Source organism: Primulina eburnea, chromosome 6, assembly GCF_022965805.1.
Source record: "Primulina eburnea isolate SZY01 chromosome 6, ASM2296580v1, whole genome shotgun sequence".
Taxonomy (NCBI): Eukaryota; Viridiplantae; Streptophyta; class Magnoliopsida; order Lamiales; family Gesneriaceae; genus Primulina; species Primulina eburnea.
The window spans coordinates 30,674,758-30,744,538 of record NC_133106.1 but is presented as its reverse complement, the minus strand read 5'-3'; the positions used below and the strand labels follow the sequence as shown (position 1 = coordinate 30,744,538).

The following is a 69,781-nucleotide window of genomic DNA, read 5'->3' as shown; positions in this document are numbered from 1 at the left end:
TTATTAGCCACTCACAATTGTTCGCGCACATACTTTGAGAAGGGGATGGCAATGATGACCCATTTTTGGACGATCTTGATTAACATATCAGTATTCCTTGCATGCATTCTAAACAACCTCTAACGTGAACACACGACCACAATACTGACCTTGTAGCAACACTCTACCAGGTTAGAGTGAGGTCATATATTCAAGCCTCCCCCAAAGCAATTTCTTGGGGGAGGGAGGGATGTTGGGGTGTTACCCATCAATTCTTCTGTGTTCTTGTTGGTAGTTTGGTCTACACTCCCTAAGGCTTAAAAAGCCGTCCCAGTGGTACACATATATGCAGGCCCTTCTGTGTCCACCCATAGTTTATTATATGACTCCATTTTCATCGTATAATAAACCAAAGTTACGTTTTTTCTATTAACTATAGCTTTTGAAATGATGGTAAACATTTGATCGTAACATTACTTATTGTAGAATCAACATGGGATCATATGATATTTCTTTAATAGCGGCTGCAAATATCTCTCTCCTGTGATGATTGCAGAACATTACCGCAGAATCAATATGGGATTACATGATAATCTTTCTTTCTTAGCGTCTGCGATTATCTCTCTCGTGTGATTGCATTGACCTGCTATCTGTACTCCCAACTAAATGTTACTTTGTACAGGTAAAGCAGAAAGCACTTGTTATATGGGGTGAAAATGATCAAATTATTGACAGTAAGCTCTCTGTGGTAGGTCTTCTTCAGTTATTTATTTATTATTATATCTAAGACACAGGATGACATACATGACTTGATTCCTCTATCCACAGAGGCTACAGTGTGAATTACCAAATGCAATTATACGGCAAGTACCAGATTGTGGTCATATCCCACATGTAGAGAAGCCTGCTGCTGTCTCCAAGTTAATTACAGATTTTGTTCAAGTTGATGGACAAGTAGACATACCAGCCGGTTTAACCTGTCTCAAAAAAGTCTAAGCTTTTATTCAAGACCCCCTTCCTAAAAAAAAAGTTTTATTCATTGTAGATTTATGTTGTTGGCTGCATTGATTTGCACTAATATTTTAACTGATTTTTGGACCCGATTTTTTGCTTATGAAGAACGTTCAGCGCATTCTTTCAGTGCTTTTGAATCTTCTTATCATATAAATTCAAATTGGTTATGGGATTTGCCTACGAATATCTTCGTCGGTCCCTTCTGAATCCAACTTACTAACAGAAGGAATAAAATGTTCAAGGGTTTTCTCAGTATCAGATTCAAGATCAAACAGAGAATGAAAGAAGATTTCACGTTTAGGGGCATATTTGATTCTCAAGAATCCAGGTATCGAAACAATTGACTTTTTTAAAAAAAATGATTATTATCGTATTTATGAAAAACTCAGTCCAAAATGCATTCTTTGTACCATTTCTATCGACAAATAATTTCAACGACTACAAGAAAACTTTGTTACAGTGTGTGTTGCGGAAAGGATGAACTTGAAAAAAAAACCCTCGCATAATTAGAATTTGAAAATTTATTAGAGAACAGTCGCACATTCATCAAGACACTATTAAATTATCAATTCGAGTATTTCTTCACGTGCAACGAAATATCATGTTTGAATTTTTTTTTTAATGTATTTTGTTTTCATAAATTGAGGATATTGTGGAGACCAATGTTTACTAATTAGCCTAACAATATCACACCAATTATAATAATATTTTACAAAATGTCATCAAGGAGTATCTAAGTTGACGAAAGTGGACATTTGCAAATAATCATGTGTTCGATTTCTCCTACCAACAACTTCTCTCGATTTTGTCGCATACATGAATAGTGTGGCTTGCGGCCTAGGCCGTGATTTAATCAGCACGCATCGAGTAATAGCGACTGCTGGTTTGGCATAGCTATGAAACACAAGGGTCTCAAGATCTCATTCATAAAAACAAAAAATAAACAAATAACAAAGACTTGATGCTTTCCTGTCTAGATATGCGTTGGAAAAATCTATACAGGAGAGCAAGATACGACACACCCCCAACTCAAAAGGGGAAAATATAATCTCCCCCGAGTCTTTTTTCCCCATTCCTCACTTGATGAGGAATACAAAAAGAAAGCTCCAAGTGCACACCTGACCCTCATGTCAATTATATCTTCTTGCACTCACATTTGTCTTTCCTTAACATTCTTAATCACATCAAGCCATAAAGGAAGAAGGTTGAAAAGAAGAATGGTAATAGCATAGCGACCATTGTGCTTTGAGACAGTTGTGTAGCACTGCTGTCGAATCCGGATCCACCTGGAGGCAATGTTGATCCTGTAAACGTACCTGGGTTGGTGCCGCTGCTGTTTGTAGGTGTTCCTCCGACGCTGCTGCCACCGTTGCTGCATAGGAGTTGAATAGAATCAAGATACACTGAATATCCAATATGTCTAATTTAGCAAGCCTACTTTGTAAAAGAATAATATAACCTCATTTGCAAACGAATAATATAACTAATTCAGTATTAAAATATGGCAAGTCATAAACAAAGCCTAATCTGAGATGCAGAACATGCAATGGTGACAAAGAAAAGGACAAATTGATCAATAAAGCTCACATTATTGTATCGATGTATTAAATTTATGTGTAGCCAGTTGCATTAAAAACTCTCTTAAAAAATTGCAATTAGATCTGCTGTAATTCTTTGTTCCAAAATCTTTGAAACTTTTTGGTAGAAGTTGGCATTTTAGCTGAAGCCATTGCCCATAGGAATCAGTTCATACCTACAATCTCTTGATACCATGGGACCAGCAACTTATTATATCAGAACTAAACCTCAGAACCAGTGAAAAGTTTTCACAATATTGGTACACAAGATTTTAACTTTCTTCATTTCACTAGTAGGGAACTTCAAAGAACTCAGAAGCCACTCTTCTTTTTTATCTATACTACTCGGCGGTTAAATATCTGTAGAGACGAGGACTCTGATGGGACCAACAGTCTTGGACCAGCGTTCATTCCAATGGTTTGCTCAGATCTTTACATTGGAATGCGGGATGATTTGTCCCAGTTCACTGCATACTTTTTATTCTCATTCAACTACATTTCCTGTTAATAAAAATAATATAATGACATCCAAGACAGCTAACAAAAAAAAAAAAAAAGAACACCAAACCTTGAACTAGATGGATACACGCATCCACTAACAGCATCTGCGAATTTTCAACAAAGCACAACAATAGGACAAAAGATGAGTTTTTTTTTTAATGGATTAAAAAGAAGACTCTTTTGTGAATGTATTGAGGGCTTACTAGGGGCATTTGCAGTAACAGTGGCCGTGCCTTCAAAAACACAGCTCCCAGAAGTTTGGGCCTTCCTCTGGTAATAACTGTTAACAGCATAATTACAGTGGTCCTTGACAGTGTTTGGGTTAAAACAAGCCCCATTTTGAAGTATTGCTGAACAATCAGCTCCATTTCCACAAGCATAATCTATGTTTTTCTGGAGAACTGAATCACTCTGCCCACTATTGCAAACGCAATAAGTTGCATCTGTGAATCAATAATCCACAAAATTATCGCAAAAATAGCAAGAGACTGTAGTAAAATATCAAGAAAATGGATAAAGTTCACATCTTTGCAAGCCCTTTACTGCCCTTCTAAAGTGACAAATGTATACGTACGGATGACTATACACGCTAACAAAAGCCAAGAATAATACCTGAATGAATAGCCATGGCAAACAGAATCACCAAATACACTACAAAAACAGCCATGATGTTCACGATCTTCAAGACTTCTAGAGAAAATCCGGTGAAGAGAACTGTGTAGGAAAAAGGTGAGAGGATTTTTTGACAGTGAAAGGATTTATTGGTGTCAATATAAGTTACTTTTCATGCATATATCATATATGAGCTAATATTAGCCAAAAATATATTCTAATAAAAATCCAAAAAACTTTACGATGTACCCTCGACTTCATTGTTGATTGTACTATGTGCGTGTTTTTGTGTTTCTGGGCTTATTTTTTATTCCCAACGGTCATAAACTTGTCAACTTGATAAAATTCCTACCCGGCTTGGTCAAAATGGAGGGTTAACTCGTCACTTGTTCAATTTTGTTGTCTTAAAAATGTTTTTTTTTTTTTTTTTTGTTACGAGGCATTGATAATGATGCTAGAAATTTTATATATATTTTCCTAATTATTTTTTTATTGCTCTCATTTTCGTCGTACATTAAAAGTTGGGATGTTATTTTAGTATTTCAAGACATTGTACACCAAAAACATAACTAAAATACTCTTTCATTACAAATAATGAATAAACAGATAGATACACGCAGATATATGAACATCTGTTGTGTTTACTGAAGATCGGGTTTTCATTTAACTAGACGAAGATTTAAAATTCGAGAGAGCGATAGTCGTCTATGCTGGTCACTTTGCTGAACTCTACACATATATTGTTTATTTACATACGCACTCCGACAAGAGACTTGATGCGAATGCATGCTTGATCTTCTTGTTATGAACTTACAAGCTGTGTATTTGTGTATAAACTTATAATGGTTGTATTTGTGTTTAATGGTTGTATTTGTGTTTAGTTCTTGTCGGATAAAAAAAACATTGTAGTCGTGATTCACAAAAAAAAAATGTTTGTGTACTTCTTGGTTCTCCAATTGTTTTCTCGGATGAAATTCGATACAAAACATTGAAAATTTGGTACTACTGTATGATAATTGGGTATAAAATATTTCATATTTGATGCTGATATCATGTATCATTAGTATTTGTATCAATGATAGTCTTTTCTAGTATGAAAATCGCTACAAAACATTGAAAATATGATATTAATATATATTTATCCGAAAAATAAACATGGGACCAGTGAGTGTATTAACATTTATATAAACAAGAGACTGAAGAAATTTTTTTGATATATTAAAGATCGAAAATAAATACAACTATGCATATGGAAATTTAAAAACAAACCTCCCAAAAATCAAACGTCGAACGGTCACTGACATAATAATTTTTTGAAGATTTTTGCGAGTGAAAGTGCCCCCACTAAATTATTATATCGAAGGACAAGGGGGCCCCTTGCACGGTTTGCTCTCTGCAAAAATAATATTGAGTTGTGGTTCACTCACCACTGTATACTCAAGAACCCACCTAACTCTGTCCTGGATATTAATTTGGTCCTGAAGTTTACATTTGGACTCAGCATTGTACAAAATATCGGTGTTCTAACAAGCAAGAAAAATTGGGTATTAAGCGTGAAATATGAGGAAAAAGATCCGTTTTGGACAACAATGTGAAAAAAATCATCCACCCTTTGTGATGAGTTATGATCCAATTATGATTTAGCTCATTAGATTGCTCATTATTCATCACATTAAATCGAGCTCAATCTCTTTTTAATTGTTTATCGATGTTCTTTATCAAGGCTTTATAAATTCAACTGGACCAAAACCCGTGAAACTCTCCGAAAATATATAAATAGTTCAAATTATCTCATTTTTAAGATACAATCTCTTTTAGTCCAATGTTGTAGTTCTTTGGAACTTTTACTGCACAACTACATACTTGAGTGTCATAATGTTTTCATCAGGCAACTCCCGACGCCAATCACTTTGTTTTGTGGCTCAAGTTACATCACTTTGGTTGACCATATTAAGCATGTAAAGAGAGCGAAAAGAGTGAAAAGAGACAAAAAAAAAATAGTTTTTTTATATAGTATTTTAAGTTAATTAGTTATTTTTTATCAATTTTATTTTAAATAACAATATTTGATAATATAAATTTTTTAAACGAAAAAAAATTGTAAATGCATCAAAATAGAAAATTCACAAAAATTCTTATGATAGAGAAGTACATATCAAATTTATGAGATATATTTCCAATTCGGCCTGACATATGAAAAAATATTACATTTAGGGTGTGTTTGGTTGAGTGTATTAAATAAAGATAGATTAATAGTCAAATATATATCGTTAAAATTTTAAGATGTTTGAATAATCATTTTGACTCGGTTTAAGATCCAATTTTATTAATCAAATAGTTATCCATAAAATTAGATCTTAAACCGGATCAAAATGATTATTAAAACAACTTAAAATTTTAACGATAAATATTGGACTATTAATCTATCCTTATTTAATCCACTCAACCAAACACACCCTTAATGTTAAAATATTATTTTTTCATTACATATATGGATCAACTTAACATATCTTGAGGATATAAATTCGTAAAACAATATCACAATAAACTTACCCTAAAAAATTTCTTATACCCTTCATTTATTTGCTAATAAGAGACGACACTTTACCCAACAATTGTCAGCAAAAGTTTTTATCTACATAATTTGTGATTTTGAGACTTATATTTTTGGTAACTTGAAAATTTATGTAATTATTCTTAATTTTTTTTGTTTATGTGTTATCTAATCTATTAATCGACTTAATATAATTAAAATATTTAAAAAAAAAAAACTAAAAAAACGTCACGCTTAATCTCGTTCTAAATTTTTTTAAGCTTGAAGTTCGATGTGACGCTTGCCTCACATTTTTTAAATCTTTGCAAAATATTACTATTTAAATTTTTTTCCTTTACTTGGTAATTGTATTGTATATTATCAATAAAGTATTTCAGTATTTTAGGGACTATTATTGTGCGATTTTGCAATTTTTTTTTAAAAAAATAAAACTGAATTGTCATATGTGGTCGCTTAGTCTTTAAAAAAAATCATGATTTTATATATAAAATCATATTTACGGGTCAAGCAGTTTGCCATTTTATATATTCCGTTCCTGGTATTTTTCAAGCTTGTAGGTTTGGCCAAAAAGCTTACTTTACATTACGAAGCATCGGGAAAAATTCTTGAATCTATGTGTAGACCTTTATTCCTCTGCATTTCCTTTATTGCAAGTGAATTTTGAAAGGAAAATTACATGTGAATTCTTGTATGGCTGCATTAGGAAGCCGGAATCTTAGCAGCTTTCTGCAAGAAATGTAACGATTCATAAGTGGCTCGAATCGTGAGTTTTTTCAAAGCAATAAAAATATTTCGTGACATGTGTTACCCTTTTTTTCTCCTCCATGTTGGCCTTGATCAGTGAATAGAGAGCAACTCCAGCAATGGCTATTCCAGTACCAATCCCAGTTTGTGTGGAGATCTTATTGCCTGCCCAATTTTTTTTGGCCAAAGCATCGAATGAAATTGGGAACAAAATAAAAGCAGGATCTCTCAGCAGTTTGTCAGACAAGTTTTAAATTGCTCATAAAGTCATATAATAGAATATTCTGAGTTGGCTAGAAATTTTTTTAGGTGTTTACAAAGTTTTATGATTTGACTTTTCTTACAAAATAGACTGAGACTACTGTGTTAAGCTTAAGCTAAATTTTGACATTGGAAATCAAAATGCAAGAAGAGCAGGTGTACTTACCAAATACAACAATGGAGAATCCAATCACAAAGACTCGCTTCAACACATTTCCAACGGCATGCGTAAGCGGTGCAACCCTTTCCAATGTGTTTGTTGCTACCTGCAATTTTCAAATGAAACAGATACCAGTTATTTCTGTATTTGTGAAACACTGATTTGGGATTTTGAAAATACCTGGTTGGGAACTTTTCACTAGTGATTTTGAGTTTTCCTCCGATCAAAATACACTAAGATGCCCCAGTTATCAAAATTTCCAAATCTGTCTTTGGCATCAATGAGATCATATACTGTTGGATCACATCCTTATAATTCAGAGATCAAATAATAGTAGCTCTTGATAACCTGATTGTACAAATGGTAGAACATTCCAATCCAGAAGAGATCAGACAAGAATTTATACAGTCCAACTTTAGCAATCGCTTCCTTGAATCCATACTGCATCAGATGTGGACCCTCGATCTGGAAAGAGTAGCGAAAGAAGGCATCAATTAACTGTTTTTCAAAGAATTTCCTATAGAAAGTTTGAAGAAAACTTACAAATATTGCTGGTGGAAGGCAGAAAAGGAGGGCTATTATTGATGTGTAAGCATAGACATTTGTACTGTCCATTCCTGTCTGTAAAAATGAACATGCATGAATTTCCAATAAAAAGGTTTCGTAATGACACAAACGATGAAATTTCTTGCCAATGTCTGTAATAATAGAATGTACCATTGCTTTCTTCGAATAAATACTTCTGTAGGTAAATGCAATATTTGAAATCATCGCACTAATGAAACCAGTCCAGTTAAATGAAAGTTCTGTCAATGATGCCATTGACACACCTACAGAGAGAGTTTCTGATATCAAAATAATATTTACTAAAAAGACTCATGATTTCTTGTAAGATTCTGTCAAAATAATTGAATAACTGAATGGATTCAGTTCTTGAAAATCGTTGTGACTGTTTGCTTACCAATGACAACAGGGGCTAGCGAGAGCCACAGGGGTAACGGAATCTGGTGACCTAATACAAACTGTGATGCACCAGCATTGAAAAATGGCTCCAATGCTGTTGAAAACAGTATAAGAAAGCGGTTAGTTTGATGAGCGTTTTCTCATCTGTGTTTCGTTTAGGTGTTATTATACATTTCCTTTCCTTCTTTTTGGGAAACTTGTCATTGATATTTTCAGTACAGATCATTGGAGACCACAATCAGCGGAAGAAATCAAGAATTTAAAGGAAGAAGACACACCAATTCTGTCCAGTTGATCCGGACACTAGATCCTTAAAAATACTTGTACTATCATATTCTTACCTTTAATGGTATGTGTGAAAGACACAGCGACAGCTGCAAACGAGACATTCGACATTACATGTCCAAGAGCGTGGCAGAATGCTACCGGAGTAAGGATCCTCAATGTTTCCTTGTCAACTGGCTGCTCTTGTGACAGTCATAAACTTGAATTGAACAAAGAAATCTTATTCATGAAATGTTAAAATTTGTTGGCCTAGGTTATAGGATGAAACTTACTGCACGTTTTGGTAGGCCAACGGCCCAGCTAACTAGACAGTATGACACTCCGACTAGAAGATGAACAGCGGAAACAAAACTGCAGAAGAGGAAGAATTTTTTAACCAACACAGTTAGGAAAGCAGAACTTGGAAAAATAATATAGTAAGTGAGAAAAATCTCTCAATTTTAAGTATAATTTCTATATATAGTTCATTGTGAAGTTGATCTGAGACTCGTAACATTGCCCAACTGCATCCTACTTACGATGACTTTCAATCACCATTCAATAGTTTAAGCCCCAGTTTTTCCCATGCTGTCATTTGGAGCTTAAGTCCAATAAGAGAGTTGGATTCATGGTCTCGGAGGCTGAAAGAGAAATTCCTCGCCGGATATTGGTTTTCCTAGCAGTCCAATCCTGATTATAATTTAAAAACTTCTATAGAAAGTAAATAAAAGCTGACAACTTACTATGGATATGGGAAGTAATTATAGACCTTCTTGTTCAATATATTGAATATGACATTCAGGAAATACCTGCATCATTAGAAGTGAACAGTTTAATCTTCTTGTTCAACCATAGTAAGAAATTGATTATAAATGATTCTGATTTTATTTTCTGATCTAAAATCATCAAAAGTTATTTTCTTACCTAAGAAACAACAAGTGGCTACTCAACCAGGTGTGGTTGAAGCTACATTTAGGTTCTGTTCTTTGGTTAAAAGAAAAAAATAATACTAAGAGACAACAAATGCTCACCATGTAAAGAAAAAGAACCCTGTAACCAATGCCGGAAATCTCTCTGCAAAACTCTTACCAGGCTTAGCGGACCTGAAATACAAAGAAACATGACACTGAGCTCAAAATGCATTACATGGCCTGAAAATTGTCTTAAACAGCACGAACCCATTCGCAATTTCGATCTCATGACCCTCTGCATCAGCAGCTGCGGCTTTTGTGATCCAAGATTTATGAGAATCACGGTGCTTCAATATTTCATTGAATCCAACAAACTTTAAAGGTGTGCTCGAAAAAATCACTGGTTTGGGGGACTGTATCTTTTTTGATAGTGTTGAAAATTCTACATGGGTTCTTCTTCTGTTTGCTATTGATGTGATTGAATTTGTGGCATGTTGTTTGTAGAAAGATGAGGATTTTGATTGTTGGAGGAGATGGATATTAGACATCGAAGCCATTCTTGAAAGAAAAACGAAAAATACTATTGCATAGTGTCAAGATTTTGATGCTGAACAACACTTTTATGCTTGTTTCCGAAAATAATATGGGAAAACAAAAAAGATTCAACATATGCAGAAACAAAATGTACGTTAACACCAAGGTTCAAGTGCGGAAAGACCAAGAGATAAGGAATTGTTAATGGGCAATGCGCAAAGGGATCAACTTCTGAAATTATAAAGGCAAAATCTAACCATTTGATATATTACTTGTTCAAAATAGTCCTAAAAGTAGGGGAAAAAACTAAAAAAGTGTATTTAAAGGATTAAAATAAGTTATTTAACACAATATATGTTTTTGACAAGTTTATTTCAAATTTAAGACATTGATATTAGATGGAGACATATGATATGTGTATATTATTTATTTATTTTGATAAAACAATATATCAATTGAGAGGGTTGAATTGGTAAAACCCAAAAAGCATTTCAAATTATAAAGAGATATATTGTGAGACGGTCTCACGAATCTTTATTTGTGAGACGTGTCAATCCTATCGATATTCACAATAAAAAGTAATATTTTTAGCATAAAAAGTAATATTTTTTCATGGGTGACCCAAATAAGTTTCCGTCTCACCGTCTCACACGAGTTTTTGTCAACTATAAAACTCGTGATTTGATATTTTTAAATGTATAAACTCAATTTTTTTTTTTTTGAAATAGTATAAACTCAATTATTCAATGTAATATTGAGTTCTTAAAATAATCAAATAATTACCAAGGTGATAAAAAGAAATAAAGTGGTAGTTCATTCAAGATTCATCTATCTATTTCGAAAATTAAAATAAAAAATTCATCTATCCATGTCTAATGTGACAATCCATTTTGGATTCGATTTTTTTTATATATAAATTGTTGATAAATGATACAAATATTAAAATAGAAGTTCAAAAGTCACAAATTAAATAATATTTATGCTCTATTTTTTATTTTTAATTTTTTTTTTCCTTGAAAAAAAAGAGGAGTTGAACCCAGTTGGGAATTTAATTATAACATATATTACGACAAAATAAAACTGAAGCGATTCACACAGTTTGCTACTATAACTTCGAAATCACTCAAACCCAATTCCTAAAAGTCGGAATAAGGTAATATTTCCCGATAACAGTTGGATATCACCGAAATTTCATTCCGAGGCCTTCCACAGGTCCTCTGTTCATATAAAAATAAATTAGCTATTTCTCCCTCAGCTTAGCTCTAATTATATTATCACGCCTTGGATTATAATCATCAGAGCTGTCGAACGGAACGGGCCGCAATCTCTCAACTTTGCTCTAATTATATAATAACTCCCCAACAAACTGACCTCCAATAGCACATGGAATCGTTAAACAGACTAGATCCTCGAGTTTTTGTGGAAGCTTTCTCTGAATAATAGCACTACATTCCTTAGTTAATGTCACATCCTCAAATTCATCCAGTTTCTTCTAATTATACAGAATGTTGATAGGATTTTTTTTGAAATTTTAGCATATAATCCTTTTTTGTGGAAGCGATCGATGTGAAAACGTCATATGGGTCTTAGAATCTTTGGTGTTCCACTCAACGTAGATGATTTCATCGTGTGCCTTTCTTCTGATTGATCATCAGGTATCCCACCTTTCTTTTCATCACTCGATTCTTCGGTGGCTTGATCAACTTCTTTGACATCTCTTATCACTATAGAATTACAGTGCTCCTTAGTATTTATCTCAGTGTTGCTGGGAAACGTTCCTCGTTGCAAAAGGGTTATGGCACTTGCATGTTGATAAATTTGCAACTCAAGGGATTTCATAGTGGCACCCATATTGGTCACATGCATCTCGCGATTCTCCAGCTTATTCTCACTCTTCTTTTCATCCTTTTGAAGATTCAAAAACCAAAGTGTTGACCAAGGCTTTCAAAGATGGCCTCCTTACACCCTTTTTGATTGTTGAACCCGGATGAAGTTTCAACACATTCTTATTGTTGGTTCTCATGATTATGAAGGCTTGGGTGATATTGATTAGGTACTGTCACACCCTGAGCCCGGTCCCTGCGGCTGCGTGACTGCTATAGCAACTATTTCGTATTCGTCATCACTTTACGAAAATGATTAACCCAAGTTGCTATAGAAGTCCATTGTAAACCAATATAAACTCATTTTGCATATTTCATTTTTAAGATGTAGGACAAGAATATCACATGTACAGCCATTAAAATTTCAGTTGTTCACAATCTGAGCTTGCTCCACGGTTGCTCCCATATCGACAAAGTAATTCTGGTTGCCACTGTTACTGATTCCGTCATTGGCCTCCTTTTCCCATTGTTGCCAACTTTGTAGCCAGAGATGACACTTGTGCAGAAAGTACAGTGATAGAATCTACTTCAAATACTCCAGCAAGTTTTCTTAGCATAGATATTCTATTCGGTCACTGGTAACTATTAATAGAAATTTGCTCAAGCATTTCCTAAGCTTGATCTGGTGATTTAGCATAGATAGTCTCATCCGCAGCTGCATCTACCTTTGTCCTTGTTTGCCCTTTCAGCCCATTATAAAACAATTCAGATACTTGATCTGGTGATTTAGCAAAGATAGTCCAACCAGCAGTTGCATCTATTGTTGTCCTTGTTTGCCTATTCATCCTTTAACGCCTGAAAATTTTTAAGGATCATCTAGACTGCATGATAATTATTTTTGTTATTTACAAAAAAAAAAAACAAAGTATCTAAAGTAAGGATTTAAGTTTTGATGGATCCTCTGTGAATTTATGTGAAGCTTTTAGGTATTTGGTTTTGGAATGAAGATTTCGGAGGTAGACACTTGGACACAGTAAACGCTTTACTTTTATTCATCGAGGAGAGTTTTTACAAAGAGTCGGTACTTTGGATGGAGGAATAATATTTAAATGCTTCAGTTTTAGATTGAGGGATCAAAGTCCACATTTTTACAGGTACTTTTTATTCATATTTATTAAAAAAATTATTAATATTATTTAAATTCACAATTAAGTTTAAGTTTATAAAATATTATATTTATTCATGCATTTAGAAATTATTAGTTTGACAAAATAAATTTAAAATTTTGATTATATATGTGAGACCTCGAGACTAAAATAGCTTTGACGGTATTTTGGTAAATAAATTGAAAAATATTCAATTTATTTTGATAACATTTCGTAGCTAAGTTGAAAAATAATTAATTAATTTTAAGGGCAAAGTAAATAGTGACATATCTTTTTCATATGAAGCCCAAATGATTTGATATTTGGATATGACGTAGAAAACTCAAAGATATAAAAGTTTCATGTTTTGAGTTTTGGAAAATTTGATCGTTTGACTTGTCCGAAGAGATATATCGAAGTTAAAATGTTAAATAATATATATTATATTATATTATTATATTATATTATAATATAATAATATAATATAATATTAAAAAAATTAATTGAAAAAAAAAAAGATAAACATGATCGAATGAATCAAGAATTCATTCGAATGTTTTTAATAGAGGAGAGAGAAATGATATAAGGTTTTTGAATTTTTTTTTGATCGTACGACTTATCGGTTTATCCAATCGACGAACCGACTTCAGATCTGGGATCGTTGACACGAGGTCTTCGATTTGAGGTATAAATTTTATATTTTTGGTGATATTTGAAATTCGTCGATTTTTGGAATAAATCCGATAAATTGTTAAATCATACTGGAATTGAAGATTGTTGAATAATGTATGATTTTAACGATGAAGAGATGATTATAGTGATATTATTTTGAATTATTCCTAATTTATTATAATTATGGAATTTTAATTGTTGGATTGAGATTGAAGAATTATGTGCTGGTTATATATGCGGTAGAATAACTGACAAGAAACTAAGTTTTGAAGTCGGAATTGAATTATGATATGATTTTGATTTGATATGAATTTTTGAAGTTTCAAATGATATTTGAAACTCATATTAATGATTTTGGAGTATGTTATTGATTGGAATGAGTATGTTATTGATGTAGATAAAGTATTATACTGATATCTTCAAGCTACATCGATTGGAACGAAGAATTGAGGTATGTTGCGATCGGGTAACATACGACAGGTATCTGTATTTATGATATATGTCGGATTGATTGGATTGAGAATATGTGTCTATATGCCTTATTTGTTGATTGATGTGGCATACATGACATTGAGATTGAAATTTCGATGTATAAAATAAATGTTTCGTTAACACACATCGTTTGATGCATACATCGATACATGACATGCACGTTGAGCTATGATTCTTGGATACCCTGATATGATTTGATGGATTCTGGGGTTTGTGAACACAATTGCTATGCTGGTATTATATGACCCGTAAAGCATAGACATTTGTGGCCCCGATGATTGGATATGAGATTTGGGATTTGATGGCGCTTTGTCGACGCTATCATACGAGTATCCCTTATTGAGGCCGGTGTGCCAGCTCGAGCATTGATTTGATAGCGATTCACTTGATTCTGACATGTGCTCAGTGGATGGGCATTTGACCTGATACCTCCACGACATACATGCATTGCATACCATATATCATTGTTTAGATATCTGTGGTATATATGATTGGTTGTTCCATACGGAGCTTTGCTCACCCCCAAGGGGGGCTGTTGTTGTCTTTGTGTGTGGACAATGGCAGGTACGCCAGGATATCAGGAGACCGGAGAGGGTACTTCTGGATGGATCCACAGCTTGAGCTGAGGTTTTATGTTTATGTCTTGTTCCCAGTATATGTATATGTATTTATATACCGGGGCATGTCCCGAAGATATGGGTTGTGTGTATATGATTGGTTTTGATTATGTGTGGGCGTGTTTATGACGTAATATTAAATACTATTTTTAGTATTTAAATTATAGAAGAGATATTTTGGGCTCGTCGTAAATAAATTTTTAAACTCGTTTTCCGCTGTGATTAATTAATCCTAATCAGATTGCATTGTAATAACGGTTAGGAGCTAAGGGCCCCACACTAGATGGTATCAGAGCATAGCTGGGAATGCTCTATTGAGTCTTGTGTACACGTAATAGGCACAAATGAATTGTGCGTTTGTGTTTGATTTATTTGTATTACTTGCTCCTACTTGATTTGATTTGAGTAAGTATTTGATGAGACTGATGTTATGAGATGATGAGATTATGAAATTGTGATATTCATCTTTTGATTTGTAGATGGATCCCACAAATGAGACTGCGAGTAGCTGTACTGAGAGGATTGTTGGACAATTTGAAGGATTGTCCATGGATGTGGTGATGGCTCGATTCCAGGATTTGAAACCACCGAGGTTCTTTGACACTGAGAGTGCAGAAAGAACTGAAGCTTGGTTAAAGGATGTCGAGCATCTGTTTAATATTGTTGAATATTCCAAGGCTCGGAGACTGAAACTTGCTTTGTATCAGCTGAAAGACCGAGCTAAATCTTGGTGGGAAGCCGCTGAGATTGGACTGAAAGAAGCTGGGATTGAAGTCACATGGGATGTCTTCAAGGCTCAGTTTTTGGAGCAGTATTCCCCTCCATCTTATTATACTGCTCAGGAGAATGAATTTAATAATCTGCAGCAGGGAACGATGACTGTTGCAGAGTATGCTTCACAATTTTCTACTTTGTTGAAGTATGCACCTCACGTAGCTGGGAATGCGAAGGCAAAATATAACAAGTTTGTGAATGGATTGCATCCTGCTATATCTACTTTTGTTGTTTCTGGATTGCATACCAGCTACGCAGAGGCAGTTGAGCGAGCTGAGGCCGCCGAAGCTGGACTAAGGCGAGGAGGTCCTCAGTACGTTCCTCCACCTTAAGTGTCAGCTCAGCAGCCTGCCATGCGTATCAGAAGCAAGAAAGATTATTTTGTTTGAGCAAGTTGTGCATAATTGTGTATTGATATATGAGGACAATGTGGTATTTCTGAATTTGATTGTCCTCCCAATGCACGACTTTGATTGTATTGTTGGCATGGATATCTTGATGACGAATCGAGCTACTGTTGATTGTTGTCATGGAGTAGTTCGATTTAGACCGATTGATGGACCCAAGTGGAATTTCTATGGCAAGGGTTCCCAAGCCAAAATTCCATTGGTATCTTCCTTGGAGATTTCTCGATTGTTGACTGGCGGAGATGAGGGTTATCTGATCTACGCTATTGATATTTCGAAGAAGGAGTCTTCTTTATTTGAGATTCCTGTTGCGAAAGAGTTTCCGGATGTATTTCCCGATGAGATTCCTGATTTTCCTCCTCATCGAGAAGTTGAGTTTGGTACTGATCTTGTGCCGGGGACTGCGCTTATTTCGAAAGCTCCCTATCGCATGGCACCATTGGAATTGAAAGAACTGAAAGAACAATTACAGGATCTTCTCGATAAGGGATATATTCGACCGAGTGTATCACCTTGGGGAGCTCCAGTTTTATTTGTTCGAAAGAAAGATGGTACGATGCGAATATGTATCGACTATAGGCAACTAAATCGGGCTACTGTGAAAAACAAGTACCCACTTCCTCGTATTGATGATTTATTTGATCAGCTTCAAGGCACTTCTGTATACTCGAAAATTGATCTTCGATCTGGGTATCATCAAGTACGAGTTCGAGACGAAAATGTGCCTAAGACTGCTTTTCGTACGAGGTATGGCCACTATGAATTCTTGGTTATGTCTTTTGGTCTTACGAATGCTCCTGCTATCTTTATGGACTTAATGAATCGTGTCTTCCGAGATTATCTTGACCGATTCGTTATTGTTTTTATCGATGATATTCTTGTCTATTCGAAATCAAAAAAGGAGCATGCTGAACATCTGAGACTGGTACTTCAAACTCTTCGTACTAGTCTTTGTATGCGAAATTGTCCAAATGTGAATTCTGGATGGACAAGGTTGTATTTTTGGGCCACGTCATTTCGAGACATGGCATATATGTTGATCCTGCTAAGGTCGAAGCTGTATTGAATTGGCCGAGACCTACGAATGTTCCTGAGATCCGTAGCTTCATGGGTTTAACTGGATATTATCGTCGTTTTATTGAAGGATTTTCGAAGATAGCTAAACCTATTGCTCAACTGACACAGAAGAATCAGCGATTCATTTGGTCAGATGAATGTGAAGCTAGTTTTCTTGAATTGAAGACGAGATTGACCACAGCACCTGTGCTTACTATTCCCTCAGGTACCGGAGGATTTGTGGTTTGTATAGATGCGTCTGGTAAAGGTTTGGGTTGTGTTCTGATGCAACATGAAAAAGTGGTTGCTTATGCGTCTCGTCAATTGAAATCTCATGAAACACGTTATCCTGTTCATGATCTCGAATTGGCTGCCATTGTGTTTGCTTTGAAGATTTGGCGTCATTACTTGTACGGAGAAAAGTTTGTTATTTATTCGGACCATAAGAGTTTGAAATATCTCTTTTCTCAATCTGATTTGAATATGAGGCAACGCATGTGGATGGATCTCCTGAAAGATTTTGATTGTGAGATTCAATATCACCCTGGATCGGTGAATGTTACTGCGGATGCCCTGAGCCGGAAAGTTTATGATTCTGTTTTAGCTTCTGTTTGTGTCGCCAAGGTACATGAAGATATATATACTTCTGGTTGGACTTTTCACTCGAATTGGAATTCTGTCATTGTCTCAGCATTGCAAATTGAGCCGAATTTGATATCGAAAATACGAAATGCCCAACGAAGCGATGCTTAGATCCAAAAGTCGAAAGAACTTGTATCTGCAGGACATCAGTCGGGATTTCAGATTTCTTCTGATGGTTCTTTACGACTTAATGGACGGCTGGTAGTTCCTGATGATTCTGATTTGAAATCTGCCCTTCTTCGAGAAGCACATTGTAGCAAATACATTATTCACCCTGGAGGTCGAAAGATGTATTTGACATTGAGACCTCAATTCTGGTGGAAACGTATGAAGAAGGACATTGCTGAGTTTATTTGGAAATGTCTTGTCTGCCAGCAAGTGAAAGCCGAGAGAATGAAACCGGGAGGATTACTCCATAGTCTCGAAATCCCGAAAAGGAATTGGGAACATATTTCTATGGATTTTGTGACTCATTTACCTCGTTCCCCCAAGGGCTGTGATGCTATTTGGGTTATTATTGATCGGCTTTCGAATCTGCGCATTTTATTCCGTAAACGGACTTATCCTTATAAGAGAATGACCCGTTTATACATTGAGAATGTTGTGAGACTGCATGGTGTGCCAGTCTCGATTGTATCTGATCGTGATTCTAGGGTTGCTTCTAAATTCTGGGGTAGCTTTTAAGAAGCGATGGGTACGCGTTTGGCTATGAGTACTGCTTATAACCTTCAAACTGATGGCCAAACTGAGCGTACGAATCAGACTTTAGAGGATATGTTGCATGCGATTGTGATGGATTTCAGGATGGGATGGCAAGATGCATTACCATTGGTTGAATTTTCTTATAATAATAACTTTCAGACGAGTATCGGTATGGCACCGTTTGAAGCTCTATATGGGAGACGATGTAGATCACCGTTATTATGCAAACAAACGAAGACGACCCTTGGAATTCCAGAAAGGTGACAGAGTGTTCTTGAAAATATCTCCCTTTAGAGGCACTGTTCGATTTGGCATGCGAGAAAAATTATCTCCTCGTTATGTTGGTCCATACGAGATTCTCGATCGAGTTGGTGATCTTGCGTATCGATTGGCAGTGCCACCAGCTCTATCCGCTATTCACGATATGTTTCATGTTTCCATGCTGAGGAAATATGAACCAAATCCATCACATGTGCTTGCACCTGATGAGGTTGAATTGGATCCTTCTCTTTCCTATGTTGAACAACCTGTTCGCATTATGGATCGAAAGGAAAAGATATTAAGAAACAAATCGATTCCTCTAGTTCGAGTGCAATGGACACGACATGGTGTTGAAGAATCGACGTGGGAGTTGGAAAGAAAAATGCGAGATTCGTATCCGCATTTATTTGATGCTAGTCCATCAGTTCCATTGTATTCGATGTATTCTGATCCTTTTACTGATTTTAGTTTTGATATGTACTATAACTGGTGACATATTATATGTTTGCCAATGTTATGTTTATAGAGATGTTTGAGATTTCGAGGACGAAATCTTTTAAGAGGGGGAGAAATGTGAGACCCCGAGACTAAAATAGCTTTGATGGCATTTTGGTAAATAAGTTGAAAATATTCAATTTATTTTGATGGCATTTTCGTAGATAAGTTGAAAAATAATAAATTAATTTTAAGGGCAAAATGGTAAATAGTGACATATCTTTTTCATATGAAGCCCAAATGATTTGAGATTTGGATATGACGTAGAAAACTCAAAGATATAGAAGTTTCATGTTTTGAGTTTTGGAAAATTTGATCGTTTGACTGGTCTGAAGAGATATACCGAAGTTAAAATATTAAATAATATATATTATATTATATTATATTAATATAATATAATAATATAATAATATAATATAATATTAAAAAATTTAATTAAAAAAAAAGATAAACATGATCGAATGAATCAAGAATTCATTCGAATGTTTTTAACCGAGGAGAGAGAGAAATGATATAAGGTTTTTGATTTTTTTTTTTTTATCGCGCGACTTATCGGTTTATCCAATCGACAAACTGACTTTAGATATGGGATCGTTGACACGAGGTCTTCGATTTGAGGTATAAATTTTATATTTTTTGTGATATTTGAAATTCGTCGATTTTTGGAATAAATCCGATAAATTGTTAAATCATACTGGAATTGAAGATTGTTGAATAATGTATGATTTTAACGAAGAAGAGATGATTATAGTGATGTTATTTTGAATTATTCCTAATTTATTATAATTATGGAATTTTAATTGTTGGATTGAGATTGAAGAATTATGTGCTGGTTATATATGCGGTAGAATAACTGACAAGAAACTAAGTTTTGAAGTCGGAATTGAATTATGATATGATTGTGTTTTGATATGAATTTTTGAAGTTTCAAATATCGAATTATTCCTAATTTATTATAATTATGAAATTTTAATTGTTGGATTGAGATTGAAGAATTATGTGTCGGTTATATATGCGATAGAATAACTGACAAGAAACTAAGTTTTGAAGTCGGAATTGAATTATGATATGATTTTGATTTGTTATGAATTTTTGAAGTTTCAAATGATATTTGAAACTCATATTAATGATTTTGGAGTATGCTATTGATTGGAATGAGTATGTTATTGATGTAGATAAAGTATTATACTGATATCTTCAAGCTACATCGACTGGAACGAAGAATTGAGGTATGTTGCGATCCGATAACATACGACATGTATTTGTATTTATGATATATGTCGGATTGATTGTATTGAGAATATGTGTCTATATGCCTTATTTGTTGATTGATGTGGCATACATGACATTGAGATTGAAATTTCGATGTATAAAATAAATGTTTTGTTCACACACATCGTTTGATGCATACATCGATACATGACATGCACGTTGAGCTATGATCCTTGGATACCCTGATATGATTTGATTGGATTCTGGGGTTTGTGAACACAATTGCTATGCTGGTATTATATGACCCGTAAAGTATAGACATTTGTGGCCCCGATGATTGGATATGAGATTTGGGATTTGATGGCGCTTTGTCGACGCTATCATACGAGTATCCCTTATTGAGGCCGGTGTGCCAGCTCGAGCATTGATTTGATAGCGATTCACTTGATTCTGACATGTGCTCAGTGGATGGGCATTTGACCTGATACCTCCACGACATACATGCATTGCATACCATATATCATTGTTTAGATATCTGTGGTATATATGATTGGTTGTTCCATACGGAGCTTTGCTCACCCCCAAGAGGGGACTGTTGTTGTCTTTGTGTGTGGACAATGGCAGGTACGCCAGGATATCAGGAGACCGGAGAGGGTACTTCTGGAGGGAGCCACAGCTTGAGCTGAGGTTTTATGTTTATGTCTTGTTCCCAGTATATGTATATGTATTTATATACCGGGGCATGTACCGAGGATATGGGTTGTGTGTATATGATTGGTTTTGATTATGTGTGGGCGTGTTTATGACGTAATATTAAATACTATTTTTAGTATTTAAATTATAGAAGAGATATTTTGGGCTCATCGTAAAGAAATTTTTAAACTCGTTTTCCGCTGTGATTAATTAATCTTAATCAGATTGCATTATAATAACGGTTAGGAGCTAAGAGTCCCACAAAATATAATTTTATTTTCAATTCAATTCGTTTTATTTAGTTTAAAAATAATAATGATTATTTTAATTTTTTCTGTTTTTTGATTTTTCAATATTAAATTTAGAATTATTTGAATGATTCTTTATTCAATGACTCATGTACTTTAAATCTTTCATAATATATATATATATATATATATATATATATATATATATATTATATTCATATTAAGTAAATTTAATAGTTTGTTTTTTTAAAAAAAATTAACTCAAATATTTGAGAATACGGAGAAGTAAGTCAAAAGCACAAAGTTATGTGATTAATTAGTATTATTTATGAATTAATAGACTAAATGTGAAATTACCACATATTTTACCTAATAATAAAAATAAGTAAACATGTGAAAGGTAATAATATATGTTTATAATGAGAAATTTTTTCTAACACTTTTATTGGTGAATTAGCACTTTTTAAACATCATTTTTAAAATCCGATTAATAAAGGATTAAACCTTTCCCCAACCCGACAGATAGCGTAAAATTTCAGAAAAATATAGGAGAAAGGGGGCGGCTATTAGGGTTCTTGAGGGGCTGGGATTTTGAGCAAAATTTCTAAAGATCCTATTTTCTCCTTGTCTGAATCATCTCCGAATCATCTACACTAAACATTCAAGGTAAGTAAAATTTCGATTCTTGACATATTCGATGGATCGAATATAAACAACATTATGCACTTTGATTCGGAACTTAACTCTCGTCGCTCCTCAAATAGGTAAACTTGCGGGACTTACTTTCATGTCAAGTCAATTCTGATAATACATATTTTCTTTGGATTTAGATCCTCTGCGTTGAAAATACAGCATCAAGTGTTGTGTAATTTTTTACACGATACAATTTTTTAAATTTATATCATATGGTGTGATGTCCACGAGATCATCTCGTGTAAAAAAGACACAATTTCAAGTACTGTATTTTTAATACAGCAGAAGATTTAAATCATATTTTTTTAGGCAGAAGGTATGACAACAAATGAATGGCAATTCAAGAATCTATATCTTTGAATTATGATCTTCATATATATCTCATTTTTCTGTGACTTTGCAGCCACCAATCAGTCCAAGAACAGCGGGGGATTTGGCAGAAATCGAATTCAATTACAAAAATCAATCAAATGATTATGAAATTTTTTTAAAAAAAATAATCAATGCAAGTGGTTCGAAGAATCGATACTGTCACTTTCGAAAGTGGAAAATAATATCTTCTTTTCCTCAAACAGAGTACCTTTCATCGGACGTTCCTCTAATCTACGATGTCCAAAATTTCTGAAGCCATCTTCGTAAAGACAATTCGTACGAGAAATCATGAGCTTGAATTTGTTTCGAAAACTCGTGAGATTGAAAACCGGATAATGAGAACTTTTGAAACCGGATTGCAATATTGCCAGCATTTTCATGAAAAATATGTCAATTTGAATCTTCCAACGACAACAAAAATTAAATTTACCCAAATAAACATGGGTCTTAAGAACTAGTTCGATACATGCAGATTATCAAAATAGATATTTCACACTTTTTTACTTATGAAAGCTGATAAAGAAAAACCAACTCGTTTATATTTTTTAGATAATAGAACAAAAGTTTATTTGTATAATATTTAATTTCCTCGATGTTTTGGGTGAAGCAAGAAAAAAAACAATTTTTTGAAGAAAAAAAAAAAAGAAAGATTATTGGCCGGTGATAATATCACAAATCCGATGGAAGGTAAAATATATGACAAAAACTTGTGTGAGACGGTCTCACGGGTCATATTTTGTGAGACAAATCTCTTATTTGGGTCATTCATGAAAAAGTATTACTTTTTATGTAAAGGGTATTATTTTTTATTATGAATATGAGTAGAATTAACCCGTCTCACAAGAGATCTACTCAAAATATATATTTAATGTTAGATGATTTACTTCATTTGATTATTTGTTGTATTTCTTCAACTTTGAAAGATTATATACATATAAGAAGTCTATTAGAATCAAATCACAATACTTTCAGATATTTAAATAAAATTATATATTTCACATGTCACGTGCTGTACTTTGATACTATCAAAGTTACACAAATTATTATTATTATCAAGATAAATATATAATTTGATTTTACTATCTTGATAATTTAGTAATAATCATCAATCAATAAAAGCGAATCCTTGGGAATAAGGAAAGAGGTAGGTGCAATTTACAGAATCATGCGTTATTTGATTTGCATTCATTAATATTTATCTCATTTTCCTTTCATAATAACAAGTACTGCCCTCTATAAGCCAATCAAATCTCCAACACAAAACGAAAGGACTCCGAATACGTTGGATAGTTCTAGTTCTATTATAACTCAAACAAATTTCCTATAAATATGCTAAATATAACCCAAAAAAAACAAAAAAAAAACAAAAAACAAAATCAGCCATGGGGGAGACTCAAGAGCTGGATTTGCCTTTGGGGTTTCGATTTCATCCGACGGAGTTTGAGTTATACGATTACTATTTGATTCCCAAGTTTAAGGGTGAACCTTTGCATACGTATCTAATTATTAGTCTTGATGTCTACAAATATGATCCATGGCAACTTCCATTCGGTGAGTTTGCTTGTGTTTATTTAAATCTTGTGTTTGGTTTTCACTGTTAGCTTTATTTGTTTGGTGCTTTGTTTTGCTTATTTTTTGGAATATCGATAACCCCTCTCTTAATATTTACATACTTATGAAAATTGAATATTTGATTTTGAGTATGATATCAATTATATGATTGAATGTTTGCCGTTTTTTGAAAATCGTAGTTATGGTATCTCAAATTTTGACATGCACATTATTAAAAAAACATGTTTGTCTTATTTCGATAAGGCTTGAGTCTCGCCGTGCGACCTAAAGCTAGTGCGTCTTGGGTCGTAAATAACTATATAACTATTATACAATTTTTTTTGGACATTTTCGTTGATGAATTTACCTCCATTTACTTTGCAGATCAACTGAAGTATGCAAGAGAGAAAGAAGGGCACTTTTTCACACAAAGCATAGAGGGAGGTACTTCGGCAAGAGCAACACCAAGTGGATATTGGATAATTTCCAAAGAGAACATCCCCATTTGTAGAGAGACTGAAGTCATTGGATTCAAGAACAAGTTCTTGTTCTCCAATGGAAAGGATCCCATTGATGGAGATCAAATAGCCTACTGGAAGATGGTTGAGTATCGATGCAACCCTGCTGTGATTTTAACTTCCAACAAAGAAGTAAGTACTTGTATGAATAGTCTTCGGAAAATCGAGTTTTGAGCATTTGCAGTTGACTAGTTGAGCATCCACGATTCTAATGTGCAGTTAATAAAAAAAATTAAATTACCTCAGGGTCTTGGGCTTACCCACTATTTGGTGACTTCCCTTCTTTCTTTTTTTCTTTTTCTTCAGATGGAAAATTTGGTAATTTGCAAAGTTCGTCACAAGACAAGGGTTGAGAAGGATCCAGAGGAGGAGGAGGATGATGATTTTGAATATTAGTTCAGTGTGGTCTTTTCTTTCTTTTTTTCTTTTGAACTACATTTTAAGTTAAGCATGCTGTGATATAGATTCTTTTTTAATTTATTCCAAATAAAATTTATGTGTCGCATTTCTCATTGCCCGAAAGTCACAATCAAAAAGGTTGTATAATCGTTTATTTTATTCTCACCAAGAAGAAATGGAATTAAAATTCGATAAAATAATTTCTTAAAAACATTACCGTATGGAACTGAAATCACTTTCTTGATCATCATTATCATTTTTCTTCATAAGAGACCTTAAATCACCCTACTCAAGAAAGGGAAAAGAAAAAGAAATCAGAGAGAAGAATTAACAGGGTAAATAACTAGAATCGAAACAGAGGAGATACCAATCAATACATTCAAGATTCAAACACGGGCCTTTGCCAAGAACGTTTGGGCACATATTTATTTGCACCAGCCTCAAATGTTATCTTGCTAAAAACGTGCCAGAAATTGCACGAGTCTATTGAAACAGCACATCGATGATGAACAACCCCGTCGTATCAAATGCAGTTTATTCGTGTTATTTACAAGTACCTCAGGTTGAGAAGGGAGGCATAGACTATACAGCACCATACACAACTCTGCATCTAGGCAGAGAGCAGTATGAAATTTGAATGATACAGCGCAGACACCTCGAAGACCAACTTACATCCCGCTACAAACAGCAAATCCTCAATATTTTACGTCTCTTCGTTCTTTACTGGAGTCCATGTATCATTCTTTCTGAAGCGTGACACGAATCCTAAGACATACCCAATGAAAGCTCCAAGAACAAGTAGACTGCCAATTTTAACATACAGTGAAAATGTTGATTGCAACCCGCCCCTCGATGCAACAGCATCAGCATTCACAAAACCATTAAAGACTTGGCCAGAGGCCATGATCTCGACTGTGTCATGCACTTCCCCATCATGGTTTCCCACGTAAGATAGCGTGAGTTTCTTCATATTGGCAACAAGTCTGATGTACCCAAATTCACCTCCACGATACAAGGACCGCACGGGTTGTGGGAAGATGGGATCAGTGAGGTGGGTTGGCCTTGGTTGCCAGATTGGTTGCCAATCCTGTCCAGCCATCCCGATCACCAAATGCACAGGGAAAGCCTTCCACTCTTCCTCGTTCTTGCCCAAACTTCCGCAAGTGAAGTTATTCAGAGGACAAAAACGTTCATATCTATGTACATGTCCCCATAATGCAAGTGTCACCTTGTTCTTGACAAGAAGTGGTTCTAGGTGATCGAGCAATCGCTCCCTCAAAGGGGTATCTCTTGATTCGTAGCTTGTTGTGTACATTGGCCGGTGTCCTTGAACGACAACAAAAGGGGTCTTTTTTCTATCTACCAACTCCAAGTCGTTTTTCAGAAAATCATATTGCTTGCTACCAGGAAGGAAATCAGTCTCTGTAGAAAAGTAAACAAAATGGACGACTCCCATATCGAAAGAGTAGTAAAGATTTCTTGTAGCAGGGGCTCTAGTTCCCGTAGGCTCGGAGGAATTCCCAGGCATGTGGAACCTAAGACTATATGGCACCCCACACTCTCCACCCCCATCTGTCCCATAAACTGCATAAGACCAATCAGGTTTCCAAGGCTGTGAAGGCCAATCGTATTCGTGATTGCCGATGCAAACATGGTAAGGAACCTTGGATGCAACTGGTTCTATCTGGTTAAAAAAGTTGTCCCACAACCAAGAATATCCTCTGGCATAACTGATATCTCCAATATGTGAGATCAAGGCTGGTTTGTCACCAATAGCTTCGATATCACGGCTTATCCAATTAATAGTGGCCACGCTTTCTTCTTGGATACGCACAAAAGTTGAGTACGGTGTTGCAGTCCCCATGTCTCCAAATAAGAAAGCTATCGTTTGACTCGAGTCCCCAGTTTGTGACACGAAGCTGTGAGTTGCGCTCCAACCCCCAGAATCACTACCAACCTTTCATGGTGATTTACAGAAACGAAATTAGATTCTTGCTTTGAAAGGAAAAATAAATAGTATATGTTCTATAATTTGTTCAAATTAAACGGAAAAATGATATAGCTACCACTTGATTACAAGTTCAAAATCGTCACAAATAACTTAAACGGCTAAACACCAGTAAATATCATTTAAATAAGCAATTGTGAGCAAGACTGAGAATCTTAACCAAAAAGCACAAGGACAAATTAAAATATACCTGATAATAGTATCTCTTCCCTTCATCCAAGCCAATCATCACTCCATCGTGTATAAACCCAGGATCTCTCCACCCAATGCTCTCATTCGCTGGAGCATCACACATGTCCTCCCTCTCATATCTTGATATCTGGGTGGCTGCAACCTTAAGCAATTTGTTCCGGGTCAACCCGTATTTCACGGAACTCTCTTTCCCATCATGTGTCACGAAGAGTACACGCATCTCCCCAACCCGACCGGTCAACGCCAGATGCACTTGCTCCGGTCCCCGGCCATGTTCAAAACTAACCAGCTCCGACTGGGCCAACAAGTGGCGGGTACTGGGTATGGGATTGTGGTCGTGGTCGTGCTTTTTCGGGTTGATTTCGGACGTGTCCCAGTGGAAGATCCGAAACTGGTAATCGGATCGCAAGTTGACTAGAGGTATCGTGATGGAACCCGACCCCGATTCCCATCCGGGCGACGAGGAAAGGAAAACATAGCCGATGAAATTATCGTTGGACGAATTCGCCGGCGAATAAATACCGACCCAGTCGAGCTGTACCGGTGAATCAATTCCTGACCATGTAATCGTGATCGGGTCGCCTGATTTGGGGATGACTTTCGGAGTGATCGAAATCGACGGTTGGGTTGATGAAGAAGAGAAAGGTGGAACAAGATAGAGAACGGACAGAACTAACATCAGCTTCCATCGGATCATAACTTCGATCAAAATACCAGATACTGTCTCGAATCTCTGCAATAAAAGGGTAAAAATCTAATCTAATCTTGAAAATATCAAAGAATCGCTGCGTTTTCAGGTGAAAATGGATGGAGGATACGTAGAGTAAAAGGCAAGAATTCTTTCAACATCGCCGGCCCACCTCGTCTGTGATCCAATGGTTGCTGTTATTGTAAAATGAATCAATGAAGCAGATTTTGCAAGCAACATTACAGGATATTCCAAATTCAAATTGAGATATTCCAAATTCCAACTGAAAGTTGCGAAAAGATTTTTATTTTTATTTTTACAACAAAGTCAAATGAATTAAGGTTGTATTAATTGAAATATCTCAAAAGAATTTTTGTTCTTTATATAATCAAAATCTTAAATTTAATTCTATCTGTTTTATATTTGTATCATATTTTATGTTAATTAAAATAAATTTTTAATTTTATCTGATAATAATGTTATTTGAAATTTATTCTATTTTTTAATTAGAAATCTATCCGACTTTTTGGTTAAATTAAGATTAATACTCCTAAAAGGACAAGGTTTGTATTTGAAAAACTAAAATTAAAATACAAACAAGGTTTCTTTTGACAAAATTGGTAGTTTTATGGATAAAATTATGTGTCTCTCACCTGGATATTTATTAAATATTATATGAATTATAAAAATAATTATATATTTAGATTGAAAGTTGAAATCGTTATTTCCTTTATTGTTGCTTTTTAAAAATTCTTTTGATATTTATTATGTACTTATTGATAGAAAAATAAACATAGCATAGATGTCATACCAAAACAAAAGGAAAAGTCATTGTTCTGATTTTTTAGGACCGGTTTAAAAATTCAGAGGGATGAATAAACTCTTATAATTATTTTCGAAATATTTAAGTTTGATATCCTTATCAAATCGGACTCACACGTTATTAACTGTAAAACTCAATTTCTCGATATGACAGATGTGATTGGATCACTTTAAAAATAATTTAAAGTGAGGAACGCTCGGGGCTGAATTTGGACAATGATATAATCAAGAGACTAAGCTTTTAACAAGATAAACCAGATAAAGATAAGTGTGGTTACGAAAGCAAAGCTGGATATTTTATAGAAGTTCGAAAATTAAATCTTTCTACGTATCTTATTATTCTACATAGAAAGTAATACGCTAGAAGACTTTGGTTTACAACGGTTTGTACAACCCACTTAAATTAAATCTTATCATTTAACTAAATTGAAATATCCAGTGTCACTTAAACAACAATACAACAACTTTAAGTAATTGAATCTTTAGATTCAAACAACTCTCAGCAAGGATTAAACAACAGATTAAGAAGTTGCGAGTAGCTCCAGTTTGATCCTTCATTATCTGTAATAACTTGAACGAGTGGACTTCTGAGCGGTTGAAGAATAATTATAATAAGTTTGCTGAAAAATCTTCAGAAAATGGAGAGATTGTAATTTGTTCGAAAGCCTCAAATGAATGAATAAAATCTTAATTTATAAATGCTCTTAATTCTGATGTTCAAAACTTTGCAACGTTCTTCTTTTGATTTTTCTGCTGGAAAACAACTTTATCTTCGTCTCAAGAGACACTTTTACAGGATTCTTCTCCGGCTGGTCTCCAATAACTTCTTGTAGGTAGGAAACCGCTTTCTCAATAGCTTCTTCGGTCTGGACTGCAACATGGATTTCTAGCAATTGCAATTCCTGCTGTCTGAGCTTTACGTTCAGGGAGATGGCTAAAGCATTCATCTCCAGTTGTTGGATGATGACAGAGTCATCAGGGGCACTCTCAGTTTCGACATAGTGCAGAATATTTTCTTCAAGCTCGACCACTGACTTGATACTTATCTCTTCAAGGACTGTCTCTCTATCCTCATCTGAATCAGTCTCAACCAGTTGCAATTTCCTCTTAATTGGTCCCTTGGCAGGGGCCCTGCCAGATCTTCTTCTAGGCTATCTTGTTCAACCCCTTGTTTTTCTCAATATTCACTGCCAACAACTCTTCTCCAGTTGGAGAGTTCTTTTTATTGCATGCTTCCATAGAAAAAACATCGATTACCTTGAGTGCTCGAGCAGGAGGAGCTTCCAAAGCATAGAAAGCATGAGTTGAAAGTGGGAAAAGAGATTGTAAATCTGGACAATATATCCTTGAGACTAGATGGTTAAAAATCTGAAATTTTGATGAAGTGATCAAACAAACATAGCATAACACGAATGCGTAATTTGTAAGTTCCTCGTTATTTTTCATCTCTTAACTTTATTAATTTTATTTAGTTCTATTTTGAGAATGATTTGTTCAATTGTAAATCTACGTCTTTTTTTATGATGATGATTTCATATTTTTTATCTGCAAACATTATTTTAGTTTGATTAAATAAGGCATATTTTTTTTATAAAAATAAACATATTTTTTTTTATAAAATAGACATAATTTACCTATCTTAAAAAAGTGACAATTTCATATTTTTTTATCTACAAACATTATTTGAAATTTAATTACTTCATTTATATTATTCAAAATTTTAAAAAAAATATATCCATTATTGATCAATATAAATATTTTCTATAAATAATTTAAATAAATAGTTTTGTTAATAATTTATTTTATTGATCAATATAATATATACCTTCATATTTTTAGTTTGATTAAAAAAGACTAATTATTCCTTATAAAATATTACACATCGCCTAAATCATGTACAACATATTTTTACTCCTAATTAGAATATAAAATAAAACAATGAATATAACTTTATTTTTTTATATTAGCATTTAAATTTTTATTTAAAGTTATATGTTCATTATTAACACAATTGATTTAATGATGCGTTTTCATGTGGATATTTTTTTATCTGGTGTATTAATTTTAGCATATATAATTTAAAAAGTAGCAATTTGTAATTCATATTCTAATTCCTAACATAACTCATGATATAATAGTCCAATCCCACAATAAATAAATAAATAAATAAAAATTTTATTGATTCCACTCCATCACAACTTTATTGTAAACAATAACATTAAACCTAATTTTAATTACTAATTATAATAAGTTTTTGTTGTTGGGATGTTATAATTTTAAATTATATATATATGGTGAGACTACTATTTTATTTATTAAATAGTTTGTCCAATAATACTTTGTTATTAGGCAAAAACTTGTGTGAGACGATCTCACGAGTTGTATTTTGTGAGACGAATCTCTTATTTGGGTCATTCATGAAAAAGTATTACTTTTTATGTTAAGAGTATTACTTTTTATTGTGAATATCGACAGTATTGACCCGTCTCATAGATGAAGATTCGTGAGACCGTCTCACAAGAGACATACTCATATTATTATCAATAAAATTAAGAAGCTTCGACTCCATTAAACTGGCAGTTATAAGAGGCTACTCCTAATTAAATCAAAATTTCCCTATATTTCAAACTTATGAATTCACAATGGGAAATTATTGTTTATGTACGAATGGAAATTTTCGATTTTCTTTAGCCTTTTTATAATACCCAATATTGAAAGTAAGCATTTTCACCATTCTGAAAAGTGAATCCAACATATCATATTTACAGCATCCTCCACATTAGTCTAATCAAACGAAACTCTAGTGCGTAACTTAGAAGAAAAAACCAAGACAAATTACCACTCCGTACTAAATTCATGGTATTGCATCTAGATTTCTAAAGGCAAAACCAAATCATATGAGTGATCCACTGATTGGGGACAATGGTCAAGATCTAATCTCTCGTCTGAGCCAATCCAAAGCAGGATATGCAAAATACAGCACCAAGAATGCTGGGAGCGCAAAGAGAATCGTGATCACCAGGTATACCATTAGGATGGTGGCACTAGTAGGTAGTGCGAATAGAATGATAACAAGTAAGATAACCAATGGAAGCTTAGTTGTCATGTGGATGAAAAAGTCAAGGGATTTGGGAAAGGATATCTGGGGCCTAACGGGTAGTAGGCTATCACTGTTGCTGTTGAAGTTGCGGTTGCTGTTACTGCTAGAACTTGAACGACCAAGTCGACGCATCCTCCTGTGGGCAAAGCTAGAAGAGTAGTTTCCAATGATTGATGTGCACCTTGGAGACCAAACTTGTTGACGGTCTCTACAGATAGAGGAAGGAGATTTTACCCTGTCGCCATTTCTGCTCTCAACCATCCAGAGAAGGAAGAAGTTTTTGCTAGGAAATTTTAGATTACCCTTGTAAACCAATCGAAATGTCAACAAATTGCACCAAGGACAAGAAATGAAAAGTGGAATCTGGATCTGTTGAGTGGAAAATTTCAGAGCAGCCCATCGAAGACCGAGGACGCAATTCTTGCATATCGTGTGGCCACACCACAAAACATAGGGTACATTCTCGACAATGTTGAAAGATTCCCAGCATATGGGGCATTCCAATCCTTCATCGGTGCTCACAGTCGAAGCCGTCTCATCATCAGAAAAATCATGACAAGCTCTAACTAACTCAGCGCTGTTTTTCTTTGGTCCAAATCCTGCAATTGAATGTGATAAAGATCTCCACATAATGGATTTCGAGGAAAACTTCACCTTGTTCTGCTGTTTGAGCTATCGTGGACCAGATTCATCTGAATGATAACTTCCAAGCGACATAATCAGGAACGGGAAGCTAAGCTGGTGAAGTTCATGCATTAGTCCGTAGAGGCCATGTCTCAGAAACAAGATGCAAAACAAAAATGCAGGAAGAACTAATTTTTAGCTCATTGGCATTCAAAATCTGTGCAGCTCAAGACTGACTCACACATTAAGCGTGTGTAAATATGACTTGAGCTACTTAATTCATGGACAGGTAGGATTTCTCTCAACGAGTTCAACTATCATTTAACAATTTCGCAAATTTACATCACAGATCATGCCAACATATTAGCGGCCACCGTTGATTAGTCCAGGTTAAAAATCATTCAAATACGAAATCAAAACTCGTTAATCATAAATTCTCAGAAACTATAATTAGACAACTTCATATAAAAAAAAGGGCATATCTGAACCGCAATCGGCTACATATTCCCGTGAAGAAAGTAGCAGAGGCAACGAATCAGATGATGGCCATCCTTTTTCGTATAAAACATATCAAATCCTTGTAATTTTCATAACACCACCCGCTGAACACCCAAAAAATTTGAAAATTTTCCTTCGAAAAATGAAATCATATCGACCCTTCAAAATCCTGCTTGATTTCAAATTTACGACCGCTAAACAATTCACATTTCCAAAATTTACAGCCAAGCCAAAGCAATTACAAATAAACCACAACTTCACAACCCTAAAGCACGATCACGAGCCAAATCAACAAATTCCATATTCCGACCATCACTATACAAATAAAAAAATAAACTTTAAAAAAGTCTAATTGACTGATTAATGGTTATCAAAATGCATGGCCATGGTTAACGCTTCCATTCGACCCCAAAATGCAATGAAACACAAACCTTTTATGGAACAATCAACATAAACAAACATATGATCACAAAATACATCCACTATTACATCATGGAACCACAATCAATCCCCAGGAAAAAAAAACATATCCTCCATTCAAACATATATGAAAAATGGGACTTCGCATGAAACGAGAAAATTTCGAGAAACTTACCGAAAAGTGGCAGAAATTTGACGTTTTCACCTGGAATTAAGACGAAAAGAAGAGATTAGAAGAGAGCGAGAGAAATGCTCTCCTCTCTCCTCTCTCCTCTCTCCTCTCTTATTTGGAGAAATGATGAAAGAATTGGAGAATGCTGGAAAATATATTCAACTCGCAGGGTAATTGCCACAACGACCAGACGACATCGTTTAGCAAGTGCAGGGAGAGTTAACGGTTCGGTGCTACATGACGAGTTCCGTTAACCTCCCTGTGTAGACAAAGGTAACGAGAGCCGGGTGCGGCCAATACGGAGAGCCCTCAAAATAGGTTGATCCTGACCCGTCAAATAAGCGAGTTGGATTGGAAATTTTTAAACCTCCAAATTATGGTCATTTTGACGGTTCTATCTATTTCCAAGTTTTACGACTAGGGATAGCAATGAGTCGGGATGAAGCGAAAATACATTTTCCGTTCCTACCATCAAATCTAAAATTACTCTTCATCCTCGCATCAATCATTGCTTTTTCTAATCGGGATTCCTTGTCTTTGTGAGAATGAAATCTTCACCATCGCTTAAAATAGTCTAAGAATAGAAATGGGGTGCGACAGGTTTGTCTTCTTCATCTCTACCCTACGAAGATCCACATCACCATCATCTTATCCGCTTCAAATATCAGTTGAGTTACTCAAATAAGTTTTCAAATTTACTTAAACAATATTGATATGAGAATCCAATTGCATATATAAATATTAATATTATTTAAACAATACAAACATTAATAAAAAAATGAAACCGCATCATTATAATGGAGACTACGGGTTGGATCGTGAACGAAATTTGAGAGTTACTAATTGAAGTTTTTCTTCACAATTACGTCAAAAAAAAAAATTAAAAAAAAACTGTCATATTCATATGATAGTTAATTATTGTAATGCCCGAGAATTTGATTCTCGTCATTTGCTATGAGATTAGTGAATTAAATCAAGGTTCTAAAAAGCGTGAAGCGCCCCGAAGCGTGAATGTCGAGCTTCAAGCTTTTCAAGCTTAAGCGAGATTAGCACATGCTTAAGCGTGAAAAAGAGTTTTTTATATTCAGTGTAATTGTAATTATCTCAAACCAATAAATAGATAAAATAATACATAAATATGATAAATTTTATGTCTGATGCATTAATTCTCATATTTATAAAATCATAAAATATCAAAATTACAATCTTAATTTGTTTTTGCAACTATAACACATTAAAAATATTAAATATTTGTCAAATCATTATCAGACACGCTTAATCATAATTAAAATTAAAAAATAAACATCGAAATTATAAACCTAATTTATTACCTTCAAAATAAAAAAATTAATAGATGCGATTAATTGTGGTTAAACACGCTTAATTAAACACCTTAATTATACTTAATTCGGTCAAACTACAGTTTGACTGCTTTTTTACGCTTTCTCCAAAGCGGGGCGTTTTTTCCAAGCTTCAAGCTTAAGCGAGCTTAAGCGAGGCTTAAGCGAGCTTTTTAGAACACTGAATTAAATAGATATAATTGTAAACGGGCCACTACGAGACCAAATTGGACAAAGAATATAAATTTCATAAGTTTCGGGCAGAACTAGTGGCGCCCGAGCGGTAGAAAGTGACCGCCCGAGCGCCAATGTGCAATGGAATTATGTTCGGGCAGAATGTGTGGCGCCCGGGCGGTAATTTATGACCGCCCGAGCGCCAGAACTTAGCATTGCGGGCAGAACCTTCCGCGCCCGGGCGGTAGAACTTAACCGCCCGAGCGCCGAGCTCGCGCCCGGGCGGTAAGATTTGACCGCCCGAGCGCCAAACCAAAATTGGCAAGAATGAGCCACGTAGCTTTGCATGCAACTCATGATATATATAAACGAATTTTTCCTCATAAAATGATAAGGAAACAAGAAGAAATAGAGAGAAAGGCTTCCAAGGGAAAAAGCTTGAAATCCTTACGCCTTTTTATTTCAATCCGTCCGTCAAATTTGAAATCCGACTTCGGTACCGTGTTCCTATCGTTGTAGGCTACGCGTGGACGTAAGTTTTACTATGTTTTGGCATGTCTTGAAATTATGATGTTGAAAGAATCAGATATGATTCATATATGTTGTTTCTGACATATTAGACATCGTATAATTACAAACGGATTTAAGAACGGACACCGTATAGAATTGTTATGAATTTTAGAGTTGAATTGACTGGGTTTTGGTACCAGATTTATACCATTATCAGTTATAAATTAGGGGAATTGATGTAGATTGTTTAATATGGAGATTGTGCAGTCGAAATGGTACCGAGATCAAGTATTTAATTGGATATGTGTGGATTGAGAATAGAGATTGATAGAAAATGTATCAATGTATCTCTTTCAGATTGGATTGACAGACTTGATATCAACTTCGAGACTTCGACGACAAGAAAGGTATAAACCATGTTGTTTGGGAAGCCACAACTCAAATAAGATATTATTTGAGTTTCCCAAACCAAAATCACATACTAGTATTGTTGTATATATAGTAACATGTTTATGACTTGTTTATAGAATTATATGCAAATCTTGTTACATGATTATGCTTTGATTATAGAAATGTATTCCAGCATGTAAGATTATTGAGATATTCAGATATGAATATGAGCATGCTTTGTTACAGATTGATAGTCATTGCATTTAAGATAGGAGAGTCGTTGGTAGCCATTGTCAACTATCTAGATGTTCGGTGTATCTCAGCTTAGGAGCAGCCTCGACTCCTATTGCAGTCGTTGATACAGCTCAGACCGAAGTCTAGGAATAAGACGTACAGTCACCCCGAGTGGGAGGGTAGGTGACAGCCATTGACGTCTTATTCACACCGGGATCCCTAGAGTTCTAGTCGAGTCGAGTCCAGACATGGTTTGATTCGCATTCCATTGCATGTGCATATGATGTCATTCATGATAGCATGTTTCATGTTTAATTGATTATATGCATGTATACATGTTTATACTGGGATTTGTTCTCACCGGAGTTTCCGGCTGTTGTTATGTCTGTATGTGTGCATAACAACAGGTGGGGCAGGATCTGGGTCACGCAGAGGATGAGAGATGGACATAGCGTGGTGATCTCGAGCATAGCAGAAGAACTAGTAGTTGTACTTTTGGCATGTACTGTATTTAATTACTAGTTGTCGAATATGGTTTGGAACCAAACATATTTGTATCTTATGTTTGTATATTATGTTGTTGAATAACATAGAATCTTCTTGTGTTAACTTTCATTTGAGTTAATGTAAAAGCAAAAATTTGACCCACTTTTTATATTAATGATCCATTTAATCCCGAATAAAAAGAATTAGAGCCCGGGTCCCCACAATTATATACATTAATTTTTTTTTTCATGCACGGGTTTTATTAATTTAACAAAAAATAAGAATAGACTAATTTTTTTTGTCTTTTTTAGCCATATATTAAACAATCAGCTGCATGCATTATCAAGAGTTTTATATATATATATATATATTTCGATTTTAAAAGAAATGAAGGTGCTTACGACTTGTTGAAAGATGATTATTGCGTGTCATTTGATATTTTCTGTCTTTTTTAACCATATAGTTAATGAAATGATTAAACCGAAAATATTATGTAAAATGAATGACTAATTCAGTACAATTGAAAAAACGAGACTTCGAATCTAGAAAACGCGATAAAATGTTGGACTAAAGGGAAATTATCAGTATGACTAAATCGAGAAAATTTGTGTCATCATCATCACATTATTAAATTTTACACTCTTAGAGTAACAAACTTAGAGAACACCGAAATATTTAATTTCATAATTATTATTTTATATATAAATGAAGGAGTAAGTTGGGATAATTGGAAAATTAGGTGAACTGAATCGGGAAAATGCAATAAAATTGGGACTAATTAAGAAATTATAAAAAAAGTTATTTGATATTTTGGTAAAAAAAAAAATTTATTTTATGTATTATTTAAAATACTTAATTTTCCTTGCTATTCTTATCTTACCACTTCAAACGGGATTCCCCTCCGAGAAACCATGGATTCCTCTCTGCTCGCGTCTTCTTATCTGAAGCCATCGCCTCCGAACATCGTTACTACGACCAAATCTACGGTCCCTTTTAAGCCTTATCGAGAAAAGTTCTTGCCATTCGTTTGTTGCAGGATAAAACTTGAGCAGCTGCCAATTTCCGTTGTAAATGCCCAAGAGTTAGTACACTCTACATCCCTCGTTCAAATCATGGTTCAGAAGTCTGCGATTGCTGTTGCAGCATCTCTTGCTATCGTTTTCTGCTCCGGAACAGGTGATTGATTACCATCTTATCTTGGGGATTTTATGCACTCCATTACGCTGCATGGGTTATTTTCAATTGGCATCGAGTGTGTTTGTAAAAAGTCCCAAATGTATAAAGTGTGGTTGCTAGGATGTTATCTGGAGATTTTGTTGGCAATGAGCAATTCTTAGAACTTCATGGTTAATTCTTGTGTTGGGAGAAATTTAAATTTTAAGGGGGCGATTTTCAATCTGAATCAAATGCAGTTATTCAGTTTGTTTGCAGTTTTAGTGAGGGAAAGACATGGGGGGAAGTTTTAAATATAATGTGCAATTACACTAAAGATAGAATTTTTCACCTCCGTATAAATATAATGTGCAATTACACTAAAGATCGAATTTTTCACCTCCATAAAAAGAAACTTTAAATCCGCCCTCCTAAATTTCGAAGGTCTATTCTCGTCATCTGTTCCACAATTATTTGAGTTTGTGAACAAAACATTGTGATTGCTTATTTGCTTCACATGATTATCACCAGAGTCTAGATGCCAAGTCCATCCGGTGATTCAACTGTTGTTATTTGCATACATGAAGTTAGCTTTCATTTAAATAGTGCATTATGAACATGTTTCAGTTAGTGTCTATATGTGCTCAGTGATGTTCTACTGTCGACGACTACATTTATTGAAGTTGAATTTGTTGATAGCAGGATGATTCTCTTTCTCTTTCATTTTTGTTACTGTTTTAGTCGAACAAGATGTGAGTTTTCTTTTCACTTACATCTGTTGCAATGATCCTGGCATAGGTGCCAGAAAATAATAAAATATGTAGTTTGCAGCTCATGCTGGAATATTTTCGGGTTTCCCTGGGATTGAATCAGTTCCTGGTCCGCAGTTGCCTTCCATTGATTTTTTAACCCGCTATAACGGTATGTACTGTCACAATTCATTCTCATTCCAAAGGAGCTAGCTACATAAGGCTTTGTTCGCGAATTTACACCATCTTTTGATTATTTCAGAGGAAAATCAGAAAAAGTATGCTGAAAACGACGCAAGATTCAAAGAATCTCCCATCCTCAAAAAATTGCTGGAACAGACCAAATTAAACAAAGAAAAGTAAGCATTCTTCATCTCCGAGTCTTTTTACATTGTAACAACTACAAATGAAGATACCAAAAGTACTCAAGATTGATTGCTCATAGGTGATTAATGTTATTAGACACATATGATTGATTTCACCAAATCACCACGACCAAGATTATCCCTTTTCAGGGACTTCACTTTAATCAGTGAAGGATTGCGGAAGGTAAATTTCGGTGTGGGATTTTGCAAGATAAAATTAAATGGAGACGAACCAAGTTTAACAAAGGCGCAAGGCACACGTGAAAATTTGAATTAGTGGCAATCACACTTTTTATCATAATGTTATTTTTCAGAAACCGGCAACAAATCCTTGATAAGTATTGTGTTCGAGGAGCTGAATGGGGAGTCGGAGATTGCTCTGCGGAGGGTATGTCCCCGGAAGAAAGAGACAAGTTTATTTCCATGCTGAAGCAAAAGGCTGGAATGGAATAAAACATATATAGCGATTGTATTTACATTTGTAAATGAGGTGAAGTATCTATCTGGTTGTGCTAGATCAGAACAAACAAACATACAAACCTTCATTATATTGCATGCATCTGAATGATACCATTCAGTGAACAGAGATTTAAAGAGTTTGACTTGTACTCACTGAGATGGTTGGTTATTGATTCACTTAGAATTGCTATTTTTTCATTCAGGTGAAATTTTTTGGTATTCAATATCTTGTGAATCGAAATTTACTCATATTTATATTCAAATATTAGCTTAGAAAATCTATTCTTCCAAAAATCATTTTAGAGTTGCAAAATCCTAAGGTCGAGTGTTTTAGAATCTGGTGGCGCAGATAATTTAAAATAAAAATATAAAGATGGTATGATGCACATTTGATGCATATCTGAGTTTGAAACTAAAAAATAGATTTTTTGTTTGAAGATTTTACGGATATATAAGAATTTTATATAAAAAATAGATTTTTTGTTTGAAGATTTTAGGGATATAATAAGAATTTTATATATTCAGAGTGAAAAATAAGAATTTTATATAAAAAAATATTTTTTATGAAAGTGATCATATCAAAAAAAAAAATTATAAAATTGATTTGTGAAATGATTTTATTAAAAAATTTGTAATAATAAAAAAAAGTTCGAAACATGATAGCACCAGTTACTTTGTGGAAGTGGTGTGCTTATAATAAAGAGTGAGTCTTGTATGATACCGTCTCATCGATCTTAATCTGTGAGACGGGTCAACTTTACTCATATTCATAATAAAAAATAATACTCTTAGGGTGTGTTTGGTTGAGTGGATTAAATAAGGATAGATTAATAGTCCAATATTTATCGTTAAAATTTTAAGATGTTTTAATAATCATTTTGACTCGGTTTAAGATTCAATTTTATTAATCAAATAGTTATCCATAAAATTGGATCTTAAATCGGGTCAACATGATTATTAAAACAACTTAAAATTTTAACGATGAATATTGGACTATTAATCTATCCTTATTTAATCCACTCAACCAAACACACCCTTAGCATAAAAAGTAATACTTTTTCATGGACGACCTAAATAAAATATCCGTCTCACAAATATAACTCGTGAGACCGTCTCACATAATTTATTGTCTTTTAACGAAGGTACAACCACAAAATGCCTCACGAGAGTTGCTGGAACCAATGACATCCAAGGGCAAAGCCGTCAACACATGTTTAGTTTCAGATAAACACGACAAAATTCCACAAAATAAAGGCCAATTAATAAATTCCAATTCCACCCACCCCCTCCATTTTCTGCCCCAAGAAAATTTTCCGTCTAATCATTACTTCTCATCTCTGAAGCTCTAGCCTCTTTGTGGATGTCGTGGCGTTGCTACACAAATGTCAATCCATTCCCATGTATGATAATTCGAATTATATTTCATGATTCTTGTTCATATCATGTGCGGAAATCTTGTTTTGTTTTTTGTTTTATGTGTGTGCGCGCGCAACATAAATTTATGTTAATTGATTTTTGTGGTCCGGGTTTTCGAATTTTCTATGATTTTCTTTGAATGGTTCTGTGAATTATGCAAAAGGTTTCAGAGCTGTTGAATTTTGTTACATGTTGACGATCGAGCTTTCATTGAGGTGGCATCTTTCGGAAATGGCATAAAAAGATTGAATTTCGATTGAGATTGAAAGAATAGGTGCAGGTTATCTGATAGTTTTGATGCTAGTGGGGCTTGTGCTTTATTTTATTTTTTTAGTTCTATTTGTTTTTTCCCCTGTGCGAGCCATTGTTGAAATCAAGGTTTCTGTTTGTTTTTGGCAAACATTGTGAAGGGGTTAATTTAATGTCGGCTGGTGAGCGATGAAGGTGAAGCTTGGGGCATAAACTGTGTATCACGCTGGGGCTGTGATTACTAACAGAGGTGGCATGCCAACGGATAATGTGGATTCTGTGGTGACACTAGATCAAGTTCCACGCTGGAGTGATTCTGAATATCGATGCTCATATGAGAATGAAGATCCTGCTTTTTCTAATTCATGTTTTGCGGACCCTTTAACATCTGCCACTGAGGGAGAGAATGGTGGAAATGGGATAGTAACTAGATTTCCCGTGGATCAGGAAATCAACTCAAAGATATATCTCTGGAGGGGAAACCCTTGGAATCTCGAGGTGGAAGCTGTAATTAATTCGTCCAACGAGGTGAGTGATTGATTCTTTATGACGGTAACTCTTTATATCTGTCATTGGGAACTTCATGATGTGACAGTTCCTTCGGATGGTGACCCAAAATTGTTGTTTTGGAATGTATGATATTTCCATTCTTGTTCATCCAACTTTGGAATAGTCATTGGCCAGCTTATTTGTGTACTTGTGTTTGTGAGAACTAGCGACTGTACTTCGATGTTTATTTAGTGTTTGCTTATCTGTATGTATAACTGCTTTGGTAATTATGTTACTGGTCCTGCAGTTAGGGGATGGTCTCATAATCACATTATTAGTCCTCTAGGATAAATGGTAATGAATATTCTCACCATGTGTTCCCCTTTTCCAAATCATGATTACATCTATATCTGCGAAGTGATCTTAATATGCAATAACTTTCCTGCTTAACCTGTAGATAATATCGACTGACTGTCATTTAAGAAATTTTTTCACACCAAACTTATAAATTTGTGACTTTTACCGTTCTACCACTGCTTACCCATGTGGCCATCCCTATTGAACCTTAAAAGCTGTGGAATCCGTTTTATTTAATGGATGTGATACAGTTGTCTTCACGATTACCTAAGTTACTTCTTTTCTGTTTAAGTAGGTATTTGAGACTTGAGACTTTACACCTATGCCATTGGATGTTTCTTTCTCGATTGCATTTCAGTTGGATTTCCTCCCACCAACTACATGTTTTATGGATGTAATACAGAACCTAGATGAAGCACACAGCAGCCCTGGTTTGCATGCCGCAGCTGGACCCGGTCTCGCAGAAGAATGTGCTTCATTAGTAAGCCATACTGAATTATCTATAATTGTGCATCAGCACATTTAATGTTAATGAAATCATTTTGTGAGGACTTTTTTTTTTGGAAAAGACGTGCATTGTAATTATATTTTATGTTGTTTTAGTATCATAGAGAATTTCCTCGACTATCATATATGTCCTGCACTAAATACATGTGTTTGACATTAGCATGAAATCTAATCCAAAACCTTTTGGTTTTTGGTCAAAGTTATTCATGATATGGACATGTCCAGGGGCAGACCATGTACCCTAATACTAGAATGTCCAAAATGTTTTGCATAACTTTGTCGACTTTAAATTATTAGACATGTCTAATCACAATAAGGTTATAATTTATATTCTTGGAGGGCAGCCATTGCTTTCTTTGTAGAATTCAATATTAAGGATTTTTGTCTGGTTTGGATCATGGCAGTTTTTTACATGCTATTTGGGTATTTTCTATTGAAATGGGTACAGGGTACATCTGGTGAAACTCAAGTTTCAGGTGATGGGAAATTTGGAAAAGTTTATTATGTACAAATACAAACTCATGGTGATTATTTTTACCTTCGCAGGGTGGCTGCCGAACAGGGATGGCAAAAGTTACTAATGCGTATGACCTTCCAGCAAGGTGATTATGTTGGAATATTGTTCTCAGATATTATACCTTGTGTTAAGATTGTAATTTATCTTTCACAGTCCTCATCATATGGCCGCACTTATACTCTGTGGGATTTGAACCTTCTGAATACGAATGAAAAATATTCCCAAGCCTGGTGGTGATTGCAGATGCCATTAAGTAATGAAGAAATTGGCTGCGCTTCTCTATCAAAATCTGGATGAATAATTTTTTACCAATAGGCATCTCCTTTTATTATGGTGTACATAATTCATTTGGAAATTGGTCGTACTTGAATATTAGTTTATTATGTGGATAAGCATGTACATTTCCCTGTTGAAGTCACTGTCTCTTTAGGTATAGATGGAAGTTGTATCATGATATGAAAAGTTTGAAGTTTTTTACTGCATTTTTCTTGTTTTCCACTCTTGTAGTTACATCTTAAACTTTGGAAATTTGAGGTGCATAAGATGGGGAATTAATCTTTTTCCATGTTATACTGCTCTGGCGCTTCTTTGGATTTCATCGTTAAAATTAATTGCCAACTTCTTACTCAACAGTGTAGTTGCACGTGATATGCAGGAGGGTGATACATACCGTTGGTCCCAAGTATGCTGTAAAATATCATACAGCTGCAGAAAATGCTTTGAGTCATTGCTACCGCTCTTGTCTTGAACTTCTCATTGAAAATGGACTTCAGAGGTAGTTCAATCTCCAGACATTGCAATTAGTAATTTTATTTTCTTGGTTTAAGTTCTTTTATATTATGAATATAGCATTGCTATGGGGTGTATTTATACGGAAACCAAAAGTTATCCTCGAGAACCGGCAGCTCATGTGGCAATACGTGAGTATCCTTTCTTTTCTTCCCAATATTTCATCACTTCTATTAAAATCTCTTTTAGATTTTTCTGTGTGTGCTTTCTACCTTTCTATTTTTGTTACGTTGACATATGTCTTGACGTTCAGTTTATGTTTGTGAGCATTCTTTTGACATGCTGTTTCGTTCTTATATGTTTTGCTGTGACCAACTTTTGTTCTCTTTGGCTAGGAACTGTGAGACGATTTATTGAGAAACAGAAGGACAAAATCCATGCAGTTGTATTTTGTACTACAACAGCGTCTGATACAGAGATATATAAGAGGTTAATAGATGGAACTCTCACTTTGTCAGATCTAGTGATGCATATTTTATTTTTAGCTGACGAAAATCTTGTCTTTTAGTTCAAGATTCTTAATGCTTTGAATTTGGAATCATTTGTTACTTATTAATGTAGATTGCTTCCACTATACTTTCCACGAGATAAACACGAGGCGGAAATAGCTATTTCAAAGCTTCCGGCAGATGTTGGAGATGAAAATGGTGAAACAGTCATCGATGAACGCAAAATCAGAATCAAACCTTTACCCAATTTGAGGAAGAGTGGTCCAACTTCTGCGCAAATCTCAACTGATCTTCCAGTCAGTGGTATTGGAATGGCTAGACAGTGAGTAACTTCTTCCACTCCCTTCGTTGTCTCACTGGTGTGCTCATGCAAAAAAAAAACATGCTTGAGTTTTTAAAGTCATTTGTAGTTTTCTAAAAGAAAAAAATTCCCCATTTAGTTCTGGTCTGTGTCTCAGCTTATTCATATTGCTCAGATTTTTAGAAACTTTCTTATTACCTTCTTGCACATTAACATCTTTCTTGTTTCGTAAAATCACTTTTTTGGTAATTTCTCTGCTTGTTGATATTATCACATATGTGTTGCGAGGATGCTATCTATCTAGTTTATGATGTTCTTTTCAATAAATTTCTCAAGATTCCATGATTTTAGGATCCTGCATGTACATTAAATACATTATGTGTATTCAGTATTTGATTTTTGTCTTTTATGCATCTTATGGAAACCTTTAACTATTGTATTCCAATTGTTCAGAAGCCAGCTTCTTTTTTTTGTCCTGTGGTTAAGAGGCTTGGCTTTTGCTTTGTCATTCGTGGATTATGCTAAAAGCTATTTTGAAAACAGGGACTCGTCGTACTTGGACTCATATTTAGACCCTGCCTTTATGTCCTTGATAAAAGATCCAGATCAGAGACGCAGAGAACAGTGGCAAAAGGCATCACAGGCACGAAGTGGTTGGAATTTTGCAAAAATGCTTGGATATGGTGATCTTGGGGGTCATCCCTTGTCTGCTGCTGAAGAATATTCTCTTCATTCTAGATATCTAGCAAAAGCCAATTCACTCAATCTTTCTGAAATTGCCGAAATGAAAATTGTGTAAGTGATTGTAAAAAGTTGGCATATGAGATGCTGATGTGCATATGCTGTGTTTTCTTTGGCCTCCTTATCAGAGGCTGTCATGGAGTTACTGCATGCGGATTTTGTCTCATATTTTCATGGTCTACACAGAGCAGTTTTTTTAAAAAAATTGAATGAATATGATAAACTAGATATGTGCCTCTGTTCAATGTTGATTCTGCCTGTGTTTGGTTGTCATTAAATCATCAGCTTGTGATGGATTCACATTAATTAAGAACTAGACTTGTATAATATGGGCTGATAATAAATTTATCGGTCTGGTTATGTAACACAAATTATGACTCACTCTATCAACACCATGATCTTAATATGCCACTTTCAACTTTATTTCAGTTACCGAGGTGGCGTTGATAGCGAAGGCCATCCAGTGATGGTGGTTGTTGGAGCACATTTTCTACTTAGATGTCTTGATCTAGAGCGGTTTGTGCTGTATGTCGTAAAGGTGAACAAGTAGCAACTGTTTTTAGTTAGTTTTGTTATAACTTTGAAGTATTATGTGCTCATGAAGTGTATTGTCTCAAATCTGTGTTCCTATATTTCCTTGAATTGTTGGATCTATGCTTATCACTTTCGAAGTTTTATATTGTATGCTTCATTTGCATTTTCAGGAGTTAGAGCCCTTAATACAGAAGCCTTACACCATAGTTTATTTCCACTCTGCGGCATCTTTGCAGACGTGGGTACTTTCTTCACCATTTTATGTTCTTTGCATAAGCTCACTGTAGCTCATACCGATTTATTACTTCTTTAATTTAAAATCTATACGTTGCTTTGATTCGTTTATTCAATTTGGAAACAACTCTAATTTTATTTTCTCGAATGGGAAAGGGGTTTAGGCAGGATCGTATCTGCAACCTCTCTCATTTCGAGAAGTGTTTGGTCTCTCAACAAAATAGGCAGAACAACTGACTTTGATGGAACCATTTCCTTAAACTTTTGGTGGCCACTAAAAAGCTTTGTACATATGCTCCATTAAGGTTGCAACACCGTGCCTAAAATCTTCTTGTTATGACTTCGCTTCAAACTTTGTATCCCTGGGAATACTAACTTCTCTATTGAGGTTGTTAGGAATTTGCACAATTCTGCATGTTACTAAACCAGTTTCCACCAAAACCCAATGTCATTGATTCTGGCTTCTCTTCATTTTTTTTTTCTGATTTGAGTTACAGGCAACCAGATTTGGGATGGATGAAGAGATTAGAGCAAATACTTGGTCGGAAACACCAGCGTAATCTTCATGTACGTGGGATTAGTCTTCTTCTTTTCTCTCTACCCCTAATTTAATTTTTTTGTTTAGCGAACAAACATTATCTCTAATATACTGTGTAGTTGTGTAGTAACTAAAAAAACATATGTTTGTGTTGGCGTACGATTTAGGAAGACGTGAGTTGCGCTTTTACCATTAGCTATAAGAATCCTACAATTTTTCATGCTGATTTGACACACTTGTGAACTAATGTCTGTTTCTATCATATAGGCAATATATGTCCTTCATCCAACCTTTGGGTTGAAAGCTGCTATATTTGGTTTGGAGTTGATGGTAGATAACGTGGTAGGCCTTAAAATCAATCCTTTTCCACTTTTTACTAGATTACGACTCGTTGCAAATATGATGTACTCCTTTTGGAGCTTATGAAGTTGTAATCGACTCTTTTAGGTGTGGAAGAAGGTAGTCTATGTTGATCGTCTTCTGCAGCTATTCAGATACGTTCCACGTGAACAATTGACCATTCCAGATTTTGTGTTTCAGTGAGTTTCCATGCCTTTAAGTTGATGCCTTCGTGTTGTTGGTTTCATTTAAAAAATTTCTGTTACGATGAGCCATTATAGTTTTGCTGAGGCCATATATATTCAAAGGGTGCAAGTCATGGATCGTCAATTTATTGAGTCCCATCCCATTTCATGAAAATCATGAATCCTAGAAAGTTTTTTCATGTAAAATCTGATGCAGGCATGATTTAGAAGTGAATGGAGGAAAGGGTGTCATTGTGGATCCAAGAACAAAATATGTCTATCAACGGCCATAAACGTACGTTACATTACATCACTGTCACTTTAAATTCAGCTCTGGGGAAGACAAAAAAAAAGTTAGCAAGATTGTGTTTTTCTTTGATTCATTTGCAATTCAGGTTTGTATTTTGTTTCAGCATTTTCTGTATCTATTTTTAGGTATGCTTTTTTGTATATCGAATAAATTTTTTGCTGTCATTTATGTAACATCCCTGTTTTTTCATCTGATATTGTTTAAAATATTCTCTTTTTTTGTCTATTTTTTATTGTTTATTAGCTCAAAGCTGGAGCCTGTAAAAAATTCAGGGTATGATTATTAATATAATCTAATATAATCAACCATGGAATCAACTGAATTGTCAGTGTATAAATATGTGAAAATGGTCCAAAATATTCAATACTGATCTGATAAATTTAACAACAATAATTATTATTTAAATGTATTTTTTATTCAATTTGGTTATATATGGAGATATAGGATCTATGTTTAATCAAGCATTGACTCGTTTGAAAATTTATATTACGCGAAGTGGTTCAATGTTTTTTCTCACCAGAGCAAGTTTTTTGTAGTTGATATTATTGGTGTTTTTGGTATGAAGATCTCCCTAAGGTTGGCCATCGTGCTTCCTGCTAGAAGTGTTCGACTTTCGGTGACAACCTAGAACTAAAAAAATGGAGAGAACCGAGAAAATTTTTGGTTTTCCTGTTTGGTTTATCGATTATTTGAACAATTTCGGTTTTGAGTGCATAAAAAATTCGGTTTTCTGTTCAATTTTTGTTTTTTCAAGAGCCGAAAAGCCAAAAAAAATTAAATTCTTCATTTTTTTATTGTATCATTAAACCCAAACGTGTCAAAGTCTCCACTTAAATAAACAAATATTTAATGTTTTGAAACTCCCCTCATCTATTCTGTTCACTTCCCTTGTTTTTTTATCTCTACTTTTCTCAATTTTCCACTCTTCTCGATCAGGAATGAATCCAAGATGCTGTTTGCTCCCCCAAAAAAAAGTGTTGCTATCTGTTTGAAGATTTGTATTTTATTTTTAGAGTAGGTTTTTTGTGAGACGATTTCACGAATCTTTATCTGTGAGACGAGTTAACCCTATCGATATTCACAACAAAAAATAATACTCTCAACATAAAAAATAATATTTTTTCATGGATGAGATCCGTTTCACAAAATACGTGAGACCGTTTACACAAGTTTTTGCTCTATTTTTATTACTTCTAAATTTTTAAAATTTGATTCTTCTAAAGGTTTTGAAAGGATTCTTTAAGCTTTAGAACAATCCAATATTAATTAGTATTTTAAAACAACTAGATCTTTTATTCAATTTATGCACTGGACAAAAAACGGAACCATATTATGAAAATCCAAACAAATCGAATCAAAATAAAAACAGTTCTGGTATCAGATTAGACATTTAGATAACCCAAAAACGAAAAACCAAACCAAAATAAACACCTCCTACTTGCTGGCCATGGGAATACAGACGGCTTGTATTGAAAACAATGATGTGTATATATATATATTCTCGAAGATGAAATGAGTTAACTTCATATCTAAATTATACAAGTAGGTAAACCAAAGTGAGCAATGAAGAAAGACTCAAATTATGATCTGCGATGACATTTACAGGACAAACAACCTTAATCTTGAAATTATCGAAGACATGCACCCACCAGGATGTCTCCATAATCAAGAAACCAGGGCCTCTTCTCATTATTATGCTGATGTAACAGTAGGGGTATTGCCTGCCGGAAATCTCTGTCTTCGGGGGCGTCTTGTCGTCTTTCCCCACCCGGTTAGGCTCCTATCCTCCAAACCAGATTCAATGTCATTCAGTTGGGGCATCAATGGAGCACAAACCGCGCTTGGAACGGGTGTAGTGACAGTTTCAACTACCAAGCGTCGCCTCCCTCTAGCACCACTGTTTCTGGTCCCGTTTCTTCGTGTCAATCCTGGATTCCACTGATGGCCTGTGGCTTTCATTATCCCTCCAAAAGTTTGAAGATCCTCAGTCACTTCATGCCTTGACAATGATGTTAGACCAGGAAGTGTGTCCCGCTGGAAATCCTTCCGCTGCCTTCCTCGCCTCGAATGACCCCTTCGTGATCTAGTTGCCAACATGTGGCTGGTCCCCTCATCTTTCTCTATTTGCACTTCGGGTACGAAGAGCTTAGGCGTGTGGTCTTCTTTTTTAGTTTCCAGTAGTTGCAATGTCATCTCTTCGAATTCATCGGTCTCCTTGGATAACTCTTGCTGTGGGAAGGCAACTCCAGCTCGCAATTCCTTACCGGATACATGTTCGAGTTCAACTGCGCATAATATCATGGCATTTACAAACCAGAGGAGCGACTCAGCCAAGGAAGCTTCGGATACATTGACACGTGGACAAGAAGATGATATGGAAAGCATTGCATCTGCTGCATTTTGAAGAACTTCATCGTGAATAGGTTCAGCATTACTTTCTGATACTGGAAATGATACATCTTCTGGCACCTTTTTTTCGGCCTCTGCGTCATCATCCTCGCTCTCAAGTAAAACGGGAGCTTCTAAATCTATCTCCAAAGTTACCTTGACACTGTTAGTCTTGCTTTCAAACGAGGGCACAGGAGGGTCTTCACAATCACTAACAAAGGAGTTCAAATCAATGTAGCATGTGTTTTTTGTTGGTTTTTCCACAGTCGGTTCCTCATCAGCTATCTGCTCATCTGGCTCACACTCTACATTAATATCAATTATTCTGTTCACCCTTTTGGTGCTGACGATTGCAGCATAATTGACAATAGTAGATGCGGAAACACGGGATATCGGCTCCTCTTTTGGAGAAATCGTTGCAAAAATGGGAAACCCGAGAATTTTCTTAACATTTTGAGTCTCGGCGTTCAAGTTCTTCTCGGTAACTCGACAATCACTTGGAGCCAACGTATCTGTTGTTGTGACCGTTTGATGAAGATCTCCAATTGTTTCACGGCTATGACACAATTGATTGGAAGAATCCGGAACATAACTCGAGCATCTTTTATTGCCATTAGCTGGCTTAGGTCGAAGCCAAGGCAATGCCGGCAGATGATATTCCGGTTTAATCTTTCCATGAGTCAAATTGAGATCTTCCACGATCACTATCTCATTTGGTGAGCTTGAAACCACCTCATTCAAGTTAATATCTAGTGCAGGCTTTGAATCTTCATGATACGATTCACGTTTTTCAAAAGTCCCAAATCCATGATTAGTCGAGCGGTCAGATACTACTTTATCATCCTTACTATATTTGAGAGAATCAAAGCCAGCCAACGGCAAGAGAGCTTGTGTTTCTTTGAATCCTAAGGCAGACCCATGGTAAAATCCATTTACTAATTTTCCTTCACTCTCTAAACCTGGATTCAATCTAGAACTTGCATCAACTCGCCACTTTCCTCCAAAAAAAGGCTCATCCCGAGTCTGAGAAAATGACTGAAAACCTCTATCCACTGCCGCAGCTGAATTGAAAGGGGGTTCAAATGTAGTTAACTTTTGGGCAAAGCCATTTTTTGACTTCACCAAAGATGAGGCGGAATGTGTCCGTGAATTGGTAAAAGAAGGGGAACCAAAGAATGTGTGAGAGAGATCACGACTGTTTTCTGAAAAATCTGCACCATGGTGAGGATTGTCTCTCCAAAGATCTTGTCTACTACAAACAGATGGAAATAATCCAGAAGGATGATTAACCTGGTTAAGCATAGGAAACTTATCTTGTCGCGGTGCTTGACTCATAGAACTGAGGTAGCTTTTGTCGAATCCTGAAAGATTGAAAAAGAAAGTACCTTAATTAATATTATATTAACAATAAATAATATGACAATAGTTGCATGAAAATCCCAAACAACAAGAAGGTTACTGTGACAGAGTTGTTTCACATGACTGATATACTAATTTCAAATGTTACTCCCAATTTACTTGGTAGTCCTGCAGGGAAGTAGCAAGTAAAGAAACTTCTCCAACCAGCTTAAATAAATTCACACAATAATGGAGTTTAACTTACACAATTGACAAGGACAAGGATGGATCATTTTGAAAAATAAAAAGAACCTTTATCAAACATTTACCTGCTTCATAGAAGTCCTTCTCGTTAACTTTACTTCCAAAAGACGAGTTTAACAAAAATTTATCCTGGATTGCTCCTAGATGTCCAGCACTTGATTTAGCAGACTGATTCATCCGTTTAGTGTCTCCATTACTGGAATGACAACCGTGGAAATCAAAATGTGATGGAGCCATTGATTCTTCATACTGAAAGGGTTCATTCAAGTCAGCCAACCCAATCGAGCCCCTAAAACGACCATTGGAAGTTGAAGCATTTATTGGAATCTTTACACCAGCTTGACTGTCGAGGATTAACTTCATGCTACTTTTTGCTGAAGTTGTTGAATTGTGCTCAAAGTGTCCCCCTTCTTCAGTATCTTCATACTCTTCTGCCGGACGATGAAGATCAAAGAGCTTCTTCCTCACTTTCAAAGGTCTTGAATCCAATCCTTCATGATCCTTTGAAGAAGACCCATTCTTGAATGGAAACTGACTGGGCTGAGTGTCGTTACCAATAGTACAACTCATGGGAGAATTAGCAACCTCGACACCCAAAATAGTTGTTCTACCGTAAGCAGAATTTGTCGTAGGAAAGCCTATCATATGCCATTTTCGAGCATCTTCTGATGGCTTTTGAGACCCTCGAAGACTTGATGATGATGATGGCTCTATTGAAGCTTGTAGATGAAATTCTTTCCTTTTTATTTCTTCCATCATGTCTCTTTGAATTCTATATAGTCGGTGGAGTTCATGTACCTGGATGCCAAATAAAAAACAATTTAGAAAGGATAAAGTGTGCCAAATTCACTCAAAGAACTATTGATAAATGGGTATAACATACAACTCCAATCTTGTTACCTGATTTCTAAAAACTGTCTCGTGTTCAAGCATTTTCCGCTTCAACGCATCCTTTTCATACCGTGGATGATCATCTATTGTAGTCCTCGGAGTGTATCCATTGAAATACTGCCCATTTGTTACTGTATTGTCTCCGTAAAATAAAGGCCAACTACTACTGCTAGAATCCTCATTAAGGTCTCTCATGGAGTAATATCCTGGCAAGCAGTTTTTGTACTGTACTTTTGTTCCCATTCCTGCAATAGAACATTAATTTTCATTCCCACATTCGCGTTTATGAAACCAGAATTACTGCCCCGTTATTTTCTAATTCACTGAAATTATCAAACTGCTTAAAATGTAAATTTACTTATGAAACCAGAAATAAATGCCATTCAATTAGTCTTTACGAGTACAGTGGGTTTGACGCACTCGATGTACTGAGAACAAGACTTCGACAGTGAAGCGCAACAGAGCAAAATTTAAACATGGAACGAAAAGGCAACTGACCATCCAGCTTGAACTTCCAAAACTTAATGAATTTGCATGCTACGGTATGACAAACATGAAGCCAAGGCTGTTAAACCAAGGAAGACAATCTGTTTCCCAATTAAAAACTTTCTAATTAAATGCATGTGAAGTAATTTCTCAACTTGAAGGTGACACCTCAAACATGGCACTAACCAGAAAATCAAATACTCAGTAATCTATTTTTCTCTGAAATTGAAAATCCCACCATACAAAAGGAGGAATGCTTTCTAGTCACAATTGTTTGACAATGTATATATAAAATTAAAACAACCAAAACAATGAAATCAAAACCACAAACTTCCTATTTGGGCTTCTGACCTGCACCAAGATGGTGCGGTGCGTCAATTATCAAAGGCAGATCAATTTTCGTGAAATTGTAAGAAACATCAAATGAGCTGGAACCAAAATGAAACAAAAGAAAATTATGAGGAGGGAAAGACACTCAGCTTACAGGCTATAAATGCAAATTGAGACAATCATGTGCTATTTTTCGATTCGCACAATCAAGTGAACAATACATACTATACTGACAGACATGAAATAACTGCATTGTCGTTGCCGTAATAATAAATTCAAATGTTATAAAGGTCAATCAATGTGACTTAAACCACATTATATCAGATATTCATGGCATAGAGTACAAATCCAGAATTTTTGTTCCTGGAATCCGGGAAAGTCTGCATCGAATTTCATGGTTATACTTATGCAATATAAACAAATTGTGTAATAAAACAGGACAAATGTAGAAACATTACATTAAATATCTCACATAATTCAAACAACAACTCAATCTATCATTTTATATATATAGAATGGTGTGGTAGTGTTATGCAAGAATGAACCTTTGAGCATACATGGCTACTTTCTTTAGAGAGAGGAATATAAATCAAATGAAAGGGGGAATCACGAATTTTATCGGATCAAGACCATGCTCTGAGTTCTCCCAGGAAATACGAAAAGAATATTATTTTCCTCGCTATTTCATCGCTGATTTATATATGAATGAATAAATAAGATGAATAAACTTTGTCTAGATTTAGCAATAAATACAAGAATCTTTTCTTGTATAAGCACAGGGGAGCAATGCTGGGACAAGGGAGTCAAATGGGAAGCACATTGCACATACTAACCCATTATCATTGGTTTAAGTAGCCTTGATGGAATTACGAGATCATAGATAAGTATAAGTTGTTTGTAAGCAAATGACAATCATATGAACACATGTATAACGCCTTAAATGATGTCTAGGGTTCATGAGAATCATATTACATCACAAAATATAAATGACAGCTTAAATCGACATTACATTTATGAGATGTCGACTATGAAAATCCACGGACATTGCATCACAGCAATCTAATGGTTCTGTGAGGTGAAGAAATACCTTTTGAGGAAAATCTCAAATGAAATTTGTGATTCTCCCACGACAAATGTAATGCAATATCTCACACTTGGAGAAAACCCAACCAAATAATTGATATATCACAAATTTGGGCTATCAATATTGCCCAACAACTAAATAACAGTGTTGCAAGCCTTAGAATTACAAATGTGTATGAGGTCATTCTCCCGCTAGGAGAACGGAATTATGTGGCGCAAAAATAATACCCATACTTGGCAAAGCATGTCACAAAATAGCCTTCTTTGATGAAGTAACTTCACTTCGTACTTGGAGAAACCATGATAACTGAAGCAATATACATAACATGGCCACATTTATGTCTTCACACGCTTCACCGAAAATCAGACTAACCAACAAGATTAGTAAAGGGAAAATATTTACAAGCCAAAATTGCACGAAATTGCGCTGTCTACACTAACACATACGAACCAGATCCTAAACAAATACTCATACGTCAAAACCAAATACCACAAGAAGTAATCATTGAAACTTCAATGAACACCTCAAAATACACGAGCATCAATCCCTTGAAGTAAATCCACAAAATCCAATCATTCTCGCCAATGAAACCGATAATATACAGAACTCAAATGCATATTTTGACAACAATCACGAATAGCAAACATACATGGAGCTGAGAGTAGGTAACAAAAGAAAAGGAAGACCGGTCATTTATTTGACAAGATTGAATAAAACTATTACAGTATCTGTTCTCTATAAATATGTATTGAATAATAAACAAAAACTAGCAAATGAATCATTATTTGCAACGAATATATCTATTGGAACAAATCAGATGCTTTATTATTAACCAGGGTTTTTAATCATAATAAATCACAACTCCGAATGAAATATAAATTCTGTTTCTTTAAACCATAGTCGGAACCAAGTAAATCTCTGCACAAAAACATTAAAACTAAATAAAAGAGATACATAATTACCTCAGACCCACATCCTGTAAACACCTTTCGTCAAGAACCCTTCATAAAAATTGAATCATCCAACAGTATTTCCCAGAAAATAAGAAGTCAAGATCGTGCCCAATTCAGAGGCTTTTCCACTATATGCACAACTCTAAAGAAGGCCAAACAAAAATAGGAAGAAGAAAACATATTAACACATGAAACAAAAGAATACTAATAACTGTCAAATGAAACATTGAAGTGATTGGTTCGGTAACTCCATTGAAGAACCTCAGATCCTCATCAAACTTAACAAAAATATTTTAGATTTCGATTTGCTGGGCCACTCTCTCTCCCCTCTCCATTAAGGGGAACACAGAAAGCAAGAAACTTTAGCGAGAGAGAGAGGGAGACAGGAAAAAATGCATACAAAAAAGGATTCTTGCAACTGTGTATATTTACTACTATACAATCAAAATCCCATTATTTTATTATATTAGAGAGAGAATTGGAGAGATCCCAGATAAGAAATCATCACACTAACAAAAACGACCTTCTGTGAGACTGTGACACGAAATTTGTCAACATCCGTTTCTTTACATTCTCCGTAAAAAAAATCCACTCTTTTCTCTCAAACCTCAGACATAGAAGCTATGCAATATTTCTTAATTGGTTTCAGTTAAATCAATTTCTGGGTTTTTGTGGAAATGAAAAGGAGATGGGAATTTCTATATGGTTCTAGCTTTTGGATACGGATTTAATTAATGAAAATTTAATATCATATTCTTACCTATGTTAATCTATTTTATACCTAATATATAGTGCTTGCTTTTATTTTTTTAAAAGAGAAATGTATGGTCACTATCACTCGAATGTGTATTAGATAAACCTCATATATACTAGTACACAGACGCACGCGTTGCGTGCTTGTATAATATTTTTTATACTTCATTTGATTTATATTTAAATGATTATCAAAATATAATTATAAAAAATAGTGAGAGATTACAAAACAATGACTCTATCCACTAAACTACATGTAACTTACATTAAAGTTTTAACGTTTTATTAATATATATAATTATTTACAGACCATGACACCAAAATTAGTTACTCTAAATGCCTCAAACTTAATAAAATAGTATAAATGCAGTAATATATTGTTGGAGTATCGTTTTCACGCATTCAAGACGTAGCAAAAGTTTAAAAAAAATTTTGAGTTCAAAACGTTCTTGGGCGTCGTATAATTTAAATAAACATTCATAGGATGTTAGCTTTGTGTATATAACGTCGAATCCAATTATTCTGGCTTTTAAGTGGATATAACGCTTCTTGTAAATCTCTACGAACGGATCAACCCATTTCTTCGATCGTCTAATCAAATTCATCTTCTAAGAATGGGTTCCTCGTATAGATCGCACTAGAGATCTAAACAAATTTGCGTCGAGATTAGATTGGGTTAGTTCGATTATGGGTGTGTGGGCAGTGCCCACACCCCATATGAGTGGTTGAGATTCCATCTCATGGGGAAAAAAAAATTAAAAAAAAATAAAATTGGACCAAAAAAAATTCTGGCCTTTGGATGTACCCCTGCAGGCAGTGCCTGCAGGGGTAGGATGAAATAATCCATTAGATTGCCGGAATTTTAGAAATCCGGTGAACGTCGGCGGCGCACGGTGGAATAAGGGTGGCCTAAAATTTTTCTTTGAAAATTAGGAGTGGTCGAAATTGTGACGGAGATAGAGAAATTTTGTTTAAAAATTATGTTATTTCATATAAACCGTTAATGAAATATTCTTAAGTTTTAATTCATGATTAAATCATGAATCTTTCTTGAAACATGATATTGTAATTCCATTATTCAAAATCTCTCATGTATGTTGTAATGCCCGAGAATTAATCACGGTTAATTAACCATTAACTCAAAAGAATGCTCCATTTGTTTGGTCTGAAGAATGTGAGACCAGTTTTCTGGAGTTAAAGAAGAGATTGACCAGTGCTCCGGTGTTGACTATTCCATCCGGTACTGGTAATTTTGTGGTTTATTGCGACGCTTCTCACAGAGGGTTGGATGTGTTCTGATGCAGCGAGGGCATGTTATTGCTTATGCCTCAAGACAGCTTAAACCGCATGAGACTCGTTATCCAATTCATGACCTAGAATTGGCAGCCATTGAATTTGCATTAAAGATATGGCGACATTATCTTTACGGAGAAAAGTTTGAGATATATTCTGATCATAAGAGTTTGAAATATCTGTTTTCACAATCTGAATTGAATATGAGACAGCGAAGATGACTTGATTTGCTTAAAGATTTTGATTGTGAAATCAAATACTATCCAGGAAAGTCTAATGCAGCAGCTGATGCATTAAGTCGAAATGTATGTTCTTTATCCTTATCGACGATTGGTGTTTCAAATTTGATAGAAGACTGTTGCTTGTCTGGATTAGCATTTGAAACAGATTATAGACCGTTAAGACTTTATACGGTGCAAGAAGAACCAGAGCTGATTATAAAAATCAAAGCAGCTCAGAAAGTTGATCAGAATGTACATATATCAATATCGATGGTTAGAAACGGATACCGATCGGAATATCAGGTACGTGATAATGTCTTGTATGTGAGTAATCGTCTGGTTGTGCCGAATGTTTCAGATTTGAGACGACAGATATTGTCAGAAGCGCACAACAGTCGATTTAGCATTCATCCGGTGGCAGAAAGATGTATAATGATTTGAAAAGACAGTTCTGGTGGAAACAAATGAAGACTGACATTTCCGAATTTGTTTCCAAATGCCTGAATTGCCAGCAGGTGAAAGCAGAAAGAAAGAAACCAGGAGGATTATTACAGAGTTTGTCCATTCCTGAATGGAAATGGGATCATATTTCCATGGACTTTGTGACGCAGCTACCGCGTTCCTCCAAAGGTTGTGATGCGATTTGGGTCGTAATAGACAGATTGACCAAATCCGCATGCTTTATTCCGTACAAGATGACGTACATATTTGACCAGATGGCAGAGATCTATGTCAGAGAAGTTGTCAGATTGCATGGAGTGCCAAAGTCAATTGTATCAGATCGTGATCCTCGATTTACTTCGCACTTCTGGCAGAGTTTGCAGCAGGCTCTTGGTACGAAGTTACATCTGAGTACCGCATATCATCCACAGACCGACGGACAGTCAGAGCGGACTATCCAGACATTGGAGGATATGCTGAGAGCAGTAGTGCTAGATTTTGGCACTAATTGGCAAGATGCATTGCCGCTTTGTGAGTTTTCGTACAACAATAGCTATCAGACGAGTATTGAAATGGCACCATTCGAAGCGTTGTACGGAAAGAAATGTCGATTCCCTCTTTATTGGGCTGATATCTCTGAAGTGCCTGAAATTCGACCTAATATGATCAGAGATATGACAGAAAAAGTGAAGCTAATTCGAAAGAAAATGAAGGCAGCACAAGATAGACAGGCCAAATATGTCAATGTTCGACGTAGACCGTTGGTATTTGAGGCAGGAGACCGAGTATTCTTAAAAATTTCACCTTTCAGAGGAGTTGTCAGATTTGGCAAGAGAGGGAAACTGTCTCCACGATACATTGGACCTTATGAGATTCTCGAGAAGATAGGAGATCGTGCCTATCGACTCGCTTTACCGTCTTCATTATCTGGAATACATGATGTCTTCCATGTATCGTTATTAAGGAAATACCTTTCTGATGCTTCACATGCTATTCAACCAGACGAGGCCGAACTGGATGAGACACTGAGCTATGTTGAAAAACCGATTCAGATTATTGATCGCAAAGAAAAACAGCTCAAAACGAAGATGATTCCACTTGTGAAAGTGCAATGGACTCGTCATGGTGTAGAAGAAACAACCTGAGAAACTGAATCAGATATGAGACAAGAATTCCCAGAGTTATTTCGATGATGTAAATTTCTTATACAGTTTTTGTATATACTCCCTACTGATATAATTAAATGCCTGTGATTTCGAGGACGAAATCGTATCTTAGGGGGAGAGAAATGTAATGCTCGAGAATTAATCACGGTTAATTAACCATTATTGAGTACTAATTTAATGTGATTATGAAAAAGCTAACCGAGACACGAAATGAGATCGCATGTGAAAAGGTAAGTGCGAGGGCAGTAGCATTGGCGCACATGCGCGACATATATGCGCGCACATGCGCGAGACATCCAGAGAGGTCAGCGCACATGCACGACGTGTAGGCGCGCTCATGCGCGGGAGGTCCAGAGGGCTTCGCGCATATGCGCGGAAATGAGTCGCGCATATGCGCGAGCCGCCAAGGCCGAGACCAATAGGTCTCGCGCATATGCGCCAGTAATGTCGCGCATATGCGCGAGACATGCAGAAGGGAAAATCGACATTTGGCTTGTTGCATGTACGGGTGTATATATATATATGTATGTATAACCGTATAATCCCTCAGAATATTATAAAAGTTGGAGAAACTTTGTTAAAAATCCTTACGCCTTTATATTTCAATCCGTCCGTCTGATTTTGAATCCGACTTCGGTATCGAGTTCCTAACAAAGTAGGCTTCAACTGGACGTAAGTTTTACTACGTTTTAACATGTTTTGAAATTATGATGTTGTTAGAATTGAATACACGTCATATATGTTATTCGGGACATGTTAATCAGCGTAGAATCGAAGTCAAATTTAGAAACGGATATCATATGGAATTATTATGATTTCAGAATGAAATTGGTTGAGGTGTAATGTCAGATTTGTACGGTGGTTGATTGTAAACTATTGGAATTGGTTTAGACTGATATAGTATTATCAGTATCGCAAGATTGTACGGTTGTACCGTCAGAATTTGATTAAACTGAGATATCGGGATTTGATTAGAATATTGATACAGAATATTGATATTGTCATTGCCAAATTGAACAGACAGACTTTGAATCAAAACTTCGACTGTATCAGAGCAACAACAAGAAAGGTATAAATAAATGTTGATTCGGGATTGCACAACTCGAGTTAGGTCTGACTTGAGTTTCCCAAAATCACATACTTTATTGTATTGCATTGATATTTGCAGATTATCAGATTGATATGTTTTAAGTCTATTGAATGATAGCAAAGCCAGAGTTTGAGTCTAGGGCAGAACATCCTAGCTAGGACAGAACCGCCGAGTCTTTCTCAGAACCGATAAGACTCTAGACTTACGGTGTATCGATGAGCTTAGATGTAGATCGACGTCTATTGTAGACATTCGATACAGCATACCAAAGTCTAAATTAGATTGGGATCCCTAGGTTAAGAATAAGATAAGAAAGATAACCAGTCATTAACTTAAATACAGATTCGTAATTGTTTATGTAGTCAGATTGAATACATGTTTTAATGATTGTTTATGCTTTTATATATGTTTTATATGATTGCATTAATACATTGTTTATACTGGGATATTGTTATCTCACCGGAGTTATCCGGCTGTTGTCTTGTTTGTATGTGTGCATGACAACAGGTGGGACAGGTACAGGGTCACAGAGGTGAAGAAAGATCGAGATTAGAGTGGAGACTACGGACTTGGACTAGAGATAGGGTTTAAACACTTGATAGTTAGGTGTTGAACCTGAGATGTAAATTATTGTATGATGTATGAGATTTATACTTTTATACTGATATGTATAGGAGTTTGATTCTATTACCTTCCGTATTTTAAAAAAAAAATTAGACCTTGTTTATTATAATTGATTAGATTAGTCCCAATGACGATTTAGAAGATGAGTAGCGTCCGGCTCCCCACATATGTATTTCTATACTATAATATATATCCATATATATATACATATATAAATATGTGTATATAAATTAAATAACTTTTATTTAATTACTCAATTAATTAATTAATCTATTATATATTCTTATAGAATATTTCATGAGAATTTTGCAGTTAGTAGTAAGTACTATTGATTTATTATTTAATTAATATATTCTAAATCTACTAACTAAATAATTGTTAATGTTGTGAAAAAGTAAAAATTTATGGTAAAAAGTAAAAATCTCAAACTCTCAAAATTTACCAAACTACACACTTTATAATATTTTTCTCTCTACTCAATTGTGATTTTCTTCACAAATGAGAGATCTATTTATAGAGTTTCATTACACATAATCCAAAAATAAAATACATCATTACCTACATCATCACACACAAATTTCTAACTTTACAACTCTTATTTTCAACATTCAAATATTCAACTATTACTTTTTCCATATTAAAATATATTATTTCAACACTCCCCCTTGTGATGATGATCATGATACGATGATGTCTTCATTACGTGTTTTGTAATGCCTCGTTAAAAACCTTACTTGGAAAAACCCGTTGGGATAAAAACCATAGTAAGGGAAAAAGAGTGCAGTCACGTAAACTCCCCCTGATGTTGACATGAACAATTCTTCACAAATTTCGTAGATTGCGCATCCCAATATTATATATGTGCTTTCTGAATATTGACGTAGGAAGTGCTTTTGTGAAGAGATCTGATGAGTTTTCACTTGATTGAATGTGACGAACATCAATACATTTATTCTTCTCAAGCTCCTTGGTGAATGCGAAGAACTTAGGAGGAATATGTTTAGTTCTGTCGCTTTTTATGTATCTTTCTTTCATTTGAGCAACACATGCAGCATTATCTTCATATAGTATCACAGGCTTCTCATCGAATGATAATCCGCATGAAATTTGGATATGTTGGGCCATTGATTTTAACCACACACATTCACGACTTGCTTCATGTAGTGCAATAATCTCGGCATGATTTGATGAAGTTGTTACGAGCGTTTGTTTCTGTGAACGCCAAGATATTGCAGTGCCTCCACGAGTAAATACATATCCAGTTTGGGAACGTGCCTTGTGTGGATCAGATAAGTATCCAGCATCGGCATAACCAATTATACTTGGATTAGCATCTTTTGAATACAAAAGTCCCAAGTCTGTCGTTCCTCGTAGATAACGGAATATATGTTTAATTCCGTTCAAGTGTCTCTTTGTTGGATATGAGCTAAATCTTGCCAACAGATTCACGGCAAAAGATATATCAGGCCTTGTACAATTTGTAAGGTACATAAGGGCACCGATGACACTTAGATATGGTACTTCTGGACCAAGAATATCTTCATCATCTTCACATGGACGGAATGGATCCTTTTCTGTGTTTAATGATCTAACAACCATTGGAGTACTTAAAGGATTTGCTTTATCCATATTAAAACGTTTAAGGATCTTTTCTGTATAATTTGTCTGGTGAACAAACATTCCACATTATTTTTGTTCAATTTGTAAACCCAGACAATACTTGGTTTTTCCAAGATCCTTCATTTCAAATTCTTCCTTCAAGTATGACACAACTTCTTGAATTTCCTTATTCGTTCCAATGATGTTTAAATCATCAACATATACAGCAATAATTACGCATCCGGATGTTGTTTTCTTAATGAAAACACAAGGGCATATTGAATTATTTACATATCCCTTTTTCATCAAGTGATCACTTAGTCGATTATACCACATTCGACCTGATTGCTTTAACCCATATAATGGTCTTTGTAATTTCACAGAATAACATTCCCTGGGTTTTGAACTTTGTGCTTCAGGCATCTTATATCCTTCAGGGATTTTTATATATATATATTACTATCAAGTGATCCATATAAGTAAGCTGTAACAACATCCATAAGACGCATTTCTAAATTTTCAGATACCGCCAAGCTAATCAAATACCGAAACGTAATTGCATCCATCACAGGAGAATACGTTTCTTCATAATCAATTCCAGGCCTTTGAGAAAAACCTTGTGCAACAAGTCGAGCTTTATATCTTACTATTTCATTTTTCTCATTTCGCTTTCGAATAAAAACCCATTTGTATCCAAAAGTTTTACACCTTCAGGTGTAAGGACTATAGGTCCAAAAACATTACGTTTATTTAGCGAATCCAATTCAACCTGGATGGCTTCTTTCCATTTTATCCAGTCCTGCCGATTTTTACATTCACCAAAAGATTTTGGTTCATGATCTTCATTATCATTTATGATGTCGATTGCCACATTATAAGAAAATATATCATCAATTTCATCTATATCTTTTCGGTTCCATATTTTTCCAGTATTAATGTAATTGATAGAGATTTCATGATTCTCATCAGTTTGTGGTTCTGACAGAACATTTGCATCATCATGTGTTTCTTCAGGAACATCATTCTATATTTTGTGATCATCATGTGTTTCTTCAGAAACATCATTCTTTATTTTGTGATCATCGTGTTTCTCTATGAATTTTCTTTTTCGAAGATTTTTATCCTTGGAACCGACTGGCCTTCCACGCTTCAGGCGTTTAATGACATCATGAGTATCTTCCATTTGTTTCTTTGGAATTTCAATTCGAGCAGGGGCATTTGCAGCATGTATATATGATTTAGTTACCCCTTTTGTGTCTGCAAATGCATCTGGTATTTGATTTGCTATTCTTTGCAAGTGTACAATTTGTTGTACATCTTTTTCACATTGTTTTGTTCTTGGATCCAGATGTAACAATGATGATACATACCATGTAATTTCTTTTTCGGTATGTTTTTGTTCTCCCCCTAACATTGGGAAGATTTCCTCACTAAAATGACAATCAGCAAAACGTGCTGTGAACACATCTCCTGTTTGAGGTTCAAGATATCGAATGATTGATGGACTATCATAACCGATATAAATTCCAACTTTTCTTTGAGGTCCCATTTTCTTTCGTTGTGGTGGTGCAATAGGCACATACACCATACATCCAAAAATTCTCAGATGAGAAATGTCTGGTTCTTTACCAAATGCAAGCTGCAATGGGGAGTATTTATGATATGCACTTGGTCTGATGCGAATTAATGAAGCATCATGTAAAATTGCATGTCCCCATATAGAAATAGGGAGCTTTGTTTTCATAATCATTGGTCTAGCAATCATTTGCAGACGTTTAATCAATGATTCAGCCAATCCATTCTGTGTATGTACATGAGCAACAGGATGCTCAACAATGATTCCCATAGACATACAATAATCATTGAAAGTCTGGGAAGTAAATTCACCAGCATTATCAAGTCTAATTTTCTTGATTGTATAATCGGGAAACTGATTCCTCAATTTTATTATTTGAGCAAGTAATCTTGCAAATGCAACATTTCGAGTTGACAATAAGCATACATGTGACCATCTGCTGGAGGCATCAATCAATACCATAAAGTATCTGAATGGTCCACGTGGTGGATGGATTGGTCCACAAATATCACCCTGAATACGTTCAAGAAACATTGGTGATTCAGTTTGGATTTTGACTGGTGATGGTCTTATAATAAGTTTTCCAAGAGAACATGCTTTACATTGAAACTTATTATTCTGAAAGATCTTCTGGTCTTTCAGTGGATGACCATGTGTATTTTCTATAATTATTCGCATCATTGTTGAACCAGGATGTCCCAATAGATCATGCCAATTGGTTAATATCGAAGAATTATCAACTACCATGTGTGATTCAATGGGACTTATATGTGTATAATGCAATCCAGTAGGGAGCATTGATAGTTTTTCAATCACATATTTCTTTCCTGATTTATATGTGATAAGACACATATATTTCTCATTCTCTTCATTCATTGTTTGAGTATCATACCCATGGGAATATATATCATTAAAACTCAACAAATTTCTTTTCGATTGTGGTGAATATAAAGCATCATTGATCAAAAATTTTGTACCATTAGGTAACAAAAATTGTGCTTTACCACATCCTTTAATCAAGTCTACAGGACCTGATATTGTATTCACCGTTGTTTTTGTTGGTTTTAGTTCCAAGAAATATCTTTTATCTCGGAGGATAGTGTGCGTTGTACCACTATCGGGTATGCAAACTTCAGCTTTGCTCATAGCATTTTTCATATTTGAACTTCAAATAAAATTACTGAAAATACATATGTAAATATAACACATATCATAATTATACAATAAAACATTATTACATGAATACATGAAAAATCAATTATTGTACATTTATATTATACCATTAAATTGTTCATTTTCAGAGAAATCATTGAGAAAATCTGTAGCATCAAAATTGTTCATTTTTATCCCACCAACATGTTGATCATTTCCAGAGAAATCATTCATAAAATCACCAGCATCAAAATGAGTTGAATCACTCAAACGGTCACTGCGTTCAGTGAAGTTGGTCTCCTTTTCTTTCCCCTTTAATGATTCTTTATAAAGTTTACAAAGATGCTCAGGGGCTCGACAAACTTTGGACCAATGTCCTGGAGTACCACATCTGTAACAAGAACTTTCATATCTTTTTGAGTGATTCTCATTAATACTTGTATTCTCATGATGCCTTTTCTGTTGATGGTTTGGGACGCTCTTTTGAGATGAGTTATAAAAATAACTATCTCTATTATTTTCAAAACCACGGCCTCGACCACGACCACGGCCAATTCCACGTCCACGTCCACGACCTCGACCTCGACCAAAATCTTGTCTATGAATTTGATTTTGGTTCCGAGGTTTAAATTCATTTTTACTTACAGCATTTACTTCGGGAAATGCTGTTGATCCAGTGGGTCGGGACTGATGATTTCTCATTAATAGCTCATTGTTCTTTTCCGCCACAAGAAGACAGGCGATGAGCTCAGAATATCTCGCAAATCCACGTACTCTATATTGTTGCTGTAAAGTAATACTTGATGCATGAAATGTGGAAAATGTTTTTTCAAGCATCTCAGATTTTGTGACCTCATGTCCACAAAATTTTAATTGCGAGATTATTCTATACATTGCCGAATTGTAATCACTGACTTTTTTAAAATCTTGGAATCTCAGTGTATTTCATTCATCCCGGGCGGTCGGATGTATAACTTCCCTTATATGTTCAAATCTTTCTTTTAATCCCTTCCACAAAGCCATGGGATTTTTTTCAGTCAGATATTCACATTTCAATCCATCGTCGAGATGTCGACGCAAAAATATCATGGCTCTTGCCTTTTCTTGTGACGTGCATATGCCATTTTCTTTAATGGTCTCGCTTAGACCCAATGACTCAAGATGCATTTCTACATCTAGAGTCCATGGCATATAATTCTTTCCCGTGATGTCGAGCGCAATAAATTCGAGCTTTGTTAAATTTGACATGGTGGTACTAAAAAAAATTACGATGCATTTTATTAGTTAATAAATATTGCAATACAAAGTAACGGATAAACAACAAGTACAAGTATTTGTAAAAATAAAGAAAACGTACGAGGAGGATATTCTCCGATAAATACAAGACTCGTGAGTATTATAACCAAAATAATTAAAAATATCCTTGAGAAAGCCATCTTCTTTTTTCTTCGAAAAATTTGATGATGAATAATTTTTAGAGAAGAAGAGAAAGTTGGAGTGATTGAATGTGTTTGTGAGATGATATTTATAGGGCAAAAACTAGTCGTTTGTTACCGTTTATGACCGTTGGTGTACAAAAAATAAATGTATGTATTTGTATAATTTTATGGTAATAATATGATGTATATAATATTATACATGTTTAAATAATTATGTATATCATAATATTATAATGAGTGTCATAATTTATTTTGTTTAAAAACCTTATAGGCTTTTATACTTGTCGTATCCCTTACCGGGAGTGTGGGATGTCGTCTTAACATCCTCCCAGGATTTATAACAAGTTTATGAAAAATTTATTTTTATTATTTCTAATAATAACATTATATTGTATATTAAATAAATACACAATAAATAAATAACAGTAAAATAAATATAATTACTTTTGTTACCTTTTTCTTCTGTTTGGAGCTTGGAAAAGTATGTAGGACTTTTAGAGCTTCGTGCTGATAACGTGTTGTGAAAAAATAAAAATTTATGGTAAAAAGTAAAAATCTCAAACTCTCAAAATTTACCAAACTACACACTTTATAATATTTTTCTCTCTACTCAATTGTGATTTTCTTCACAAATGAGAGATCTATTTATAGAGTTTCATTACACATAATCCAAAAATAAAATACATCATTACCTACATCATCACACACAAATTTCTAACTTTACAACTCTTATTTTCAACATTCAAATATTCAACTATTACTTTTTCCATATTAAAATATATTATTTCAACAATTAACTCATTATAACCATAATCGACAATCAGACAGCGTCGATGTGTTGATGGTACAAATCTCGTTAATGTTTAGAATATCGGTAGGGTTGACCCGTCTCACAAATAAAAATTCGTGATATCGTCTCACAAGAGACATACTCCTCCTCAAATCTAAAAAAAACTTGTTATCTCGTCTCACAAGAGACATACTCCTCAAATATAAAAAAAACTTGTTATCTCGTCTCACAAGAGACATACTCCTCCTCAAATATAAAAAAAACTTGTTATCCCTAAATGATCAAATATTCAAAAATAATTTAAAAGTTTTGAAAAAGATAGACTTCATTCCGAAAGGAAAAACATGAATATAATTAATTTAGAAAAGATAATTTAATCAAATATAATACATATATACGTGTGTGTGTGTGTGAATAGCCCACATAAAATAAAAGGTTATAAATGCACTAAGGCTACGAATACATCATTAATAATAAATAAAAAAACGTGGATACATTAAAATCGCCATTACTTTGAAGACTTGAACATTATTGGTCCCTCTCTGCAATTAATGATTATTATTATTATTTTAAATGATGATCATAATAATATAAAATTTTAATCTTTTCTTCTATGCCATCAAATACATAAATTAATTATACAATGATTTATAATAATTATTCGGAGTTGAAAAACTGACGCTGAAAAAATATCAAATCTTCTATTTTAGGTTAAAAAATCCAATTCAGTTAAATGGCAAAAGTCTTGAAAATATAGATTCGATGAGTCATTAATTAAGGATCTCAACCCTCAAATTGCCGTATTTTACGTTAATTAATTAATAATTAATCACGGTGGCTAAAATGCTATGAAATAATCAATTTGGGGTCCCATCAACGATTACACACGCATATATAAATATATTTATTTATAACGCTGATAAATTTTATGAGATAAATCTTTTATACAACTGATTTATTTAAATATTTTAAAAGTATTAATTTTCATTAAGATATGAATCAGATCGGCATATCTCATCTATACAAATTTATGAAATCGTCTCACAAAAAATCTAATATATATATATATATATTATTTGTGATTATTTTGTTATTTTTAATTGTTGTTTGTATAAGATAATAATTGTGATATTTGAATTTGTTGACAGAGCACTAGTATTATAAATCAAACCAAATTCTATTGTACAATTTAGCCACTGTACTTTGTCATAATTATGGAAAAGGAAATCATTGTTGTGTTCTTATCTGATTGGTTGATGATCTGTACCAAGAAAGTCATCATTGTTAATAGGTCTCTTGTGAGACAGTCTCACGGATCTTTATCTGTGAGATGGGTCAACCATACTCATATTCACAATAAAAAGTAATACTTTTAGCATAAAATGTAATACTTTTTCATGAATGACCCAAATAGATCCGTGAAACCGTCTCACACAAATTTTTGTCTTGTTTTAATAAACTATTGCACTGTATGTGTCTGTACCATTTAGCAATTAGCACCAATTTTTTTAAGATTTTGAGTCAATTTTATTAAAGAATCTCTTATTTAAATTATTAATAAAAAAATTATTTTTAATATAAAAATTATTATTTATTATTGTAAATATAAACATAGTTGAACCGTCTCGCGGATAAAGATGATTTGTAAACCGGCTTATAAAATATCTACTATTTTTTTTTGAGATTACGATTAAATGCATATACATGATTCCTTAAACAAAAATAAATATTAGAAATATAATAGAGTTTATCTATTATAATTTATTTGATTAACGTGATTTATAATTAATTTATTAGTTTGATATTTATCCAATACGGACAAAAAGACAGGCTTGAAACAAAAAAAAATTATAGATGAAATTTGAAGGGAACTACCTAATGCGCATACGAATTGATGGGTGGATTTTTTAGGCGGGGAATGTGGCGGTCAACGGTCAACGCAATTTCTATCATAAAGTTCGTTTTTGCCTTGAAAAATGTGATTCACAACCATATATTGAAAATTCTTATAATTTTTGTAAATCATAATCAAAATTTCATGCATAAATTACTTCATAAATGCGATTATATTGCATATATCTGATTTCTTTTAATTGACATATGGTAAATAAGAAGTAACTGATTGAAATAATCATGATTTATTATGAATTTATATGAATCAAAGAGAATCTTTTGTGATTAATTTAACCGAAATTAAGAGTATAGATATAATTTAGAACTAGTTACTCTGCACACGTATCGCGTTTGTGTACAATCTTTTTTATCATTATAATTGACTGAAGTGATATTTGACAAATTATGGAGGGACTAAACTAATATTTAGATTGTGAAATAAAAAAATTAAAAATAAAAGTGTGTGTTGAAATTTAAAAAAAAAAAAAGTGTAATATTAGTATCATATATGGGTAAAATTGGAAGAAAAAATTGGTGTCCTTCCTAGATAGTTGCTATCATATCCTCAACTTTAACAAAACAGAATAAATAATAGTTAATCTCTCATTCAAATTAAATATCTAAGTTAACAATTCAATCATTCTAATTTATTATATATGTAGTGATTTCTATTATATAAAATATACACCAAGATGTTTCTTAAAAATGGATGTTCTCGTGATTAGGAATAGAGTAATTAATATCATCATGTTGTAAAAAAAGATCGTTTTTACATCAATCCAAAACTCCAAAAGTGTTTGTGAGAGTTAAAAGGTCTGATGAGCGC

The 69,781-nt window shown here is 34.6% G+C and overlaps 9 protein-coding genes and 1 long non-coding RNA gene across 35 annotated transcripts in view; 5 read left to right on the top strand and 5 right to left on the bottom strand.

Annotated features, from left to right (window-relative positions):
- The window catches only part of LOC140834203 (alpha/beta hydrolase domain-containing protein VTE7-like), a 6,688-nt gene extending 5,693 nt beyond the window's left edge, over positions 1 to 995 (top strand). For 10 of the 18 annotated variants that reach the window (XM_073198905.1, XM_073198904.1, XM_073198911.1 and 7 more), the window contains 2 exons: positions 662 to 727; positions 808 to 995. In XM_073198905.1, the coding sequence (XP_073055006.1) occupies positions 662 to 727; positions 808 to 975 (234 nt within the window). In that variant the 3' untranslated portion in view covers positions 976 to 995. The other 8 variants (XR_012118667.1, XR_012118666.1, XM_073198912.1 and 5 more) reach the window with 6 other exon arrangements.
- Positions 996 to 1,884: 889 nt separating this feature from the next.
- Positions 1,885 to 3,856, bottom strand: LOC140834202 (PLASMODESMATA CALLOSE-BINDING PROTEIN 2-like). 2 transcript variants are annotated; one of them, XM_073198897.1, is made up of 4 exons: positions 3,684 to 3,856; positions 3,275 to 3,514; positions 3,139 to 3,175; positions 1,885 to 2,353 (listed from the first exon to the last, which is right to left on the bottom strand). In XM_073198897.1, exons 1-4 carry the CDS (start codon positions 3,736 to 3,738, stop codon positions 2,173 to 2,175), a joined length of 513 nt encoding a protein of 170 aa, XP_073054998.1. In that variant the 5' UTR covers positions 3,739 to 3,856; the 3' UTR covers positions 1,885 to 2,172. The 2 variants fall into 2 exon arrangements, with proteins under 2 accessions (XP_073054998.1, XP_073054999.1); XM_073198898.1 differs by having other exon boundaries at positions 1,885 to 2,365; positions 3,684 to 3,847.
- A 2,886-nt stretch (positions 3,857 to 6,742) lies between these two features.
- Positions 6,743 to 10,261, bottom strand: LOC140833458 (triose phosphate/phosphate translocator, chloroplastic-like). 2 transcript variants are annotated; one of them, XM_073197793.1, is made up of 12 exons: positions 9,808 to 10,261; positions 9,661 to 9,732; positions 9,373 to 9,438; positions 8,923 to 9,001; positions 8,707 to 8,827; positions 8,364 to 8,459; positions 8,120 to 8,232; positions 7,946 to 8,023; positions 7,751 to 7,867; positions 7,409 to 7,508; positions 7,046 to 7,146; positions 6,743 to 6,963 (listed from the first exon to the last, which is right to left on the bottom strand). In XM_073197793.1, the coding sequence occupies exons 1-12, from the start codon at positions 10,095 to 10,097 to the stop codon at positions 6,937 to 6,939; spliced, it is 1,260 nt and encodes a 419-aa protein (XP_073053894.1). In that variant the 5' UTR covers positions 10,098 to 10,261; the 3' UTR covers positions 6,743 to 6,936. The 2 variants fall into 2 exon arrangements, with proteins under 2 accessions (XP_073053894.1, XP_073053893.1); XM_073197792.1 differs by having other exon boundaries at positions 7,751 to 8,023.
- Positions 10,262 to 21,841: 11,580 nt separating this feature from the next.
- On the top strand, positions 21,842 to 22,491 carry LOC140833457 (uncharacterized). Its single transcript, XR_012118486.1, has 2 exons — positions 21,842 to 21,979; positions 22,410 to 22,491. It is a non-coding gene; the product is annotated as an uncharacterized lncRNA (long non-coding RNA).
- Positions 22,492 to 23,486: 995 nt separating this feature from the next.
- Positions 23,487 to 24,951, top strand: LOC140834200 (NAC transcription factor 32-like). The gene is made up of 3 exons (XM_073198896.1): positions 23,487 to 23,929; positions 24,314 to 24,579; positions 24,754 to 24,951. The coding sequence occupies exons 1-3, from the start codon at positions 23,761 to 23,763 to the stop codon at positions 24,841 to 24,843; spliced, it is 525 nt and encodes a 174-aa protein (XP_073054997.1). The 5' UTR covers positions 23,487 to 23,760; the 3' UTR covers positions 24,844 to 24,951.
- Positions 24,952 to 25,067: 116 nt separating this feature from the next.
- On the bottom strand, positions 25,068 to 27,990 carry LOC140834199 (probable inactive purple acid phosphatase 2). 2 transcript variants are annotated; one of them, XR_012118663.1, is made up of 3 exons: positions 27,045 to 27,990; positions 25,214 to 26,803; positions 25,068 to 25,131 (listed from the first exon to the last, which is right to left on the bottom strand). XR_012118663.1 is itself a non-coding variant. In XM_073198895.1 (2 exons), exons 1-2 carry the CDS (start codon positions 27,741 to 27,743, stop codon positions 25,550 to 25,552), a joined length of 1,953 nt encoding a protein of 650 aa, XP_073054996.1. In that variant the 5' UTR covers positions 27,744 to 27,990; the 3' UTR covers positions 25,166 to 25,549. The 2 variants fall into 2 exon arrangements, 1 of the variants encoding a protein (XP_073054996.1); XM_073198895.1 differs by lacking the exon at positions 25,068 to 25,131 and having other exon boundaries at positions 25,166 to 26,803.
- Positions 27,991 to 31,267: 3,277 nt separating this feature from the next.
- LOC140834198 (uncharacterized) lies at positions 31,268 to 32,286 on the bottom strand. The gene has a single exon (XM_073198894.1). It carries the CDS (start codon positions 32,284 to 32,286, stop codon positions 31,483 to 31,485), a length of 804 nt encoding a protein of 267 aa, XP_073054995.1. The 3' UTR covers positions 31,268 to 31,482.
- Positions 32,287 to 37,359: 5,073 nt separating this feature from the next.
- LOC140834197 (uncharacterized) lies at positions 37,360 to 39,427 on the top strand. Its single transcript, XM_073198893.1, has 4 exons — positions 37,360 to 37,680; positions 38,488 to 38,577; positions 38,668 to 38,764; positions 39,085 to 39,427. The coding sequence occupies exons 1-4, from the start codon at positions 37,416 to 37,418 to the stop codon at positions 39,221 to 39,223; spliced, it is 591 nt and encodes a 196-aa protein (XP_073054994.1). The 5' UTR covers positions 37,360 to 37,415; the 3' UTR covers positions 39,224 to 39,427.
- Positions 39,428 to 40,491: 1,064 nt separating this feature from the next.
- Positions 40,492 to 47,395, top strand: LOC140834196 (uncharacterized). Of its 3 annotated transcripts, none has more exons than XM_073198892.1 (15): positions 40,492 to 40,613; positions 41,056 to 41,422; positions 42,144 to 42,221; positions 42,794 to 42,849; positions 43,420 to 43,539; positions 43,614 to 43,684; positions 43,889 to 43,982; positions 44,115 to 44,324; positions 44,847 to 45,098; positions 45,474 to 45,582; positions 45,749 to 45,816; positions 46,310 to 46,379; positions 46,618 to 46,692; positions 46,798 to 46,889; positions 47,092 to 47,395. In XM_073198892.1, exons 2-15 carry the CDS (start codon positions 41,150 to 41,152, stop codon positions 47,165 to 47,167), a joined length of 1,644 nt encoding a protein of 547 aa, XP_073054993.1. In that variant the 5' UTR covers positions 40,492 to 40,613; positions 41,056 to 41,149; the 3' UTR covers positions 47,168 to 47,395. The 3 variants fall into 3 exon arrangements, 2 of the variants coding, with proteins under 2 accessions (XP_073054993.1, XP_073054992.1); XM_073198891.1 differs by having other exon boundaries at positions 40,496 to 40,629; XR_012118662.1 differs by lacking the exons at positions 45,749 to 45,816; positions 47,092 to 47,395 and having other exon boundaries at positions 40,495 to 40,629; positions 46,798 to 46,895.
- A 1,106-nt stretch (positions 47,396 to 48,501) lies between these two features.
- LOC140834195 (uncharacterized) lies at positions 48,502 to 55,546 on the bottom strand. 4 transcript variants are annotated; one of them, XM_073198888.1, is made up of 5 exons: positions 54,928 to 55,546; positions 52,903 to 52,979; positions 52,075 to 52,310; positions 51,240 to 51,972; positions 48,502 to 50,933 (listed from the first exon to the last, which is right to left on the bottom strand). In XM_073198888.1, the coding sequence occupies exons 3-5, from the start codon at positions 52,306 to 52,308 to the stop codon at positions 48,877 to 48,879; spliced, it is 3,024 nt and encodes a 1,007-aa protein (XP_073054989.1). In that variant the 5' UTR covers positions 52,309 to 52,310; positions 52,903 to 52,979; positions 54,928 to 55,546; the 3' UTR covers positions 48,502 to 48,876. The 4 variants fall into 4 exon arrangements, with proteins under 4 accessions (XP_073054989.1, XP_073054988.1, XP_073054987.1 ...); XM_073198887.1 differs by lacking the exon at positions 52,903 to 52,979 and having other exon boundaries at positions 54,920 to 55,545; XM_073198886.1 differs by lacking the exon at positions 52,903 to 52,979 and having other exon boundaries at positions 54,928 to 55,541.
- Positions 55,547 to 69,781: the final 14,235 nt, after the last annotated feature.

Coding starts and splice junctions, on each gene's coding strand:
- LOC140833458 (XM_073197792.1), bottom strand. CDS start 10,097: ATGGCTTCGATGTCTAATATCCATCTCCTCCAACAATCAAAATCCTCA. Junction 7,147..7,408: donor ATTCTCCATTGTTGTATTTG/GTAAGTACACCT, acceptor AAAATTGGGCAG/GCAATAAGATCTCCACACAA. Junction 6,964..7,045: donor ACATGGAGGAGAAAAAAAGG/GTAACACATGTC, acceptor CATTTCTTGCAG/AAAGCTGCTAAGATTCCGGC.
- LOC140834202 (XM_073198898.1), bottom strand. CDS start 3,738: ATGGCTGTTTTTGTAGTGTATTTGGTGATTCTGTTTGCCATGGCTATT. Junction 3,176..3,274: donor TGTTACTGCAAATGCCCCTA/GTAAGCCCTCAA, acceptor GAAAATTCGCAG/ATGCTGTTAGTGGATGCGTG. Junction 2,366..3,138: donor GTGTATCCATCTAGTTCAAG/GTTTGGTGTTCT, acceptor ACTCCTATGCAG/CAACGGTGGCAGCAGCGTCG.
- LOC140834196 (XM_073198892.1), top strand. CDS start 41,150: ATGCCAACGGATAATGTGGATTCTGTGGTGACACTAGATCAAGTTCCA. Junction 41,423..42,143: donor TAATTAATTCGTCCAACGAG/GTGAGTGATTGA, acceptor GATGTAATACAG/AACCTAGATGAAGCACACAG. Junction 45,099..45,473: donor ATTGCCGAAATGAAAATTGT/GTAAGTGATTGT, acceptor ACTTTATTTCAG/TTACCGAGGTGGCGTTGATA.
- LOC140834198 (XM_073198894.1), bottom strand. CDS start 32,286: ATGTGGAGATCTTTATCACATTCAATTGCAGGATTTGGACCAAAGAAA.
- LOC140834195 (XM_073198888.1), bottom strand. CDS start 52,308: ATGGGAACAAAAGTACAGTACAAAAACTGCTTGCCAGGATATTACTCC. Junction 51,973..52,074: donor AGACAGTTTTTAGAAATCAG/GTAACAAGATTG, acceptor TTTGGCATCCAG/GTACATGAACTCCACCGACT. Junction 50,934..51,239: donor GAAGGACTTCTATGAAGCAG/GTAAATGTTTGA, acceptor TCAATCTTTCAG/GATTCGACAAAAGCTACCTC.
- LOC140834200 (XM_073198896.1), top strand. CDS start 23,761: ATGGGGGAGACTCAAGAGCTGGATTTGCCTTTGGGGTTTCGATTTCAT. Junction 23,930..24,313: donor TCCATGGCAACTTCCATTCG/GTGAGTTTGCTT, acceptor TTTACTTTGCAG/ATCAACTGAAGTATGCAAGA. Junction 24,580..24,753: donor TTTTAACTTCCAACAAAGAA/GTAAGTACTTGT, acceptor CTTTTTCTTCAG/ATGGAAAATTTGGTAATTTG.
- LOC140834199 (XM_073198895.1), bottom strand. CDS start 27,743: ATGATCCGATGGAAGCTGATGTTAGTTCTGTCCGTTCTCTATCTTGTT. Junction 26,804..27,044: donor GGAAGAGATACTATTATCAG/GTATATTTTAAT, acceptor TCACCATGAAAG/GTTGGTAGTGATTCTGGGGG.
- LOC140834197 (XM_073198893.1), top strand. CDS start 37,416: ATGGATTCCTCTCTGCTCGCGTCTTCTTATCTGAAGCCATCGCCTCCG. Junction 38,578..38,667: donor TTTTTTAACCCGCTATAACG/GTATGTACTGTC, acceptor TGATTATTTCAG/AGGAAAATCAGAAAAAGTAT. Junction 38,765..39,084: donor ACCAAATTAAACAAAGAAAA/GTAAGCATTCTT, acceptor GTTATTTTTCAG/AAACCGGCAACAAATCCTTG.